This window comes from Oryzias latipes, chromosome 15 (genome assembly GCF_053564925.1).
Source record: "Oryzias latipes strain Hd-rR chromosome 15, Olatipes_Hd-rR_3.1".
Lineage (NCBI taxonomy): Eukaryota > Metazoa > Chordata > Actinopteri > Beloniformes > Adrianichthyidae > Oryzias > Oryzias latipes.
Genome location: NC_136251.1, coordinates 26,292,561 through 26,359,649, shown reverse-complemented (window position 1 = coordinate 26,359,649; position 67,089 = coordinate 26,292,561). Strand labels below are relative to the sequence as shown.

At 37.7% G+C, this 67,089-nt stretch overlaps 1 protein-coding gene and 1 long non-coding RNA gene across 3 annotated transcripts; one reads left to right on the top strand and one right to left on the bottom strand.

The window, feature by feature from the left end:
- Positions 1 to 6,865: 6,865 nt before the first annotated feature.
- hcrtr2 (hypocretin (orexin) receptor 2) lies at positions 6,866 to 52,034 on the bottom strand. 2 transcript variants are annotated; one of them, XM_078932487.1, is made up of 7 exons: positions 51,656 to 52,034; positions 19,147 to 19,313; positions 15,006 to 15,249; positions 14,278 to 14,393; positions 11,935 to 12,155; positions 11,616 to 11,737; positions 6,866 to 11,170 (listed from the first exon to the last, which is right to left on the bottom strand). In XM_078932487.1, the coding sequence occupies exons 1-7, from the start codon at positions 51,870 to 51,872 to the stop codon at positions 10,995 to 10,997; spliced, it is 1,263 nt and encodes a 420-aa protein (XP_078788613.1). In that variant the 5' UTR covers positions 51,873 to 52,034; the 3' UTR covers positions 6,866 to 10,994. The 2 variants fall into 2 exon arrangements, with proteins under 2 accessions (XP_078788613.1, XP_004077470.1); XM_004077422.4 differs by having other exon boundaries at positions 19,147 to 19,325; positions 51,656 to 52,033.
- A 5,409-nt stretch (positions 52,035 to 57,443) lies between these two features.
- LOC144984224 (uncharacterized) lies at positions 57,444 to 59,527 on the top strand. Its single transcript, XR_013647970.1, has 2 exons — positions 57,444 to 59,079; positions 59,263 to 59,527. It is a non-coding gene; the product is annotated as an uncharacterized LOC144984224 (long non-coding RNA).
- Positions 59,528 to 67,089: the final 7,562 nt, after the last annotated feature.

Below are 67,089 nucleotides of genomic sequence, written 5' to 3'. Positions count from 1 at the left end.
TCCCGGGCTGCCTGGGTCCGGATGCTGGGGGGGCTTCTGGCCTGGGGGGCTCTCCTCCCCTCTCCTGGTCTGGCTGGTCTGGCTGGGTAGGATCTGGCTCCCTTTATGAACACACGGTTCACGTCGGCAGCATGCATGTATCTCCACCCCCACGTGCACGTGCACACTCCACACTGCTCCCTGTCTGCTTCATCCCTCCTCCTTACCTACAGTGTATTGATGGACAGTTTTTTTTTCTCGCTCATCTTAGTGTCAGATTTTCACCTTTGATGTAACATTCGTCTTTCCAGCAGATCTGGTATAATTGTTACAGCTTAAATTAATAACTTAGTCAAATCAGTGCTTGTATCCCCCACCTTTTCACCTTTCTTCCTTTTACTCTCTTCCACCCTCCCCTCACATTCTTCCCCTCTCCCTCGCCACACACACTAAATGTAACAAATAAATAAAAAATAATACGACAAAAAGGGGTTTATACAAATCTACACTCTAGTTTCTTGAAGCTATATAACCTCTTTTTGTGATAGTAAAACCTGTCCAACACAAAAAGCCTTCAGCTCTAATCTGTTTGCTCAGCTGTTGGACAGAACAAGTTAAAAAAAAAAAAAAAAAAAAAAGGAAATTGCACAGATGGTACCCGTCCATCTTTTTGTCACTTCTTGTTCATTCAGTCAAAAACGCAAAGACGGAATACATCACGATATGCAAATATAGTGAAAAAATATGTTTGAAAGAAAATGCACAGCTTTATCTCCAAATCTGCTGTTATAATGGCAGGGTTTTTGACATTCAATTTCATCCACCATGTAGCAGATGTATTTGTAACAGTACAGCTGTTTTAGGCAGAAAACATCTCCAAACCCAGAGCAATTTTGACTTTGAGAAAGTCAGCCAGGCCTCCCTAACATTTCATGCAGATTACAGCAACTCTTAATGTTCTGTGACCACTCTGGCTCAATTATCGTGTGTAAAATCGGTTCACATCACAAGAGAGAGAGAGCCCAACGAGGTCAAAAGAGATTAAATTGGTCTACATATGAGTGCTTCACTGACACTGATTGATGTAGCTCTGCTTCAAGGCTCTTGTTTTAGTTCATCACAGCGTAAAAAAATATTAAAAAGGCCTATTCTGGGGCATACGACCAATTACAGCTATTTTTTAGAAAAAAATCCAATTTAAAGAGGTCAAGTTTTATCATGTAGCACTTATGTGAAAGAAAGTAACAAAAAAAAAACTTTTTTTCATTTCCAAGTTCACAAAATGTTATATTATATTTAAAGACATTTCTTTACAAACAATGAATCATAGTTTTCAGCTGTGTGAATTCTTTAACATTTAGAAGGTTGAAGTTTGTTCTTTCCAATTGTGAAAAAAATCACTTTTGTCCGATAAAAGGAGCCCACACAATTTTCAGTTTTTTTTTTTAATAAAAATGACTAATTTAAGCGTTTTCATTTAGAGACTAAGCTCATAACTGTCAACTGTCAGTAAAAAAAAAAAAAAAAGCAAAGAAAAAACTTTTGAGGTTTTATTGTCTGTCAAACAGAAACTGTTCTTCTTTGTGATATGGTTTGACAAAAATAATTGCATTTTACTTGCTTTTATCCCACACTGACTACTTCTGTCTGCTCTGTACCTTAGGCTCAGGGCTTTTCTTTGACAAGCCTCGAATATTCATCCTAAATAAAATGAGCAGATCTGACTCAGAGGTTGACACAAAATTCACACAAAAAAAACAACAACGAAAAAACACCTGGGACTTTCCTATGAACTCACTTTTAAAGTGAGTAAAAAAGTCTCTCTGTGTCACTTCTAAAGAATAATGTTCAAAGTATGGTACTTTCTAGAGGGAAATTTATCAACACGCACAGGGGATTACAGACATCTGAAAGAAAAAAAAAACATGAATGGATTCTTTAAAAAGGTGTCATGTGTTGCCTATGTTGAAGCTGATGTGTTTTTTCTAAATATTCATTACTGGCAGTTCAGTCCAAAGACAACACTTAAATAAAAAGCAAAATTCTTGAAAATTCAGACAGCAGGAAAAGCAGTTGTTTTATTTTTTAAATTATCTTTGTTTGAAACAATAAGAACAGATAAAAAACGATCTCTCTAATGTAAGTATGTATCATTATATATCTCTCTCTCTCTATTGTCAATTGTTTGGTTGAGCAGGGAGTTAAAGAATAAAAAACTGCTCTCTGATAAGTCTTTGCACAGAATTGCACAAAAATTATGTGTTAAAATCATTTTAAAAAGATACATTTTTACAAATGTATCTTTCAAAAATGTTGATGCAAAACTGAACTAAAATTAGAGTTACACTTTAAAAAATGTGCTTATTTTTCCTGATTTTAGTGATAATATTTACAGGAATCGATAAAAGGCAAATGGTACAGCGGTTAAAGCATATGACACTATAAAAATACATAGATTATCAAATTTAACTAAATTTAAAGTGTAAGCTCTTTGAATTCAGGGAGGAATTCACCTATTGTCTGAGCGTGCTTTACAATTTCTGTTTTAGGATGAATAATGAAAGCTTCACAGGTTTCCCTTGCTGTCACTGAAATTAAAAGAAAACAAAAGTGGTCCAATTTTTCAAAAGTGTATATTTTTTCAGCCCTTGTGCTATCCTAGGCACTTTAACATTGGGAGTTGGGTCATCTAGACCCACTAGACAGTGCTCTGAACCTTTTTTTTTCAATGATTTGTGATCTTCACTGGTGTCCATGGATTACATGAAATCTTTCCACCTTTATCCACCTTTGTCATGGTAGGGAGAACACGTCAGTGTAAGGGTGGGGTCATCTAAGACTGCACAAGGGTTAATATTATTTGCTTTGGACTCCAAAATGCTACTGCCGGATGCATGACGTGCTGTTAAATAGGTCATATATGAAGTTGCACATCAGTATATAATCACTCAGCACTCCATTGCATGACGCACTGTGTCCAGAGGTACACAAACAGTCCTTCAGGATTAATCCTCAGAAGGGAAACAAAATATCACTTGCTCTGAACTTAATCAGCACATTTGTACTTCAAGTATTAAAAGGACAAAACAATACAATAATGGCTCAGAAATGCAAAAAATACCATATAAACAGACTTTGAAGATTATTATTCTTTGTTACTTTTGGAAACTCATCATTTGTCAAACTAAATGCACGACGGTTTACTTCTACTAAGGTATTAATCTTACACATTTACATTAAGTTGCTATGATGGTCATTCGTGAAGGTTTTTTTTATTTTCTAACCTAATAATGTTTAGTTTTTATCCCTTTAAAAGGCAAAACCAAAACTGAAATTTCCACAAAAGTGGTAAATAAAAACACATTTACGTGTCTTTTTTATATATGTTTTTGTCTAAGCGTCATCAATTCTTACACCTATGAGACTAAAAGACTCTAAACAGGAAATCAATCTTTTGTTTGAACAAAATCGTCAACAAAAGTTTAAACTTTCATTTCAGCTGTTGTGGAAGCCGTCAGAATGGGTCTGACATGGATGCTCGCTGCCATCTACGTGTGAAAAGAGGAATGGAATTGAAACTTTAAAAGGATTTTGATGAAAGTGCAAACAGTTTCTTCTGTTTTTGTATTAAACTCAATCATGCATTTCTATTGATTTAGCCTTAAAGTTTATGATGCAGTTCTACCGATTTGTTGGGTCCTTCAAATTCCGGCAGCCGCATTTCAAAAGTGCTGTTATCATTACTGTATAGAAGAAAGCAGAAAGCCAGATCCTCAGTAATGGAAGAATCTCAGCATTGTGAGATTCAATAATTACATAGCAGGTAACAGAGTCCAGGGCTGGGTTCCTCCTGCATCCTCCTCCAGCCAGGAATCACCTGAAAATGTGAATCATAGACAACATTTCTAATGAAATGATTTTACACAGTATTGTAAACACAACACTTGAATTTCTTTATAATTCTGTCATTGATTTTAGATTCACTGACTTGCATATCAATAGTTTCATTTCTGCATCATGATCAATGCTCATCACATCCTCTTTTGTCTTCTGGGCTTGCTGTAAAAATGACGTGGTAATAAAAGTTTAACCTGGTTCAAATACCTTTTAAACATTATCAGATCGATGGTTCTATTTCCTTGACATACTGGTTTTAAATTGAAAAAAATGTCCAGCTTGCATCAATCTTTTGAAGAGTACCTGCAGTCTGGTCTTCAGCACACTGGTGGTCTTTTCATACAGATTCTGATCTATTCTTCACATGTCCCTCTGCAGACTCGTGAGCTGACAGCTTTAATCCAAAACCTCACATTCACGTTTCCTGGGCATTTTTTTTATTTTTATCTTTACCTTGACGTATGGAGCGTAAATCCAGTGTTTTTAGCAGTTGTTGCTTTGGTCCATCATGCACCCCCCCAAGAACAGGAGCAAGGCTGCAAACTGACAAAAGAACTTAATCAGTCCATGCAGGATGTAGAAATGGTACACACTGAATCTAAAGGCTTAGTTTTATTATTGATAAAACGTCACTGCAGATGTTTTTTTGATGATATGCTATCATGATAAAATTTAATTACCAATGTCTATTAAGCCGCCTGCTCTCCAGTCAGTCACAGTGTTCCTCTTCTGCTGAATTACTGTTTGGTTTAATGGAGCAAAGATTGTTATCAAAATGTTATCAACACTGGCTGTGGGTCACACCACATGGAGATCAATTGTCATTGTTAGGTCAAATCTCACTTAATGCTGGGAAAAAGAAAAAGTGTGTATTTGTAAATTAAAGTGGTGGAAAAAGGATAAATCAGGGTGGAAATTTAATATTTCAAAAGTGATTTATAAAATTTAAGAATAATATTTGAAAAGAAAAATAAGATTCCAAAAATAGGTCAACCGCAACAGGTGAGATTAATTAAATCCGCGTCAGCGTGCCTGTGAGCGCATGGTGATTTACGTGTCGCGCAAAAAAGGTGATCACTGATCTGACAGGCGAGCTGAGGGAAGCAGACGTTCGGGCCAACCGTCAGATGAAAGGAAAATCCACCCCAAGGCATCTAAAAAAGTGGAGAGGCAGCCGGTAAGATGCGGAAGTGATCGGGGGTTGATCAGCTGTTTCAGGGGTACCTTTAGAGATCAACTGTCTATCGCCTTATCGGTGCGCTTTAGACGTGGATTGTTTTGAAATGTATTTTCTGTCTGCTTGATTAATTGATCACGGTTCATTGTTGTGTGAAACTTGATAATTTGAAATATTATATTTTGTTAATTGAAATGTAAAGTATAGTTATTTGTAATTTAATTGTAAAACAGAATATATTTTCATAAGTATTATTTCTGTACAGGTTTTTCACCTTGTTTGGTTTCTTCAACCACTCATTTACACTGGAAAAGGTCTCTGTCCAAAATCAAATACAAATAAAGAAAAGGGACACATTCATGGAGTTCTTGAGTCATGAGTGGAGTCCTGCTGGCATTTCCTCCATTTGATGCTTTCCCCTTCAAGTGGGGCAAAAATAACTTGACAGTCATACACAAACAGACAGACAGGAATGAGAGCTGGAGCTGATGTGTGGGGGCAATGTGTGATCAAACCTTGTACAGAGTCAATAAGCTCTCCTTTAAGGCACACACACGCCATTAAATGGTCATGTTATGGCCTTTTGAGCATTTTATTTCACACTTTTCATCGCGAACACCACAACTGCACAGAAGAAGCAGAAAAAACATATTTTCCAACAGCTCATTTTGTACCAAAGCAGTTTCATGTTTCCCACTGCACATACTGTTTCTCTTCCCCTACACAGTGAGTTAACCCTTGTGCTATCTTAGATGACCCCACCCTTACATTGACATGTTCTCCCTACCATGACAAAGGTGGATAAAGGTGGAAAGATTTCATGTAATCCATGGACATCAGTGAAGATCACAAATCATTGAAGAAAAAAGGTTCAGAGCACTGTCTAGTGGGTCTAGATGACCCAACTCCCAATGCTAAAGTGCCTAGGATAGCACAAGGGTTAAAAAATCCTGTTACATTTGATTGATTTTGCTATAACACCCATACTTTTATATCTATTTTAAAACACGTAGAAACTTTAAAGTTCTGCTGTATTGAGCAATCTTGAGCTTTAATCATTGCCACACCACCATAACATTCTGCCAGCAGAATTTCAGCAAAAAAAAGAAATACATTTTTACCCTCACAGCTGGCAGGGTCTTCATCTTACTATCAACAGCTCAACAGAATTTGTTTTTGCTTTCTCAAACCTCCGATTTCTGTTTATCATGTTCTCTTGATGCCCAAAGCTTTTTCTGGATGTTCCCACACTGTGGCCATACACTGAAGAAGAATGAAAAGCGTTTTGTCCCTTACACATGTGTGTCTTAAATCTTTGATTTTTTAATTCAGCAGCTCCCAGACATATTTAGCAGCACAATAAACCTAAGTGGTTCGGTCCCCTCTCTTAATCACACTGGCATAATTGGTCCACCGACAATTCCCAAAGGTGACTCCCCCAGCATGTACGGCAGGTGACCTACTGAGATCAGGGGGTGCAACCTAATTAGAAACTATTTCAAAATAGCTTTTCAAAGAAAGCTGTATAAAGCTGGAATTTTGATGGATAGATTTTATGCACATAAGAAAGGAAATAATTGCTAATGAGGCAAGGTTACTCAAAGTTCCATTCCCCTGGTCTCCAATTCTGGCCACCATCTCACGGGACCTGAAGTGGACCTCCCTTCCCTCCGATGACGACCAGTCACAGAGTGTGAAACCACAAACACAAGGATTGTTAAACCAGCTTGAATGTTGTACATATCTTTATTTATTTTTTGTTGTTATTTCTATTTTTTATTAAGTTTCTATTTTTTCTATTTTTGCTCTTTGTTTGGTTTTTCATTGTACACAAGAGCATAAATCACTGAAGTCAAATTCCTTGAATGCACACTCATGCAATAAAACTGATTCTGTTTCAGTTATAGACTTAACGAACTGACACATCTATCGTAGTTGTTTGAAGGTGACGTATCCTCCCTTCAGGAAAACATGTTTCCCCGATAGAAAATGAACTCCCCCTTCAATAATGTTTATCACATTTTACCTGTCGCACAAAAACTTCGAAGCCTAGCTTCTCTCAATACTTTGCATATTTAATTTCCACTTCTTCAGTTGATTCTGTTCTATCCCCTCACTCTGTTGAATCTTGGTTTCACACATCCATTGCCTTTCTTTCTAGTAAATATTGCATGTGTTTATTCCTTCAGTTGTCTACCAGTCTTCCTCTCTTTTAGTGACAACAAATTCTCCATTTCCTTGCATTTCTTCAAACACATTTGTTCCTTTTAGCTCTGCCTTTTGCTCTTTTGGGTACCTCTGACTGATCTCTTGTGTACAAAATAAGCTGATTAAACATTCCTTTTTACCAACACAGACAATTTGAGGAAAATTTAAAAGGTGAGTCTTAAGCTGCTGCCTCTGCTTAGAAATATTGCAGTTGATTGATTTTGCATTGATTTTTCTTGATGTTTTGTTATATTTCACTGAGTTTCTATAATGTTCATGAAATGGTGGCGGAAGGATGGAGGATCTGGAAAACGTAACTTTAGTAAACAGTGCTTTCACATCATGTCAGTGAAGCTGAAGTAAAAAAAAATGCTACAAGAATCGTAAACTTTGTCTTTTACACACAAACACACTGCAAAGGCTTCTGCTTGATTAATAACATAAAATACTGTCTGCCACTTTTGCAGTAAATATGATGTAAAACTAGTTTTTACATCTGTGACAATGTAATAAAAATGTAATGCAATTAAAAATGTGCTTCTATTCAAACACCTATAATATCACAGTAAATGTTTGAAGGTTGATGATATCAAGTAGGATTATTTACAATATCTGATTTTATAATTCATACAAACAAAAAAAATTTTTTTGTATAAATAAAACCAGAGTTTGCTGGCACTATGGACAATTCCTCATCTTTATTCTCACAAAGTTTCGTAATGATCAGACGGGAGGCTTAGCCTTGAGTTCAATATGAAATGACTTAGATACGAAAAATGCAAACAGATCCTGTTTAACAATCACACAAAGAATTGACAAATATTGATCCAAGTTTTGCACCATGAAACCAAAGGACCTAACTACGGTCCTAACTGGTAAGAAAACAATTAAATCACAATAGATTAACTAATGGATGCAAAAACATGTCTCAAAGATTTGCAAAAGAAAAGTCAAGAATTTCTGTCCTTGAAATAACATTAGCTGTAAAAAACTAGATACAAATGGAGATGCACCCACTTTACATCCAGAGCTCTTTTACACGCCAACATCACAAAATTATACAATAGGTAAATAAATAATCATATTATTTATGAAGAGAAGAAAATACAAGATCTGAGCCGGTGCAGAAGGTGTCTTAGATTGTGATTGGTATCTGTATTTTTTTAGAGGAAAATCATATTGAAATGCTTAGTTCAAAAGGGGCTCAAGTCCACATTTTTTTCAAAATAGAGATATTATATGTTCTATGGTCTTCAAGGGAAAATCTATCTGATTTTGTGCAAAAAAGTCCCAAGTCTGTTGTAATGTATTGACTATGCTTGACATTTAAAATGCATTCCTGGACTTGGGCCTCTCTTGGGTTTTGCTTTATCCCATAGATGGCAGCACTAGTTATCCAATATGGCAGCGCCCCTGTGTTATTCAAGAAGGGCCCAAGTCCAGGGACTTTAGTTTGCTAGTCCTCTGAACTTATAAAAGTGAGGTGCTTCATATTATAGCATTTGGAAGCTATAAACTGGTGCTAAATCTGGGTAAAGTATTAATCATTTGGTGTAGTCTCCCTTTAAGCTATGAAATTTAAATCATTTTCTGGAAAAACAAACCTCTTGGACTTGGGGCCCTTTTGAACTAACCGATTCAGTTTGTTTTCACTTGTTAGAGTCAATTACAAGTTGAGATGAAGTTATAATGTTTATATACAAAACACAACGTAACACTTGAGTTTCTGCTGACAATAATAATAAACAATATCTTTCTTTTTTTGTTTTACTTTTGTAAAAACAGTGGAGTAGGAGAGCAGACTGGGGTAGTGGGAAGATGAAAGGTTAAAAAGAACATTTTTAATGGAAAGACAGACAATTCTTAATATCAATGAAACAGGAAAAAAATCACTTTTTTTCCAGTGCAGAATGTTTAGGCAGAGTGACTATAGGATTCTTGGTTTTCCATTATTCTCACATCATTGCACCTTTCCTGTTGTGTCTTATTTCTTCGTATTTAAGGAGAGATTCTTGCTTTTATTTGTAAGCAGCAAAAGAAGAAGCTGACTGTTACTCTGGCTGTACTTTGATTTATTAATAGTTGTGCCATTTGTTTGTATTAAATGCAAAAATGTGTAAAAATTGGGATTATTTTCTTTTTGTCCCTTAAACTGCACATTTTCCACCGATTGTATTTATTTATTTTGAGAAAAATATAGAGCTTTAACAGCTTTTACCATAAACCTGGTTTACGAGCAAATACATTTTTGCCCCAAAAAGAATTCACTGAATGTGAATTTATGAGATTGTCTCTATAAACAGTAAAGGTTGCAAAGGACAATAATAATGAGATCCAGGTCTGGACAGTTGACACCTCTGCTCCAAAAGTGCTGCAACCATAGCGGGTATGGCAGGATTATCACCTTTCATCTTTTAACACCACAAAGATAATTTCGGCCTAAAACTGCCAAAGTACAGCTGCACAGCTTCCAAGCATTATCAACATCACCATAAATCAATAGATTTACCTGCAGTAACAAAAGATGGAGAGAACTCTTACAAGTACTAACTATTTTCATTAAAGTCCCACTCTGATCACCTTTTTGATCTATTTATAAAGTGTTTCCGCTGGTCTTTTAATTATTATTACTTCAAGACCAAAAAAATGTAATTTTCTAGGACATAGTTTCTGCAGAACAGCACTAGTTCATTAGAAATGAATCTTTGAGTTGTGGACAGGACTGTTGGCACAGAGAAACCCCTTCCCCTCTTCAAAATCACCCATAGATGAGAGCTATTTGTTTACACACTCTCCCACCAGCTAACAGCCCCTCACACCCAACCTGACATTATCAAAATTTATCAAAAAGATGATCGGAGTGATTCTTTAAAGTGTTTGGTTGCTGTAAAGGTTTGGAAAGAAAAAAAAACTACTAATCCCTCTAAAACAGACAAAAACATTTGGTTTATTTTAACGTTTTGGCTATCTCTTCCTTCTTTTTCCTCATCTAATTTATTTGTACACTTTCAAACTTTCTTTTCATAGACACAAGGCTGTCTGAAAATGTTTGCATCTGTGACACGAGAAAAGATAATGTTGCTAAATCTATATGTAACAATGGAAGTAATTACCATTTATTTCAATCTAATAACCAGTAATTTCATCAAAGCAGGTATCGTAATATGATTTTTCCCCCCATAAGTTTTGCATAAAACTGTATAGTTGCATACAAATTCCCGGGATATCAGGAACTGCGTACATAACCGTTCAGAAAAATTGACTGTTGTTCATTTTTTTTTAGATGATATTTCTGTAAAAAACTAGAATTTTTTCACAGAAAAAATAAAGCCTGTACAAAGTACCAACATTCACATGCCTTTGGTGCATTTCTTCCCACATTAATAGGAATTTAAGATTAAAAAATGAACCAAAATAAATAAATAAAACACATCAGACTGTCACAAAGATTTAACATCTGCTTGTCGGTAAAACCTCACAAAAATCAATGAATACATTCAATTTGCAATATTGTTATTAAAACAAAATTAATCATACGGAGAAAGCAGAAAGCCATACTGCACTGTACAGCACTGAACAATATTTTTTAACCAGTTGTTACTGAGCTCATCTTTTATTTTTTCGTTCAAGTCAGAAATCAATCTTTTTAAATTCATCTTTTGAACAAAGTTAGACATTTAAAATTAAGATATTTCATTTTTTTTTATAGTTCGTAGGAATCAAGGTCTGCATTTCAAGACAAAACGATCTGCTCTGACACGCGAGACAGATTGTCCATGTTGTTAAGCTGAGTTGACATAGACTTTTTGCTGTCCACGCTGGCTCTGGTCGTCGTCCTTTTTGTCTGAATTTGCCGTTGGCCACAACATCTGCATGAGAAGGCTGATTTGAACTCCTCGCGGAACTTCCCTAAGAAACCAAAAGGAAGCGTAAGTCTCTGCTGATGCCACATTTTATCAGATCTTTCTGCCTTACTACAAATACATTTCATTGCTTCTGCATGAATGATGGCTAACCTTTGTGCTATAGGCACTTTAACATTGGGAGTGGGGTCATCTAGACCCACAAGACAGTGTGCTGAACCTTTTTTTTCAATGATTTGTGATCATCACTGCTGTCCAACATGAAATCTTTCCACCTTTATCCACCTTTGTCATGGTAGGGAGAACACATCAATGTTCACCTTGACCCCTTAGGATAGCATAAGGGCTGATGATTCTCATGTTTATCACAGGATGACCACAAAACCATCACGACACTCATGCTGATGCTCACTAGAGGGCAGTAACAAACTTACTTTTCTAAATAAACTTTCTGAGACCAGGCAGATAGATAAGTACAGACCAGAACTCACCACTCAAGAAGTTATAGATGATGGGATTGGCTGCACTGTTCGCATATATGAGCCAGTGTGAGAAGGTGAACCATGCATACACTGTCTCTCTATCATTTGTGTTCTTAAAGGAGCCCAAAACTCTGCAGAAAAAAAAGCAAATAAGGAAAAGTTAGTTGAAAGATGTGCTCTTGTATGGCTGACATCATCATAATAAACAGTATAATCAGCACCTAAACTATCTGCATCAGTCACTGGAGTGAGAGAAGAAAACATACAAAGAGTGCAGATCTCTTGGAAGCTCTGCTTTTGTAGACAGGCCAGCTGAAGAGGTTCTTACCGTTTCATAATATTGAGGATGCTGATTGGTAAGTAGCACAGAGCGAAAACAAAGAGCACCACAATCAGCATGCGAGCTGTTTTGCGTCTGGCTCTGACTTGCTTGATCTCTGCACAGACCGTGCTGGTCCTGACCCTCGCCGCCTCTCCGAGAGCCGCGCTTGGAGCCGAACACTGAATAGACTTCCATTTCCTCTGAATCACTGATGTGTTTCCGGGAATCTGGTGATTAAAATGAGATGCTATAAGCAAAAAGGACCTTAGACTCCCATTAATTAGACACAGCCTTGCTTAGTTTGTAACTTATGCTGTGAACCGAAGTTTTAGGTTCAAGGTGGGGAATTCAGATTTTACTCTGCAAAAAGAGTAAAAAACTTCTTTCCCCCTTTATCTCTCTCAAAAGGTAATTATCATCTGTGCCTTTGGCTAATTCTAGGTAAGACGGATAAATCCACCTTCAAAGCTGAGGGAGATTAGATTATTGAAAGGCCTGCAGTTACAGTTTTTTTTCCACTATTTTAATCAATGGACTCGTAATAAATCACAAACATGTTTTTCATTTGAAAACATTTCTAATTTAAAATAGCAAGGAAAAAAACAAACATTCTTAAGCTGATTCTCTTAGAATTTCACCTAAAGTGTTTTCAGTTTGTCTCTTTCTAGGGTGTATTCTTCCATTTCATCCAAATATCTATTTAAAATACATATTTTACAATACGTACTTTATAATACGTATTCTGCCGCTTTATTCAGTGATTTCCTGACACATTTAATGGCACAGCAAAACATCAAAGTGTGTCAAAAGTAGAGACTCCCAGAGGCTGTTTCACTGCTGCTATGATTTCTCTAAACAAGAAGCATTATGACTCATGTTTACTTACTAATAAAAAGACAAAATATGTGGAAGCAAGAGCTTTTTTAGTCACGTCTCATATTTTTTTGTAGTTGTTACATTTAGATATGACTTGACGACCCTCATTTAAGAAACAAACGTGACAACTGGGACGCTCCATGAAAAAAGCATCCCCGTTGTCTCAATTTTGCCAGATACACTGAACAAAAAATGAAAACTGTTTACCAAAAACTGCATATAAAGAGTCATTTCTTCACCAAAAATGGGGCAAATTATTGAAACATGTTGTCAACAAAACAGTTTTTTCATATTTTATTTTATGCAAAAACTGTAACTTTAAATTTGTTATATAAAAACAAATTTTGGCCAATTTATTCTGTCTTTTCATCTCTACATTTTATTTTCCTATGAGATATCTATAGTGGACTTGTAGTGCAAATCAAATCAACATATCACTCTACACACTGCAAAGATCAAAACAAAAATTAAAGAAGCTAAACAAATAATAAATAAATAAATAAATAAATAAATAAATAAATAAATAAATAAATAACATTACATTTTATAATACATAACAAAATTCCAGGACACAAGACATAAAAAACATTTCAGAAAACAAAAATAATCTCCAGAAACCAAAATAAAATGTTAAAAAATGAAACAAAATAAGAAACTGGTAAAGGTACCGGTAGGTATTATGGGGCATGACATAATGTTTTAAAGGGATGTTTAACCTAAACTGTGGTAAAGAGCTAAATGAGAATCTATTAAACTTTTGCAGTGGCTGTGGCCAGAAGTTTAAAGAGATATCGTCTGTCTGAAGATTTTACCATGCATAACTTATGGTTGAAAAAGTAAAACAATGCCATCATCCAATCATCCCACAATACCTGACTTTTCCGGGTTTCTTATTTTGTTTCAGTTTGATTTTTGCAACCTACTTTTGTTTTTTGTTTCAGAACATTTCCTTTTTACTTGGTTTCTATTTATTATCATTGTGTTTTGGTTTCTGAATTTATTTCTAAGACGTAATGTTGCTTCTATATTATTTGTTTTGCTTTTTTAATTGTCATTGTGGTCTTTAATCTGTTTCTGTGTTGAGTGATTTGTTGATGTTATTTGCACTTTAAGGCCACCATAGGTCCCCTTCACCCTTGTGCTATCCTAGACACTTTAACATTGGGAGTTGGGTCATCTAGACCTACTAGACAGTGCGCTGAACCTTTTTTCTTCAATGATTTGTGATCTTCACTGGTGTCCATGGATTAAATGAAATCTTTCCACCTTTATCCACCTTTGTCATGGTAGAGAGAACACGTCAATGTGAGGGTGGGGTCATCTAAGATAGCACAAGGGTTAGAATGACGCTCCACTTATGTTAGATTGTACACAGTCAGATCAAATGTAGGAAAAGCTGAGTTGATTGTTGTGGACAGTAAAGGTACCTGATGAGCCTCTTTGTAATGAAACAGGTAACTTTGATGTACGCACCTGCTGGCACCAGAGCTTGTGGCATATTTGAATATACGCCAGAACCATGAGGCACAAAGGTGCAAAGTAGGTAACAATGAAGAAGCAGGTGTGATAAATCTTTGGGTAGATCTCATCTGGGAAAAGAAGAACAGTTGACAACTCAATACACAGAGGTGGGTGGTTAATTGATGTTTGTCAGCCTTGCAAAGTAGAGATAGATAAAGACTCAGACAATAAAGATTAATTGGCATCTGTATTTGGATTACAGGTGAAGCATGAGAGGCCCTGTTTTCAACATTCCTTTCTGTTTCTTTTTGGAAGCTGAATTTAAGTGGTGAAAATTGGTCAAAAATGAATAAACATGGAAAAATGAGAAAAGTTGTCATTCTTTACCTGAAATTTTAACAGATAAATTACGGATAAACCATGTTAAAAACGGGAAGAAGTGTGAATAAACAGTGCAAATAACGCATACAGTGTGGGGGGGGGGGGGGGGGGGGTATTTAGTCAGGCAATTGTGCAAGTTCTTCCACTTAAAAAGATGAAAGAGGTCTGTAATTTTTTATTATAGCTATACCTCAACTATGAGAGACAAAATAATTGGCTGTGTGAACCGTTTGAATAAAGAAAAAAAAATGTGATTTGACATGCCTTTCAGGTAATTTCCAGTGCACACAGTGTGGCCTCTAAAAGAGTGAAAAATCAAAATGCTTTGACACATTTAGAAAACCTCTGAGACCACTTACCTCCCCAGTGTTCATCGCACACTGTGAACAGCCTGGTCTTGTTTGTAAGTTCAGGCAGCAGACTGCTGCACTCCATCACAATGGCCTGAGGAATCATGATTATGCACGACACAACCCAGATGGCAACAATACTCTTGCGAGCCCTCCTGGCTGTGCTCTTGAACATGAGCGGGTGACAGATCGCATACCAACGGTCCTGGGCGATGCAGCTCAGTGTCAGAACTGACACGCAAACAGAGATAGTCTGTAGAGGAGACATAAAAAAAAAAAACCTGCTCAACAGAAACATGATCATTCTGGGAACACAATTTTTTTATGCAACCAAAGTAGATGCCAGTGTTTCTTCTTTGGATATTCTTTCCCAGATAAGATTGTCACTAAATAAATACATTTAACTGTTTGATGTAAAATAAATGGGCTCATTAAATAATTTTAAGGTGAAACCATAGACTTATTTAAAGTTATGGATGACGTCAAAGTTTGTCTCACAAACACAGTTTAGTAGAGCATGACCCTTTTTCATTTTGTGGAAAAACAAATTGATGGTTAAAAGCCTAGCATAAGCCTAAGGAGCTCCAGGGCTCAGTCCAATTCAATTTTATTTATACAGCCCAATTTTACAACACAATTGTCTCAATGGGCTTCACACCAAAAAAATGCTTAGTTTAATACAAACTTTCACTTGGTTAGTCAGTTACTGTCAATGCCATGTTGAAAATTACAATGGAGTCATGATTGTTTTGAAAATATCATCTGCACAACATTTGCCTATAAATGTTTTCAATTATTTCAATGACTTTTTATTATCGGTTTAAGATTAACCCTCTGCATAAAGTTGGAAGGTTTTAGAATTTAAACAAACGTTTCAGTGCGTTTTGTGGTTTTTCAACCAAAAGTAAGTTGTTTCGCAGTTTTATTTTATTTTATTGATTCAAGTTTTTTTTTTTTTTTTTTACTGGAAATTGTAATTGCGTTTTAAGACTGCCTAAGATTTTTCTGTGTATGAAAAGCTTTAAATTATCTCAAAAAAAGACGCACAAAATTGCTTTGCACTGGTCAGGTGGTTCCTAACTGAAATGAGATTTGACACATTTGTAAAACAAACACTAAGAATCACAGTCTTAGAACCCTGAACCTGTAATCTATTCAATATTTATAATTGGAATTAGGGATGAAATAATCTCTGTGAGTAAAACGTTTGTCCTCTGGTATTAAACTCTTTCTGCTTAAGTCAAAACAACCAAATAGTCTTTAAATATATCCTGAAAATAAAGAAATACATGTTGTCAAAAAGATATAATTGAAATGAGCTGCAATGTCCACAAACTTTTTCCTGGCGTGTTATACCTTAAATTCAAAGATCTCCTGCAGTCTGGCACTGTGTTTGATTTTTTTCCTTTGAGGTAAATATACTCATCTTTTTGATGATGTTTGTGTGATAATTTTTGCATAAATGCATACAATTGTCTGTCCAATGTTAATTTTATTTCTGCATTCATATAAGAAATGTATGCTGACAAGAATCTCATTATATGGGGCATAATAATCTAAAATGCAATGATGTTAATTTCAAATTTTGCCTAAGAGACTCATGAGCTGAGCTCATGATTAATTACAATATGTGATGATGCAAAGACCCTTACACCTGCAATAGTCCTTGCAAAGATCGAGAAGACTATTATAGTGCTTATTACTATCATTTTCCTCATTTAAAGCATTGAATAAACCAACAAAGCTTGAAATGTCAGTGTTTAGGTGCAATTGAAAAAGCTGGGTAGCTAAAGTTAGTGGAACAACAAGTGAAGTTACACATTTAACCCTTGTGCTATCTTAGATGACCCACCTTTACATTGACGTGTTCTCTCTACCATAACAATGATGGATAAAGGTGGAAAGATTTCATGTAATCCATGGACACCAGTGAAGATCGCAAATCATTGAAGAAAAAAGGATCCGCGCACTGTCTAGTGGGTCTAGATGACCCAACTCCCAATGTTAAAATACCCAGGATAGCACAAGGGTTAAGAGAAAAACTTTCCGCCTTTGAGTATTTTATTTAAACTTTGATCCAAGTCTAGACACTCATAAACAGGACCGTTTGTATGAAAAAACAACAAATGTGACCTCCTACTCCATATTTGTTTACAATGTTTAATGGATACACAAAAAAAAAAAAAATGACCAGATCATCTGAAAAATAAATTGACAAAGAAAATTAAATTGGTAAAGACAAGAAATCAACAATTTCCTAGTTTTAATGTTTCAAAATTTAAATAAGCAAAGAAATATTCTTTCTAACATAATTTTTGTCTGTCACTAACTGGAGGCGTCAATGGAACCTTCCAGCACACTAATGTGTTCCAGTCAGTCTGTTTAACAACTGGTAAATGGTTTTTAGAAATTGCTGATGACACACTCTACTGTAAGTCTGCATGCAGATGAGCCAGTTTCTGGCAGTCTGGGACAGACATGAAGATCAGCAACAGTTTTTCCATGTAACTGTTTTCTCAGAGCACAGACTCTCAGCGTTATCTACATTGCACAGCTGTCTCGCTGTGAAAAATACTTTAAAGAAGCACGATGTTTGAAACCAGAACAACATCAGGCCTGTCGTGGAACAGGAAGATTCCCATATGAGACAATTTTCCAATTTGAGGATGTTGTAGATGACTTGAATTTTAATGTCCACTTGGCTGAAACTTTGGACAATCATTAAGCAGATAAATCACAATACAATAAGAGAGACCCATTTTACTTTTTTGCTTTGTTTTATCTTTAAAAGAAAAGGGACAAAAAGGCACATTTTATAAATTAGTTCATTCCTAATTCTTCCTTCTTTTTCTTTTTTGTCATTTTTAAGCTATGAGCACAAAACATTTTCCATTTTCACTGTCCATTTCCAGCAATGTGTGCACTTACTGTAACTTTGAGACCCGAAGCTTTAGGTTAAACATTTAAAATTAAGCTTTTGCAGCTTAAAAGCTTGCTGACCGATAATTACAAAATCCCTTTATAAACTGTGTATTTTGCTTTATAAGTTTTACGCACATTAATACATTTACAGTCCAATAGGGTTTTCTTTTTCTCCAATCCTTCGCTCAGTTGGCATGACCTCAGCTTGACTAATATTGTTTTACATTATTTGCAGCTTGCTTTAGCCCACAAACTGTGGAAAATGTCGTATAAAAGGATGCAGTTTGTGAGAGTTGTTTAATAGGCAGAGATTAATGTCAATTTTCAGAGCTCTGCAGATGGATGTTAGAAAAGGAAATGAGTTTCTTTTAGAGTGTACATGCCTATATAACATTGGATCCAAAAAGCAAAATCTTTTGCTGCTCTTATCAACAATCTTTTGCTATTTAAAGAGAATATGACAAAGTGTTCAATTTCATTTAAAACTACCTTTTTATTATGTATTAAAGTTAACAGACATTTTCATCTTAACTTTATTAACATTACAGTGCAAAACACTAGAGATGGGTTTGTATTTCAGCTATGATGCAAAACCAATATTTTCACTTGTCAGAATTAATCTGCACATACAATGTAGACAGATCAAGGCTGCAGTTAATCTTTTTAAAAGCATTTGATTAAAATAAAGACTTAAATTTAAAATAGCATGAGCTGTTTTAGCTTTTTTTGCACCCTGCTGTTCTCCTTCGAGGTATTTTCAGACTTATAACATTCAGGGGCAGCACGGCATCAACAAAAAAAGTCACACGAAATGACACGCTAAATTAGACTTTCCTGGTTTCAAAAACCCAGCAGGGGGCAAATACAAAAGTAGCAATGACACTGACATGTTAAATAAGACATCAGAAAGAGTCAGAAATATTAATCCCATAAAGAGCATGGAGCTTGACTTAATTTATCGTTTGATGTAAACACTTTTGTTGTCATTTCAGATCCAGCTTTCATACTCGCAGATGATTTTTGACTCAGTCATTTCTTAAAATGATATTAAGAAGAAAAAATTCCTCCAATAAGTCTTCTTTTGAGGTGGGCACAGAGTGACACTGAGTTCAAAATCTTGAGATATAAAGCAGGTAAAAATTCAAAATAAACGCAAATATGACGTTTAACAAAACAAATAATATGGTAAAAATATGCAAAAAAAAAACAAACCCTCGTGACCTCTTACCTGAAGATAAGGGACAACTTTGCAGAGTGTGTTCCCGAAGAACCATGTCTCCGTGATGTCAACCACAAGACTGGCAGGCAGGCAGATGATGGTGACCAAAACGTCCGCAAAGGAGAGATTCACGATGAAGTAGTTGGTCACTGTGCGCATGTGGCGATTTTTCCACACTGAAAAACAAACTGAGAGGGATTCACAACCAAAGATGTTTCAAAAATTTAGACCCTAAAAACTTTGACGTAGATGCAGGGTCAAATATCTGGAGATAATGTATATCAATCATAAGTAATGACAAAAAATATGAAACATACTTTTTATTGGGTGTATTACAGTTTGAACAAACAGAACTCAAAATGTGTCAAGCTTATAAAATAAATAAATATTTTGTTTGTAAAAGAAAAATTTACCCAAGACAAAAAGTAAAAAACTTTTTTTAATTGGCTTTTTTTTTAGAATTATGCCACTGATTGATACATAAACAACTAAGCGATCATATTTTTCACAAACAGCATAAATGACTTCAACAAAAATGTGTTTATTTAGTTTTTTCCTATAAAATATTGCTGTTTAAAAAAAGAAAAACCCTCAGCTTAGGGGAAAACAGCAGAGTGACAAACAAAGCTGGCCAGGTTAATCGGATTGACTCAGCTTTGAACGTTTTTCTGTTTTATTAACTTGGTTTCTGCATGAATAGTGCATTCTTTCAGTAGCAAAAAGCCTTTTTAGTGACAGCAATGACAACAGAGTAAGTTCGTTGCAACAGAACAGCTTTGACAGCAGAAGAGTAAGGCAGAATGTCTACTAACACTTGTTTTATGCATCTCTGCCGTGTTGTATTTGTCTTAAAAAAGCACTCATAAGAGCAACAAATCCTAAATATAGAATGATACTTAAATTAATCCCGTTCTGCTTTTCCTCTTGATCTCTCTAAAAATTGCAAAGATGATGAGCATTTTCATGACAAAATTGTCCTGCTATCTTTGCTTTGGACAGTTTTCTGCCCTGGAGCTGCAAACTGTCCATCATGCAGTGAGAGATTTCTCAATTGTCCAAGTCTTATTAGGAATCCCACGACATGTCATTTGCCGCTAACAATAAATCAGTCAATGAAAAAAAATAAATTGTTTACAACGTGTCAATTAAAAGGAAGGGGAGGCCTAAGGCGTCAACAAAAACTGTTCATACTCATCAGTCTGACAGAGCAGGTTATTTGCTGTTAGATTATCCATGTCCAGGATGCCCCCTGCCTTCGCCCACAAGTGGCTGGGATAGGCTCCAGCAGCCCAGTGAGCCCGAAAGGGACATAACGGGTTTAGAAAATGAATGAATGTAAAACCCGTCACTCAGTTCCCCAAAAATGCATGCAAATGTGTGTTTTTATAAATTTAGTTTTAAATGCTTACATGTGTGTGCCTGTACACACGGGCCCCATTATTAGACACACCTGTCCCACTGCCCGTTAACGCAATTTTTTAAATCAGCCAATCACATGGAAGTAGTTTCATTTGAGTCAGAAACTCTACAGCCACCTCTCCTGAACACATCTATACCTCAACAGGTGTGTTTCTAGGACCAGCTGCCTTTCCACTCTTCCTTGTCTTCAATGCCTTTCTTACTTCCTCTTTCCTGATCTCTGCTACTTCCTGCTCTAACAGTCCCCTCCTCTGTGTTCTCTAACATTCTCCTCATTAATCAGCTCTTCAAAATTCTCTTTCCATTTTTCCAATAAACTTTTGGAACCGGCAAATACATTTCCATCCTTGTCCTTATCACCTAACCCTCTGCACATCCTTAAATCTCTATCTCAACTGTACAGATCCACCTCTCCCTCATTTGTGTTCAACCTATAACACAAGTTCTCATACATTTGGTTTTTGCCACCTCCACTTTCTCCTTATGAAGCATCTCCCTGTACTCCAGTCTGATGTCTCCTGTTCTCTCAATGTCCTGCTGTTTTCCTTTTAAAACACTTCTGAACTTCTTCATTCCACCACCAGTCCTTGTTATCTGTTTTCACAACTCAGACACCACAAGTTTCTTCCTTTTGATTTCTCTGATCACTTTGCTGAAGCTGTCCAGTTATCAGGAAGAATAACCTGATTTCTCAAAGCCAGTTCCATATCCTCCCTAAATACCAAGAATAACTTGTCCTTTTCAACTTCCTCCATTTAGTTCTCCACTCTGCTTTTGTCCTCTTCATCTTCCTCACACCACCATATGCTGTCTGGCCACACTCTCCTGAGCCACAACTATGCAGTCACTGATCTCTTTAAGATTGAGTCTACACAAGATGTCATCAAACTTGTGTCCTCCACCCTATGCTCCTTTCTTTAATGGAAAAATGTCTTCACCACTGCCATTACCATTCCTTTAACAAAGTTCACCACTGTCTCTCCATCTGTGATCTTTTCTGAACATTAAATTACCGTCATGTCCTCTTCACCTCTGTCTCCTTCACCTTCATGTCCGTTAAAGACTGCCTCAATTGCCAAAATCTCTTCCCTTCAGGGATAACCTGGATCACATCTTCTCTGCCAGTTCAGATTCTAACTGTGGGGCAAAACATCACATCACATCGTCAACTTCCAGCTTCAGCCTCTTACCCCTATCTGAGTCTGTTCCTCCTTTTACCATGACAAAACATCTTGAACCTGCTCCCAAACTAAAAGCCTTGCTCTCTTTCCATCCTGTGTTGAACATACAGGAAATCCCCCTTTCTTCTTTCCATTATGTTGGCTAACTCTATTTTCTGTTGAAGTCCCAACATTCAAAGTTGATATAATCTAAACATGACTTGTATCTTTTCTTTTCTTTCTTTGCCAATAATTTTGGCGTCCTCCCCTCCCTCTTCCGCCAAAAATTGTCAGATTTCCCCCGGCGCCCTGCAGGTCAACAGCCCCGGTGTTGGTCATCGTTAAGGAGACCATGATCAATCTGATATGAAATATCGTTTGGGATTGATTTGGTTTTGATGTTTGATGTTCGGATGCTCTTCCGGATACAATCTTCTGCTTTGAGCCGGACTTGGGAACAGCTTACGAATGCATTAGCTTGTGCCCTCTTGAGATTTTTTTGTTATAGTTTAATAACATAGTAATTCTTTTTAAGAAAATAGAAACATGAGCTGAAACACTTCAGTTTTACATAAATGAACCAAGGAGACAGGGAGTCTTTTTAAAAGACAGACAGAGAGAAAGAGGTACTAAGAAAAGAACATCTGCTCAATTTATACTAAACTGAGACACAACCGGTAAATCCTTTTGTCTGTTTTTATGACAGACAAAAAACTATTACAAAGCAAGAGCAAATCAATGTTTCATTGCTTAACGACCTAACATTTAATCTGCTCAAAGCGTGTTGTATGTTTGGTTTAATTTGAATCCCAAAGCAACTTAAAACACTGATTCTAAACTGCTAAAGGAACTTTTTTTTTTGTGAGCAAGAAAACAAAAACGTTGATAGAAATGTCGAAGTATCTCCAACAACCATAGCTGAGAAAATCGACTTAGTTTGAAAGAAGGTTAAACATCAGTCAATGTTTTATTAATCATTGAAGTGCAACGTTTAAGAATTGTGAAATGTTTTTAACACTGTTAATTTAAAAAAAATATATTTTCAGTAAACAGAATTATGATAAAATGTGTTTCTTAACTCTTCTTTGAAAGCATTTTAGTGTATAGTGGCTTATATCACGACATACTAAACAGCCATGAAACAAATACTTTATATGATAAAATGCGGAGTGAATGAGACTTTAGGTTCAATGGTGGACTTGAACACGATCTGATTGGCCTTCTTTTCTAAAGCCCATCAGCTTTCTGTTTTTAAATCCTATCTTCTTTGTCATCCTCGCTTTGAGACTCTTTATGTGAACCCTTTCACTCTTTTCGACTCCACGCAATGTTTCCCTCAAAGTTTTCAGCTCATCCACATCCACAAATAGTTCAACTGTATGCCACTTTTCACTGAAATAATCCACTAGAGTTGATATCTCTACCAAATATGATTTTTAAAAGATATTATGAGCATCGGTGCATGTCTTTTCATTCTCTCACTCAATCTATCTTCATTCAGCTACCTTTTAAATGGAGAGGCTGCTCCTTGAACCTCCATGCAGCATGATTACTTTGGCCTTCACAAGGCTCCTATATGCCTTGCACTTTACAAGCAGATTCATTTCAACTGCATGACAACTGGCAGCATGACTGTGAATTATTTAAAGAGGAACAGGTCGACATGGTGTGGCCCAAGCCGAGACAAAACCTGAGCAGCTTTTTCATCATTGCAAATTCTCTGCCAGAAAATAAGATAAAAGCTCAAGTAATCTGTGATCTGAGTGTGTTTGTAAAACAATTGTGGTATGAGGTTATAGGGGGAGTATTTCTATAAAATGTGTCACAGTCAGAGTTAATAAGATATTTATGACTTATATGAGAGAGTAAATAGGTCCCCCTATATACATCTTTTTGCAATGGCCTCTGCATCCAAGTAGATCACAGTGATTGCTCCTATAAGCAAGAAAAAAGAGAATGAAAAGGCAGCTTTTTCAAGAACCTTGGAAGAAAGAGAATCAGACATCGCATAGATTTCAGTCTTTCTATTGCTTTTTTCTGCTTTTAGAATAATACATTTATTTGTAGCTATGCATTGAAACAGCAAATTCACTACTGTAATCTTTCTATAATATTGCTTAATCGTGGATTTACTAAAACATTACTGGTTGAGTCACGCTCCAGACATTTTTAGGAGTTTTTCCATTTTTTTCTTCCTCCTTTCAATGTTTAAAACCTCCAGAAGCTCTAATCTGAAGTATTTGCTATAAGTGGTGACTACCTGCATTCTGACAACATCCCAGATGGGTTTGGTCCATCTGGGTTTGCAAAGCACTTTGTGTTACAAAGTCTTTATGTGAAAGATACTTAAGAAATAAAGATTGGCTGAAGTATTACAACAATTGTGGTTGCTACCTTTTAATTTATGCTTTAAGTGCTGTTGATTTAATAATAATAACTTTCTGCTGTCAAATGCGTTCTAATTTTTCTGCACTCTTATATCTGTGATAAAGAATATTTTCTATTCTCAATTTGCAGTCACAGTTCTTTAAGATGAGTTAGAAGTATATTTTCAAAGAAAGGGCACTTTAAAACTAAATGTTCTTCTTGTTTGAATGAGAACAGCTCTTTGACAATTGTTTCATTGTCTTCATTTGGTCATTAAACTTCCGTCAACGTTGAAATCCTTACATCATGAATGTTTTCAAAGTAAAAAGTCTGCGTTTGATTAGGTTTAAATTTTTTTTTAAATCAATTTTCATAGAGGCAACAATACCGTCTCACAGAAGAAGCTCCACATTCAGCTGCTGGATAGAGTTTGCGTGGGCTGCCATGCAATTACACACATTAAAAAACTTTATCTCACAAAAGAAAAACAATTTACATTAAATCTAAAAAAAAACATGCTGATGCAAGAGCATATCTTTTTACTGATATCAAAATGAGTCAACTTCAAGAAATAAGACCTTACTGCTTTCAGACAAACATATAGTGTCAGCCCAACTGGGATTTAGTAACTCTTAAGTTCCTTCTTCCATGATAAAGATCATGCTTCAGCATTAGACAGTAAAATTACTGAAATCAGTGTTACAGCTCTTACTTGTGTGGAGTTGGAGGTATATACGTCTATCTGCACAAAATTGTCTCTGGAGTGTTCTAACAAATAGTATCAGCACATGTTTTTCCAACATTTTTTCTTTTTTCTAAATAATTTGTCCCAAAGCTGAGCAAACAAATAGTAGCTGAGAGCCTCCTGTTTTGGACAGATTTTATTTTTACATTGGTTCATATTTATATAACCTTCTTCATGTATTTGAAACTAAGAGGCTGTTAGCCCTTGTTTGCTCTGGTGACTGACAGATGAGTTCAGACAGGAATCTCTGTATACTATGTGTTTGTGTGTACATGGGAGGAACTTAAGTGGAACAGTGAAGCTATAGGGAGCAGAGGTGAAGAAGGTAGAGAACTTGAAGGATCAACAATCCAGAGCAACACAGAGTAACTTTGCAAAAGGTGAAAAGGCATCTGAGAGCAGGCTGGAACAGGTGAAGGGAAGTTTCAGGTATGATGTGCGACCAAAGCGTCAGCAAGAAGGAAAGAAAGGGTGTAAAGAACTGTGGTGAGAGCCACCATGTTGTTGGTTTAGAGCAGGATTGTGCAAACCTTTTGCAATAAGGCCCAGATTGGGGACGCGAAAATGAGCCAAATTTCGAAAAAAAATATATGTAAATGTATTTTTTAATAAACCATCAATTTTTTCATCATCAGAACACAGTGGATTCATAAATTGTTGTTGTATAACACTCAGATTGAATAGATTTTCACTTTGTGAAATCGATGACTTCATATTCACCATTTAAAAATAAAAAAAAGTATTGAGCACGGTGTCCAAATTGCTTTTAAAATGCAGATATTCCCGCACTATATGGTTTTTCAGTAGTTATGAATTAAGGTGGGAATTCAGACAAAGCCTTTGTGTTTTCAAGAGAGTAGCTTAATTTCAGATTTGATGGATATAACAGGTTCATCTCACTTTGAGCAGTGCACCACATGTGTTGTAACTTATTGCCATTTTTCACACTGTTGTCTGAATTCTAATGAAGCCAGGTCATATCTTGAACCAGGTTCATACTTTGCACAAGGCCATTGCTTTTAAAATGACAGTCAAGAGTATCTTGTGTGTGCAAACTGACCAGGGCATGATATAGGTCCTCTATGGGGCCAACCATTCGAACTGACATTCTTCGATCTATTTTAATAACATTAAATGTAAATAATTTAATCAACATGAACATTTTAACTTAAGCTTGTCGCAGATAGCATGTCTTATCTGGAAGTCCCTCTTGATGTTGAACTTCTTGAAAACAGTCACAGTCTCTTGGAATTTTAGGCAGTTGTTTCATATTTCACTAAGATAAAATGTCAATTTCCACATGTCTTGGAAGCGGTGACTCTCAATGAGCTGGAAAGTGTCACAGAAGGGTCACATGACAGTGTTCCGATAGGTTTACAATGACTTAAAATGTAATTTTGCCAATCACATAGTTTTTAGGAAATGCTCGGGGTCACATATTATTGATTTTATGAAAAAAGGTTGGTGGACTCTGAGAAAGACAGAAGGCAGAAATGGAGGTATAGCAGAGGTGAAGATGTTGATTTTCTCTTTGGGAGTGATGAGGATGGATAGATCAGGAATGGATCCATCAGAAGAACAAGTTAGATGTTTTTGACACATTGATAGGAGGCAGACAGACACATGTTGGTAAAGAATGCTGAGGTTGGAGCTATCAGGAAGGAGGCCTTGTCCAAAGAGTAGGTCGACGGATGTAGTGGAGGACGTGAGGGTGGTTGGTGTATGTGAGGAGAATGCAGAAGAGAGGATTAGACGGAGGCAAATGACATGCTGTGGCGACCCCTGAAGAGGACAACCAAAAGGCAAAGAAGACTTTAAACTCAATTTAGTTTTAGTTATTAGACTTTTGCTTTTTTTTTAAAAGTGAGACCAATTCATTTAACATAATATATAAAAAAAGGTTTCTTGTTAGATCATTTTTAAAGAATATAATATCTAAGAACAGCTAGAATGAAAAAGCTTGAGTGCCGCTGCTTTAATTCCTTTCTATAGTCCTCATATCTGTTCTTTTTTCATCTTTATTTTTTGAAATAGAGATTTTGTTTTTTATTTCAAAGGAATATATTAATATTTGCTAAAAAAGTTCAATTTTCCCTTCCTCTGCAGAGTACTGAGCACCACAATGAACACACTGCATGTTGCATTTAGCTTTGAAACATTAAAATAATGGTATTTTGAGGTTACACATACCTGTGATTCCTAGTTCTTGTTTGGAGCTTTGAAAGCCTCTTTGTGCCACTGATCAAAGGCTATGCCTTTTATTTATCCTATATTTTCTCTGCAGATAGTTACTGAGTTCTGAAGCCTGCCGTAGATGACCTTATAGGTAAACTCAGTGCAATTCATCTCAAGGATGATGGCAGGACAAAGTCAAGCTGCACATTCAGTAATGTCAACAGCTGCAGAGCTCAGAAGAAGCTGATGCAGGTGTTATATATCTCAAAAAAAATTTAAAAACGCTGCTTGCTCAGCAGTTTTACAAAATCCCGGCTATAACAAAGGGTTCCCTACCTTTCTGCAGTGGTGACATTCTAATGTTGTCTCCTGAAATCTTTAAGAAAAATTCTAGAGTATCATCGTTTTACTTTTTTTTTTTTCATGTAAATAAAAAGAAAAATCTCTTAATTTGATAACAATTATGTTTCAGTTATGTCCTCCTGACTACCAGCAGTGCAAAGTATTCCTCTGTAGAGGACATTTCTAAACCTGAATATCTCCCAACCATCGCATATTACTGCAGTAACTCATTTTGGTGTCTGCAAAGGAAATTTTGGGCTTTTCACGGATACCAAATGTGAAGAGGAAGAGTTCTGGGATTTGTAGCTTTTAGTGAATTTAAAGAATTTGGAGCTGGAGACTTGACTTTTTCCCCCCTTTGTGTTCAGGGGGATGTGGTTTAAGGTAGGGACTCAACCAGAAAAAAATAACAAGAATGTTTTTTTTTATTAAAGTAACCAGCAGTCAGTCACATTTTATCTGCTGTTTAAATCAAAATGTTTTCAAAATTTGTCTTTTTTGCTCCTTTTTGGTCCTTTTTCCTGAAACCAAAAGGAATAGTTTTATTATTATGACGTCTTGAATTTTAGATAGCATTCAAATAAAGTTATCACAAGAATGGCTTAATGCCAATTAAATAAATATAAATTATTGAAAGATGTAAACTATAGGGTATCTGAACAAAAGAAAACATTTTTTGTAACATAGCTCTTTTATTTTGACATTTTAACACAGCCTTTTTTTTTTTTTTACTTGATTGCAGCCATATCTGCTTCTGATTTTACCAGTTGTGCCACAAACACCGTGGGCACTTTCTGCTAACAAGTGCTCAGCTGGGGTCCAAGGTTCTTAGTGAATGCAAAATGTGATTAAAAAACACCAATCTAGAAAGGAAACCCAGCTAAATAAACATGGTACAGTAAGACATTTTACTTTTACAGGTGAATTTTATTTTGAACTTTTTCCACTGCTTTTTTGACTGAAACGTTCTTTGTTGTTTAAACATATAAACAGAGTAAAATAGAACTAGGTCACCTTTCATGTGAAATCCCTAAGCAGTCATGACTATTATAAGCTTCACAAGTCAGGTTTTTCACTATGGCAAACATATTAGCAGAGACAAATTCAGATGTTGTCTTGGACAGTTAATGGGATCAGAAATTCTTTACATCTCTGAACATGTCTATAGTTACGTATTCTATGTGTTTTTGGTAATTATTTGTATTTTTCCTTTATTGTTTTAGTCTCTACCACTCCACTGACTTGTTTTTTAATTTATCAAAAAGCACTCACAAAAGTAGAGGTTTCAAAAGCTGCTATGTTTCAACAGCGATTAAAAAAAATAAAAAATAAACATCTGAATGCTGAAAGGGGCTTTTTCTCTGACAGGTTTGTTTTGTCTCACTTGTTCACAGACATTTAAGACTCTGCAGACAAGAGTACACCCAGCAATTAGTAATGATTGTGTGAATCTCAAATGTAGATGAATCCTAAAATGTATCTGATCCAAGTCCAATTGCCTCTGTTACTGCAGATGTGCACAAACAGGCCCTGAGGACGGAGAGGCCTTGCAGGTGGAGCTTAATAGTACGTTTTATGGAAAGTAGATGCTATTCAAACAGTTTTCTGATAAATCCTTTTATATTCTTCATCAAACCCTTTTCACCTAAAAGCTTGACTCCAAAATTTCAATTGTTTATGAAAGATCTAGATAATATGGGGTGTGGCTTCCCTCCTGTTGAATAATGGCGGCGTCAACAGCAGACGCTGATATTGGAGCCGAAACTACGTTTAGTGTTTTATTATTTATTTAGGTTTCAAATGTACAATTTCTTTTTTACATTTTCAATAATTCTTTTAAATTAATCTTTTAATATCAAATTGAAAACAAGTTTAAAACATCCAATTTTGCATTTTCTTTCTTCCACATTTACTATCTTTTTTTGTTGACTTCAAAGTAGCATTACTGATTTGAGCCTGTACTGTTATTACATAGTTTAGGTTTTTGTTTTCATATAGAAAAATATGATAATAAAATAAAATAAATTACCTTCTATCCTGTCTCTGTTTTATTTGCCTTCAACAACTCAGTGTATTCAGTCCTCCATTTTTATTTCGATCAATATTAATTTGCCGTTTGAGTATTAATTACCCTGGAGGGGCAATTTATTTTCACATCAGAATCAAATGGTGACCACCCACGTCCCAAATTTCTTAAAGATCCATCACCCATGAAGCTCATCATACATTTAAAAAAAAAAAGTGAAATAATTCAATAATTATCTAAGTGTAAAACAACAACTCTTAAGAATAAAGGAAAAGCTGCTTCTGTTAAAACAAATAAACGACATTCATCAATTTTACTTATTCCTAAATTTTTACAGGAATGCCAGGATATCTATGTGAAATGCCCTAAAAGGAGCTCAAGTATTTACACGGTTGGACTTTTTCCACACAGTTAGTTGGGTTCCCGCCTGACTGACTGCAGTGGTAAACAAGAAACGTGCTGCCTGACAGCAGGAGGGTTCAAAATGCTTTTTTGACCCTTTATATTTCCATAGATATTCTTTTTGTGCAGATTTTCTCGAGGTTGAAAGTATGCAATGATTATTTGTTTACAGTTTAACAAGCAAATTACAATATGTTCTAAGAATGGGCTCCGTATCCTGTATGAGCGCAAACGAACCAGGAAATCCTGGTGGATTCATTTAATGAGCAAGATGGAAGGTGGCCAGTTTTGACAAGATTCAACATCAGTGGTGTGAATGCTAAAGGGTGCATCTAAGCATACTTAGGGTGTGAAGGGCACAGCCTGCAACCTTTTATGAATTATGGAATATTTCTGTGCCGGCTAACAACACAGGGAGCTCAGTAGCTGCCATCAGATCACACATCAATCAAATGAGATGAGGAGGCTGACAGCCAGTGGATGTGCAGTTTAGGTAGCAAATAATTAAATATTTTGCATGATTCAAATTTTTTAGAGCATCTATGAAAAGGTTGTGGCATGCTGCTTACCATTTTAGAATGCTGTTTGATTTTAAACCAAGTGTAATTCCCTGCTAGCAAGTCAGATCTGACTTATTGGAACCAATGCAAAGAAAGAAGCGTGAGCTGAGGGTTATGGTCCACGTGATAACTGCAATTACTGGGTTTCAGGAAACTGTTTTTTTCATGCAGCTACCCCCTTAACTGTTGTACTTGATTTTTTTTTTCCTGTTGTTGTTTTTTGTCATAAATGCGAAAGCTTTAATATATTGCAGGAATTTAGTGGAAACAATCGCACCATGACAGGACAATTTGCAGACAAAGCAACTTAAATGTTTTGCTTGTTTTTTGATAAATTTAATAGAATAAACTACATGCTCTTCACATTTTAAATCAGAAATATGAAAGAACAGCACAGTAATGGTTTCAATAAAGATTTTTTTTAACAGTAAATATCATCCCTATGTTTACTTAAACAAAAACTGAAAAAATGTGTTTTTTTGTTCTTTATGTGGCAACATGAGATAAGATAAGATAAGACAAGATAAAATCTAGGTTGATCTAGGGTGAATTTAGGGTGAATGAAAGAATAAAATACAATAAGATTATACAACTCATAAAGTCTCTCAAATATACACTATGTATGCAAAAAAGGTCCAAGGAAACCAAGGAGTATGTAACATACTTCTATACAAAAGAACATGTGAACAAATGTTCCATAAGAAATCTTAGACCCAACTTCATGCAATACTCATGCTAAACTACTTTTCACTACAAAATCCTTTTCAATATGCAAAATCAAATTAAATATAGACTGTAAGCAAAATACCAATTATTTTATACAAATTATTTTTTATTTTTCACGTCATTTTATTCCTTTGTCTTTTTTCTTTGATCAGGGGTGGTCTCATCTCAAGGCTTTATGGCTTCTTCCACCTATCGCCTTACTGTTCTACTCAACGTAAATGTTTTAGTTTTAACTTGTGTTTACCACAATGATTTAAATAAATAATATGAAAGGAAAATGAAGAAAAAAAGTATGTCTGGATTTTATAGCAAACAACTGTTTAGTCACAAAAGGCAAAGAAAAAAGTTCAACAAGAGTGACGGGTCAAAATCGAACTGGGCCAAAATCTGGACTGTGAGAGTAAAGTGCTGTCAGTTTTTTCTTGCAGATCTGTACACAAGAAGAGTTTGTTTTTCTTTTCTTGCACACCATAAACCAACCTTTGACTCTTTAAGTGCTTCGGTGGCTTCCTCATGTTAAAGTCGGTGCCTTTTTTTTCATCCATTCACAAAGCCTTTTTGTGCTTGTATAACTGCTTTACAGGCGAAACAAAAAGTCCATTAAGTAGTGTCTCTGATAAAACTTTTATATAGACAGTTATAGATATAAACAGAAATAGTTGACAGAGACAAAAGCCCATTTGGGTGCCTGCCATATTTCTCAGCCGTCTTCAAAGACTTGTTTGATCAAATCGTATTGTGGTCACAGCGAAATGAGGAGGTTTGTACCTACAGCTAGATAGGAACCACAAGTATGATACTGACATATGCTGTGGTATGGCATGGTTTATGTCAGATAAGAGAGTTTGAAGAAGTTGTGGCTTGTTTCTTTTTATTAGCTTTGAGGAAGTTGCTACAATGAAAATGTTTGTTTTTTTCACATTTGAGGGTGCATCAGATTATAACACACGCTGTCAAAAAATTGTCTATTTTCAAAGTGGTCTATTTTCATTTACAAATTTAGAAAGAAGTCCATCAGCAAGTCAGAGTTTATTCATTGGGTCTAGAACTTGTTTGTGACACGCAACCCGTTATCCACATTAGAGGCGCTTCGTACACACAATACGAGTGACTCCCAGCCTCGTTTGCACCACACAAAAAAAAAAGTTACAGTGACCATGCTAACTCCCAATCTTGTTTTTAACACGTAAAAAAACACAGTACGACACTGCTACACGTTAATTGCATTAGCGTAGTAACAATAACACCCTATCTTGTTTGCAACTCATTAAAAAACAAACAGACATTTTGACAGACACCATATACCTCTCAATAGCACTTCAACATCAGGAAGCACAACCAGAATTAATCCAGGGTTATAAGGGGCACTGTCGTTTATTGAAAAAAAATCAAGGCTTTTAAGTGCACCTTAAATACGGCAGTTGGGTAAATCATAAAGTTATCAAACTACTACAATTCTCACAATGGCCCCCATCATTGTTCAGATCATGGTGGGCTCTATCAGGCATGAAGGGGAGGATCATCTATTAATAATTTAACATTTTACAGCATTCTTCCTGTTCATTCTACACTTGACTTACTTTCCTGTATTATGATCATTAGTCCCTAATAAATCATTCTCTTTACGTGCCATCACTTGTTGACTCATAGTCGGGGTTTCCTTTGGGATGTGACCGATTAGCAGAGAAAATAAACAACCAGAATAACTTGCAATGAAAAAAATGCTGACATTTCTCAACCATCTGGCTTGCAGAGTGTGTTGAGAAAAATTGCTGGCAACTTTTAAGATAAAGACATTTCCAAAAGAGGACACTAGAATCTGCAGAATTTCAAGAGTCTCGAAATAGACTGTTCCATTGCAATAGCATTGGTATGATGTGTTAATTGACATCACTATAGCCTTTCCCTAAAATTACATTGCTGAGTGAGAATGAGAGGGGAAATGCTAATTTTCTGTGTATGTGTACGATAAGTGTGCGATAATTATGGCCTGCTGGCTCTCTCGGTTAGGAACTGTGAGTTAAATGCAAAGCAATAGTGACCAGTGAATGTGAGTCACTGAACATTTCAGTCAACACGCTACCAAAGCATCATTTTTTATTTGTGCAATGAAATAAATTAATTTGTTTAATGTGTGTTGGATTTTTATGCATCTATTTTTAAATTTTAACTTGCAGTTTATTGTGGGTATTTGATTTTATTTTGATTTTTATTTGATTTTATTTATTCATTTCAAGCATTACTTGTAAAGAAATGCAACAAAAAAAATCACATAGATCTATCAAACCCATTTCAGAAATAAAGAAATACATTGGTTAAAAAACAAAGAAAAATTAAAAACAATGTAAGAAGAAAACAACAGTGTAATTCTTCGTAATCACAAATAGAGATTTCTTCAGTGATGCACACAATTCACACTTAGGTCACATTAGATTAATTAATTATGATTAGCAACTTAAGTCAAATAGAGTTTGATTTATTGCTTGAAAAGTAGGGGGAATAATCTTAAATAATCCCGACCCTACTGCATTATTTCATTTGTTATTTTTGTATACCTTTCATAATCCAGTTATTATCAGATGCGTGCAGATTTTTTGAAGAGGAACAACATGAAGTGCTTATTGATCATCTTCAGAAAATATTCTTTTATAATTTCAGCAAACAATAACATGAATCCCACGTCATATAATAGATATGTAAAATTCATGGATTTCTGTTTTGTGTGCATCTCATCTAATTCACATCTGTTTTTGTTTAGGTAAATTGTCAATAAATTTAACTCCATGATTCAAGTTAATGTTTGTAAGATCATTGCATAGTTCTTTGTTTAAGTTTGTTGCGTTTGTAATTTTAGAAGACCGCATTTGGTTTGTTTCCTTTAATTTAAATAGTTTTGTTTCTTCTATTTTTCTTCAGGTTCTCTATCATTTGGATCACAAGCGAAAAATATGACAGTGTGGTTAGATATAATATCTTAACTTTGAATACATTCAACTATGATCGTTTTTTGTTTGTTTCATTTTTGCGCTCTTATGTGTGTTCCAAAGCGCCTGAGTGTTCAACAAAACTGTTTTAAAGGTCTGATGAAATTATTTCTGTTTTTCAAAATAAAATAAAAAGCCACACCAAAGTACTCATTACCTGAACCCTAATTCTAACCCTAAGTAGCGAAGTGGCAGAACAATGCACAAAAACGATAGGTGGAATGCTAATACACAAGTACCTTACGACATTTTTCCTAAAGAAATTAGAATTTCTTGAGCTCTGCTCTGATCTGTTCCAGTTATTTTTTAAGAAAAGGGCAGGGATCATTTGAAACAGGTCATCAGATTTACATATGTATCTTTTATTCATTAGAAAAAACTGATTTTTGCAAACTTTCTAAATAGATTACCTGAAGTTTAAAGGTGTTCGCATTCCAAAAAAAAAAGCCAAAAATTATTAAGCTGTTCACCATGCTGTTGTGACCACCTAAAATATGGTGAACAATTCAGGAATTCATGACCAAACTAAAACAGGAACAAGATTTTGGTCAAGAATGAAAAGAGAAAAGTGAAAAAAAAAAAGAATGAAAGGTCCTGCGAGTTCTCACATAAGGCTATGGAGCGGCCTCTAGACCTGTAGAAGGAATCTGTTGCATCACTTGATCTTTGGAGACACACAACTGAGGTTGGTGTGGTGGGGAGAAGTCAGCGCGGCTATTTTAAGATCCATAACTGAGATGCAGGGGAGGAGGCTGAGGGGATGTGACAGGGTCTGGGGAGTTAAACTCATTGAAAACAGTGATGAAAGTCAGGCAAGGAAAAAATCCCTGAACTTTTCTTTGAGCGATATGGCGGGCACAGAGCAAAATTTTGGAAAAATACGTGGTCTTAGATGCATTCTGGTGCATACTGGCAGCTAGTTATTCACTTCTTTATCAAGAAACTAAGACTAATTGGAGCATCATGATTTGTCATTCAAACCCCTAGTTTGACTCTCCATTAAGGACTTGCTGGTCCCAAAAAAGAATTTGGAAAATTGCTCAAAGTAACACAATCCTACAATCTACGCTTTTCCTTAAAGCTGCAAAACATACAATTGCTAAAATATAGTAACATCAAAGCCCCAAATGGCAAAAAGAACACCAGTAACTATGATATTCTATGAAAATACCACAGTTATTTATACATTATTTCTGCTTTAGAAATGACTGATGTACAACATCCACTTGCACTGTTTTCTCAAACTATAATTACATCAAAATATGGGATCTGCTTTAAACTATAATTCTATAACATAATACATCAATTCTTTAACACCAATACTAAGTAATCTGAGAAATATCAAAACAAACATACAAACTAAACTAAACATTGTAAACATTATTTTTTAAGGGAGTGCGGGTCCAAACCATCAAATACTTATAATTAATGTTAACTATACTGAACTAAATCATGGTAATTAGGAAATACAAATAAATTAGATAGAGAAATGTATTCAAAATAAAAACTGAAACTCAAAACTAAAATTGAAATTATTTCAAAATGTGGTTTTGAGATTATTTTACACAAAAAAGTATTTGACCTACACTACCTTAAAAATCTTTTTTTTTTTCCAGCCAAGACCACTTCAATTTGTTTTTTATCGTCTTCTCACAACTGAGGTCGTGACCACGCTCAATAATGACGATGCCTGCCATTATTTTAACACAAATTTGATCGCAAACTCTTCAGATGTGTTTGTGAAAGTTTAGCGTGGGTCCGCCAGTTTTGGTCTCTAGGGAAGCGAGTCACGCTGACCACGTGGTGCAGACAGAGCCAATCAGACCCGTCGACGCATCCGAAAGCAACTAAAACGTCCCGTCATTGGTCAATTAGGCCGGGAAGACGAGAGATGGCCACGACCAAAGAGGAAGCGATCTGCGGAGAAATATAGAAAATAAAGCTAAAATTAGCTGATTTCAGACCATTTTCTAATCCGGAAAGCGATTTGTCCGTAGAGATCAAGTCTTTATTTCCCGGAAAGTACGTTCGGTTTGCTCAAAAACCCGGATTTCCGGGAATTCCCGGAAGACTTTCATCACTGTGAAAAACATGTGCAGCTCATTGGCTCTCGAGAGTTTCATCAGTCTAACTGCACATATCCTTGAAGCATGTGATTTTTTTTTTTTTTAATATTTTTCATGTCCTGACTACATGAAATCGGGGATTCCATTTGAGTTTACATTCAAAGTTTTTATGTGCACCTTGAGATCTGCCCTTAGCTCAACTTTAAACTCTTTGGTTGTTGTTGTTTTTTTTTGTTTTTTTTAGAAAAGCCTTCAGGTCATCAGGGATCCAGATCATGTAACAATAAAAAGGCTTCACTGTCCTGGTGTTGTTTTTGAAAATGTGTCACACACTGAGTCATAGCATGGATGTCATTTCTGTGTAGCTCCCTGAGAGTTTAAAGGGATATGCACACAAGTGCTTTTTAAAGAAGAGACAGCGTCAAAGAACTGAGGTGATCTGTGTACCTATCAAAGACAGATAGTAGCCAAAGAGACTGTCTCCGATGTCACCCACAGGTTTTGGATCGGCAAAAATGAAGATTGAAGTGAGTTGGGCAAGTTGACATGTATTTATTCCTTCCACTTAACCACTAAATAAAGTGGGTAAGTGGAAGGAATAAATGGGGATGGGTCTACCATCTCACAGATTCACCATTTCACACCAGAGATGTTTGACCTACTGTAAGTCTTTGACCATTTATGGGATCGACGTGTATCAGCTAATTCTGAAGCAGGGAAAAGTAGCTTTACACATCAGCTTTGCACCACAACACTTTAAAAACCCACTTAGAATAAAATAATGGTTTTGGTGTGATCATCTTCTTGTAGCATTTTTCTCATGGAGGACATATGTAACGAAAATTAAGATTAAAACAGCATTTCTTAGTATTTCTTTATTCAAATTGTTGTGAATAAGGAGCAGACAAAAAAAAGCAGTTGGAATAACAAACTACTATCAGCAGACAACAAACTCCAGACTCTACTCCATTTCGACACATTCACTTGCTAACAAATAGATCCGTGGACGTCTTTGTTTTCCTCGTCCGAGCTGGCATCAGGCTCAGAACTGTACGGCTGGATAGCTACAATATTGATCGCCATTTTGGTTGTACCGCTAATGTTAGGTTTTACATGTGTTACCGACACCAGGAGTGGCGTCAAAGCAACAAAATAGATTTTCTGTTGAGAACAGAAGAAAATGCCACAGCAATGAACACAGGATGCTTCTCTGTCGTCGTCCAGATTGCGTCTGTTTATTTACAGTTCATATGCACCACGTTTTCATTCAGCATTTTCAAAACTGCAGTCTTTATACAATCATTACATACCAGTTCAATATTAAATAAAATCTTTCAATTCTCCAGGTGTATTATCTCTAATCTTTACATAAACATATATACAAATACACCTTATCAGCCAGTGTCTGACCATTGAGTCCCATCATTTTATGATGCACAAAATTAGAAGCAACATTCTGCATTCAATAACATTAACATGTTCAGTCTGGACAGCTTAAATCAATTTCAATATAATACTTTTCTGATTTAAACTCAATAAACATTCTTCACATAAACTCGAACCACATCAAAATCCTTGAAAAACTGTGTTTTAACATTTTGCCTGCAAGTTCTTACACGGGGCATATTGTTAGCAAAATACGTTGTTAGCAAAACACGGTGCCTGCCAGGCAGCGCTCAGGGCAAAGACGCGCCAGAATCACAGCGTAACGGTTTCGCAGCGGCAGTTAAGCCAGATGTCTTTCAAGTTGCCGTCCGCTCCGTAAAGTTTCTTTATATTTCCCTTTTTCTTTCAAAGTACTCATAAATAATATATACTAATTTTATGTCAAATCAAGTGATCAAAAGAACATATTTATGGTACACCAACCTGTTGAGAACAGAAGAAAATGCCACAGCAATGAACACAGGATGCTTCTCTGTCGTCGTCCAGATTGCGTCTGAGGTGCTCATGCACAAACCCACCGTCAGAAACAACCCAGCACACAACTGTCCGCATCAGTTTTGTTCCTTCCGTTCTGCATTTGTTAAATTCCAAAATTAAACATAAGACAAAATTGTGCGTTTCACATTTAATAAAAAATATATATATATTGTTTAGATACTTAAATTTAAGTTGTGCATTTAAAACCAACAGGCTTATTTTTGTGTTTACCACACACTCCCCTACAAACAAAAGTGGCTCCCGACACTTGCACATGGCCTCAACTTGGATTAACTTTTTTTTCAAAACTCTTTAGAACCATGAAACGTTCAAAAAAAAAAAAAAAACATGTATATTCAAACTAAAAGCAGTAGACTGGATGGTAAAACGTTGGGTATGTTTGTGAGGTGAAAGTACTAGGCTGAACTGAATAGAAATGTGTTTGTGGGAAATGGTAATTGTAGGGTGTTAGTTGAGTTGCTACTGCATTGATGACAGCACGAGGTTGATAGGATGGCTGGCCAAGGGCGTTGTAGGTGAATATCTGACCAGGGCGTCTATTTCTGGTAGATTTCCTCAAGACGGGTGATGAGTGACTTTGGATATCTTCTTCTTCATCGATCTGAGGAACATTGTCATCCTGTTGTAAAGGCTGGTCTATGAATGGCAGACTTTCATTCTGCCTCGTCTGTTCTCTTACAGTGAAACTATTCCTCTCAGATACAAGTTCAGCTGGTTCCGATTCTTCAAAGTCAGCGTTATCATTTTCACACAATATTGGTTCATTGTAGTAAGCTGGTTGATCGACCAAACAATCAGCTGTCCTCTGTGTTTCCCTTGGAAATCTCAGCCAGTAAGTTGGTTCCTCTTCTTCCTCATCAGACTCATTTGAGCTATGTGACTGGAACTGTGTTGGTGTTAACAAGAGCCTTGTTGACCTTTTCGCCTTAGCATGGGCTTTTTGTGGTAGTGGTTGTTCAACAGGTAAGTCGTTCACCTGGAGCAACAGATTTATGTGTAGAGTTCGAATGGGATGGCTGTTTGTTTCAGGACTTACTTTATAGACTGGGTTGTCACCTAGTTGTTCTCTGACAACATAAATTGTCTTCTCCCAGTAGGGCTTCAACTTACATGGTCCTCCACGTTGTGCTACATTGCGTACAAGAACTCTGTCCCCTGGCTGAAGAGTAACACCTCTATTTTTCTTGTCATAATAGCGCTTTCCTTTGGCACTCGATTGTTGGCTATTAGTGCTGGCTATTTTATATGCCTCAATCATCTTCTCTGCCCACTTGTCTGCATAGTCTGTGCCTGTTTGGGCTTTGTCTTCTCCAACCAATCCAAAAATGAGGTCCACTGGGAGTCGAGGGTGTCGGCCATAAAGCAGATAGTATGGGGAGAACCCTGTTGATTCATGTTTGGAGCAATTGTATGCATGCACAATGTGGGGTAAGTGATCTTTCCAATTTTCTTTTTCTTTCTCACCCAGTGTGCGGAGCATCTGCAATAGTGTTCGATTAAACCTCTCAGCAGGATTACCCTGGGGATGGTAAGGTGAGGTTCTTGAGTGGTTCACACCAGCAAACTGTCTGAGAGTTCTAAAGAGTTCATTCTCAAACTCTCTACCCTGGTCATGGTGGAGTTTATGTGGATATCCAAAACGGGGGACAAAGTCATTGAAAATCTTGTCGGCAGCAGTTTTCCCAGACTTGTTTTTAGTGGGATAGGCTTGGGCAAACCTGGTGAAATGATCAACTACTACCAGGACATACTCATATCCGCCTCGACTGGCCTCTAAGTGTAGAAAATCAATACACACTAGCTCTAGTGGCGAACTAGATGTGATGCTCCCCATGGGTGCTCTTTCAGGGACAGCGGGTTTTTTCTGTTTAATGCAGCGACATCTGCGAGTTACATAATCTTCCACATCCCTTTTCATAAATGGCCAGAAGAATCGCTCTCTTACCAGACTTAAAACCCTCTCTACGCCAATATGTCCCATATTGTCGTGCAAGTGTGTCAGTGCAACCTGCTTGTAGGTGTCTGGCAACACTAACTGTTTCTGTCCTTGGGTTTTCCTGTACAACAGATCATTTTCCACATGGAGTTTGCTCCACTCTCTAGAGAGCTTTCTTGAGTTTGTGTCCAAAGATCTGCGTTTTTCCTCTGTTAGTTCGGTGAAATTTTTCTTCAACTCCAGAATCTTTCTGATTACAGGGTCCCTCTGTTGTTCTCTCACCAGTTCCTCATGGTCTATCACAGGAAAAGACTTTGTGTGAGTTGGTTGTTCGGATGTGATGCTAAGGGAGGCCACCCATGCCACATCGTTCTGCTGGGCTGTCCTGCTACCATCCCAGGTGGCACCCACTGCCCCCTCAGAAAGTCTCTCCGAACACTGACTCATATAGATGTTAATATCTAGAGGACAGCGTGAGAGAACATCAGCATCAACATTCAGCTTTCCTGGTTTGTAGCGTATGTCAAAGTTAAAATCTGCTAATTGCCCCACCCACCTATGACCAACTGCATTAAGTTTGGCGGTGCCCATCACATATGTCAAAGGGTTGTTGTCAGTATAGACAGTGAAATGGGGGGCATAAAAGAGGTAGTCTCTAAATTTCTCACACACTGCCCACTTCAAAGCTAAAAACTCAAGCTTACCACTGTGAAGGTGGTAGCTCTGTTCTGCTGGTGTTAATGTACGGGACCCATACCCAATCACTCTCATTTTCCCATTTTGGTTTTGGTAAAGCACAGCTCCAAGGCCATTTTGAGAGGCATCTGTATGAAGTGTGAAAGGTTGGTCAAAGTCTGGGTAGGCTAAGACAGGTGGATTGGTCAGGATATTGATTAGATGTTCAAGGATCTGTTGGTGTTCAATCTTCCATTCCACTGGGGTAGAAGAGGATAATTGCGGACCTTTGTTGTTCTTTCTCTGAGACTTTGTTTGCAGGACACTGGGGTTTTTCTGTAGCAATTCATACAGCGGTCTTGCTATTCTTGAAAAATCTTGGACATATGACCTGTAATAGCTAAGGAAGCCCAACAGTCTTCTAACATCTCCTACTGTTTGTGGTGCCTTCTCTTTCAAGGCCTGCACTGCTTCAATGTCCTTTGGATCCACTCTCACCCCATCTGAGGAAACAAGGCGACCCACATACCTGACTTCTTTGCGGAAAAACTCACACTTTTCCGGTCTCAGCTTTACCCCATGACGTTTCAATGCTCGGAGTACATGGCGCAGAGACTCAACATGTTCCTCAAATGATCTGGAAAAGCAAAGAACATCATCTAAATAAGGAATGCAACATTCGTCCCTCAGGTCTTGTAGCATCTCTTCCATGCTTCTCTGAAATGCTGCTGGTGCGTTTGATAATCCAAATGGGATCCTGATCCACTCGTATAATCCCCAGGGTGTAGTGAAGGCAGTCAGATGTCTTGAGCCTTCGGAGATGAAACCTTGATGATAAGCTTTGCCTTGATCTAAGATAGAAAACCAGCTAAAGCCTCCGAGTGAATCGATCAAGTCTTGTATGCGTGGAAGAGGGTGTTTGTCTGGCACTGTCTTTTTGTTGAGGAGACGGTAGTCAATGCAGAGTCGCAACGATCCATCCTTTTTTCTGACACATACAATAGGTGCAGCATATGGAGACTGTGACTTAATAATCCACCCTTTCAATAGCAGTTCCTGGATGTATTCTTTTACCTCTTTATAGAGTGGTTTTGGGACTGAAGAGTACGCTCTTTGCACGGGGATGTCATCTGTGAGTCTAATGGGCATTTGGAGGGATGGAATGCACCCAATATCAGTGCTGTCTTTGGCGAAAGCCGTACTCTCTTCATACAGCATTTTCTCAACAATCTGTTGCTGTTCTGGGTTGAGGTGACTGAGGTCAACAGGTGGTTGCCATAGCTCAACTAAGGATGTGACAGGGGCGTTGACATTGTTGACTTCAGCCGGGCTTGTTGGTTTTGATATTTCAACTTGTTGTGCCTTTGCATCTCCTGTCTCAATAACTTTGCTGATGTGTTGGATGAATCCTATTGGGTGTCTTCTAGGAAGAGTGATATCCTGTTTGGTGTGGTTGGAGACTGGCACAAAAAGAAGAGGGGTTTTACTTTCGTTGACTTTTAAAAGGCTCTCTCCGACACTCAGTTGATCCAGTGTTGTGTCATTGTCTGTTGGTTCATACAGAACAAAAGGATCAGAGGTGTCAAAGTTGGGGGGTACCCTGCACTTTACATATACAGTTCTTCCAGCTGCTATGATAACGTCATCTTTTCCAACTCTCACTGTTGCCATGGAGTCTGGTGTCTCTTTCAGCTGAATAAAGTTCACCATTGCTTCAACTTGTTCTTCTTCAGCACCCAATGTTTTTCTGAGCAGCTCAAAAACCATAGCATGTGCTTCAGCAGGAGACTCTTGTAAATTAATCATAGCTTGGAGAACATTAGCACCTAATAGAGGCTGGGGCAGAGGGAGCTGACTGACCAAAAAGGGGACCTGTATAGCAAGGTTTGGATTTTCATTCCCCATAAGGTTGACTGTAAGCTCCACCCATCCATCATAGGGGATTGATTGTCCATTTGCAGCAACCAGGTCAAGGCTGTCACCTGGATCGAGAAGCTCTTTTAGTGGCCGCACAAAGTGGTTTGGAACAAACATCTCTCTCCAAGCCCCATCTATTATGCTTACTTGAGATCCAGAATCAAATAGTGTAGTTGTTGCAAAGCCATTGATGAAACAAGTGAGCAGGCATTTTTTTCCAATGAGTGGTACTGTGCGAGAGACGTTCTGAAGAGTTTTAGCTTCTTCTGAGGGGTTGCCTCTGCCTAGTCTTTTACTTTCTTTTTTTCTGCTTGAGTGAGTGCGGTTACTTCTTGGGGTGGTACTGTGGGACTTGTGTTGTGAAACGGCCTCTTGTTGTCCCTCCACGGAGACCGCTCCTAGTTTAAAGGCTTCTTTGTTCTTTTTAGGCAACCAATAGCCCTGTGGCCTGGCTCTCCACAAACAAAACAGTGACTGCAATCTTCTAAACCTTGTTGTATACAGTTCATACAGCAGAAGGGCTTTTCCTTTCTCTGGGGAGGAAGAAGATTTTGAGAGACAGCTGTTCTACTGGCTGAAGGGCACTGTGTGTGGGAAGATAGGCCCTGTGCAGAGGCTGCATGGTTTTTTGTTGTTTTCTGGTCCATTAAAGCAGCAACCATGGTTGTTAGTGCTTCAACCTGTGCACTGAGTTTTTGGATGGCCTGGTGGTCTTTTTCCATCATGGCATGATTCTCATCACCTACCCTTACACTGTGCATGTGTGCAGGCTTTTGTCTGGAAGTGTAGCCCAATCTACGCTGATGTTCATTTTCATCTGCAATAATTTTCATTACTTGTGAAAGAATTTCTTCATCAGTCACTTGACTCCTAGAACGGAGTGGTCTCAGTTGCTGTCTTATGTCTGTGTGTTTTGAACCTAAGCCCTGGTAGACTGTGTGCAGAAAAACTCCCTGGATTGTTTTTGGATCATAGCATATATCTGAGTTGCCTTGTTTGGACTGGAACAGTATTTTTTGTTTGAGCCCAATCATGCGGTATAGGAATTGCTGAGGAAGTTCATGCTCATGTTGTTTTGCACATACAAGCTCCTGAAATAATTCTGTGCTTGCCTTTTCACCAAGATGCGATCTAAGGAACCCCTTGAGCTCACAAAGCGCCATCTCCTCTTTGTTGGTTAGCATGTCCCTAAAGGCTCCTGGCTTGACTATTCTCAAAGCCCCCCGAATCACTTCAGTCTCTGTGAAGCCCTCTTTGATCCCCTCATCCAGTTGTTTACATATGTTATTGTAGGTGATGTCAGAGTTCTGGTCTCCTATCTGCCCACCATGCACTTTGAATTCTCTGCGCTGGAGGAAGGGCAGATCCTTCAAGCATACCACCTTCTCTGTGTCACCTTGTGCTGTAACTTGGTTTCTCAGATGAGGAACTGATGTCTCCTGTGGATCGTACTGTCTGGCTCCATGTTTGTAACTTTGCAGCTTTTTCCCTAATTCTTCATGTATTGCTTGCAGCTGTTCTATGTCTTGAATGGAAGAATTTGTGTTGTTGGTTGGTGGAGTCACTCTTGGTATGGAGACAGTGGGTAGTGGAGCTGGTTTTGTCACATTACCATCAGCCTGAGCTAATGTCCTAGCTGATGCAGCTGTGACATTCTCTTCCCCTTGCGTTAAACTACCCCTGATAACCATTAAGTCACGATTCTCAATAATGTTGCTTACAAGATCATTTAGTGCTAACAAATGACTCATCCCTTCATCTTCAGTGTCAAGCAATGCATTGGACTTCATATATTGAAGGATATACTCAACACATCCTTCTTCATCAGATGAGTCAAAGTTAACTGCTTCCTGGAAGTCTCTGGACACCTCCATAGCAAGCTGGTAAACTTCATCACAGGTGAGCTGGTACAGGCTCTTCTTGATGCTCCATGTGAGTTCTTTACGTGGCGCCGACATGACTTCTTTTGCTCTTGGTTAACAGCAGTGCGGCTCCCTTGGAAGAAAGGGTCCTTTCTGGCTTCAATCTTCCCTCGTGGACGTTCACTTGCTGTCACTTCGGCTGTAGTCACGTTGCGGCACCTCAGCTTTGGTTCTTTTGTTACTGGATCTGCTCTCCTGGACACTTGAGTGGCGCCGGAGAGAGATCCCGGACGAGCCCCCACAATTTGTTACCGACACCAGGAGTGGCGTCAAAGCAACAAAATAGATTTTCTGTTGAGAACAGAAGAAAATGCCACAGCAATGAACACAGGATGCTTCTCTGTCGTCGTCCAGATTGCGTCTGTTTATTTACAGTTCATATGCACCACGTTTTCATTCAGCATTTTCAAAACTGCAGTCTTTATACAATCATTACATACCAGTTCAATATTAAATAAAATCTTTCAATTCTCCAGGTGTATTATCTCTAATCTTTACATAAACATATATACAAATACACCTTATCAGCCAGTGTCTGACCATTGAGTCCCATCATTTTATGATGCACAAAATTAGAAGCAACATTCTGCATTCAATAACATTAACATGTTCAGTCTGGACAGCTTAAATCAATTTCAATATAATACTTTTCTGATTTAAACTCAATAAACATTCTTCACATAAACTCGAACCACATCAAAATCCTTGAAAAACTGTGTTTTAACATTTTGCCTGCAAGTTCTTACACGGGGCATATTGTTAGCAAAATACGTTGTTAGCAAAACACGGTGCCTGCCAGGCAGCGCTCAGGGCAAAGACGCGCCAGAATCACAGCGTAACGGTTTCGCAGCGGCAGTTAAGCCAGATGTCTTTCAAGTTGCCGTCCGCTCCGTAAAGTTTCTTTATATTTCCCTTTTTCTTTCAAAGTACTCATAAATAATATATACTAATTTTATGTCAAATCAAGTGATCAAAAGAACATATTTATGGTACACCAACCTGTTGAGAACAGAAGAAAATGCCACAGCAATGAACACAGGATGCTTCTCTGTCGTCGTCCAGATTGCGTCTGAGGTGCTCATGCACAAACCCACCGTCAGAAACAACCCAGCACACAACTGTCCGCATCAGTTTTGTTCCTTCCGTTCTGCATTTGTTAAATTCCAAAATTAAACATAAGACAAAATTGTGCGTTTCACATTTAATAAAAAATATATATATATTGTTTAGATACTTAAATTTAAGTTGTGCATTTAAAACCAACAGGCTTATTTTTGTGTTTACCACACATGCAATGTGCTGTAAGCTAGAGGGAAAGAGTGTAAACAAAGGAATGATGGGAAATGAAGGCAGGCTTATTACTCTGCGCCAACAGTCCAACTCACACCTTAAAGATACTGTAAATGTCTGACAAACTCCTACCGCTTCGGAAAAACAATGTCCTAGAAAACGACTGCTTGTTTAAAAATGGCCAAACCACATTTAAAAGACCACTGGAACGGTTTTACAATAGATCAAAAGATGACTGGAGTGGAACTTTGATAACTTGAAGTGTTGCAAATCAGCACAAAACCACTTTTCTCCGCTTCAGAATCTGCTAGAATTACGTTAATTGTGTAAACAGTTGAATAGTTTGCGTTTTCGAAAGAATATCAACACTGGGGCTGAAGCTTCTGTGTTAAAAGGTTTAAAAGAAGAAAAAAAGATAGATAGGTAATGTGGGATGGATGTAGCTCACTGACTGTCAATCACTTAGAGGTTTAAATACCAAGATGAATGTTAATTATTTATTAAACTTAAGGTAAATGAGTCTGCATGATGCTATATAATAAAGAATGCAGATAAACAGGACACTGTCTAAAAACTTTGCTCCTTTTTCTTTAAACTATTTTGATAACGTTTTGACATATTTAATCCAAACCTCTTAAAGTTAATTGACATTAGTGACTTTTGCTTCTGAGAGTTTTTGCTTGTGAAGGTCAATCTATAGGCTCAGATGTACACTTTCTTTTTTTTAATCATGAATCATGACACATGCAGGCAGTGGAAGGACATGTGTTACTCTGAAGCAACAAGTATGAAAAAGGAGAAATCTTTCTGCTAAAATATGCAGGACTGCTTGTGGTTCCCAGAATTTCTAAAAGTCCAGTTGGAGGTAGAGCCTCTTGAAACGGGGCCCCTGTTTTATGGAATAAGCTCCCAGCTCATGTTAGAGAGGCCGACACAGTTTCCACATTCAAAGTTAGACTTAAAACATTCCTCTTTGGACAGACTTAAAGCTAGTAATCAGAGAGTATTTAACTTACTATTAACATGTTTGAATTAAACCTAACAATAACAATTAGTTGCTAGTAGGCTGCTAGAAGTTTGACTTTGGTGCAAGCATGGTGCACTGGGGTTCTGTCCTCTATTCTCATCTACTTCTCCTCTCCTCCTCTCCTCTATTCTTGATCATTTATTTATTATTTAGTTCTCCATGCCTCTGTTGGGTGCAGTGCGATCCATATATTGTCCCTATTTCCCACCACCCTCTGTGGGAGTGGGAGTGATTCCAAATTCCAGGTTGCTCGTCCGTGCTCCTGTACCTGGCCGTGTACCTCGTATCTGCTCCTGCTCCTACACCTGGCTGTGGATCCTGCCTCTGGCTCGTCTCGCGCCCCCAGCCGCCCCCCAACTCCATCTGGATGAAGCTCATCTACTGGACTTTCTAAACATCTAAACATGTAGTTAAGTCAGATAAGCTCATTCTTCTCTAAGAGTCCAAGTACATCGTGCTCCCCATCCTGGGGAGGATCCCTCCTTCATGTGGACACCCCTGAGGTTTCTTCTTTTTTTCCAGAATCTGTTTTTTTTTTTTGTTTTTCTTACCAATAAGGAGGGTCCAAGGGTAGGGATGCCCAGTTTAGTTTACTCGGTTTAGTTTGCTCGGTTTAGTTTAGTATAGCCATTACCTATTGAATTCTGTGACTTAATGTTCTTTATGATTTCATGTTTATTATACAATTTTGAAGCCCATTGAGATGACTATCGTTGTAATATTGGGTTATATAATTGAATTGAATTGAATTGAATGGAATGGAATGGAATTGAATTGAATTGAATACCCAAAGACTCACTTAGAAGTTGTGTTCATGATGGTATTTTGATTTTGCGGTCCTCACTAAGACTTCTCATCAATATGCAACTCAGACATGCAAAGACGTTCTTTTATAAACAATGAACTGGAGGGGCTTTGGCCGGATTCTCTGTCAATTTTCCCAGTGAAAAAACACAGGCATTGATTTATCCAAGCTTACAACCCATTATACTTTTGTCCATCTGGGATTAACTTGTGCCCAGAGACACCAGCTGTATTTCTGTGCACAAGTTGAATGCACTTGATAAATGACTTCCTTCTTGAGGAAAACCGTTTCATCATGTGACATTTTTGGATTCAGCAACTAACTGTAAAACAGGCACAACATGCACTTTGCTGCATGTTAGGACAGAAACACAATCTTCCAAGAAACACCTTCACTTTACCACATTCTGTTTGGTTTGCCGTTAGGGGGATTTCAAAGAGTCAAACCTGTTTTTTGACTTAAGCTAGATAAACACGTTCAGCATTTGTTCTATCATTTTGAGGTCAGCGCATTATAGAATTCATATAAGCTCAACAATCATCTTAGCATGAACATTTCTCCTCTTCTATTGGCATGTCCTTGAAGGCCATCCCATCATAAATTGGTTTCCAGCCCTGGCATTTAGAGACTGTAATTTCCCCCGAGAACCCTTGAACCTTTTCCAGAATTGCATGCCCTGGGGAGTAAAGTTCTTCACTGTTCCGAACTGAGAAATCCCTTCCACAAACTCACTGATGATACTGACAGTTTGAGACAAAAACTGCTGTATCATGACCCACCTTTGCTTTGACGCTGCAAGCCTCAAGCCTGGTTTCAAATCCTAACACAGTAACCTGCTCCCAGAACACATTAGAAATGCAGTCCTTCTTTTTGCTTCTTATGAATGCTTTGAAAACGAAACAGTGTGACTTTAAAACTTTTTTTTTGTAAAAGTACACATAGACTGGGTTTTAAAATTAAAAACCCATTTATAAAATCTAAAAGATGACGCCTAAAAGTGTTTAAAATACTTTTTTGTGCAACTGCTTTCTTTTGCATTGTGTTCCCGCATACAATTAGTTGTAATGTATTATTTTAATTTATCTTTCAATACTTTGTGTAATGTGTAAGTTTAAAAAAAAAACTCAATTTGCAAGGATTTCTAGCAGAACAAAGAAGACCATATATTTTATAGTAAGCTTATTATGAAAAAGAAATAAGAAGTAAACATTGAACACTCAGTTCCACACATCTTCAATAAATCGAATCTAAACCCGATCATTAGCACTAGAATTATATGCAGGTTAAAAGAAGTTAAATATTCATCACCTTTTTGTTTGTCTCATGATACTTCTGAGTTTAAAAATTCAATATTTTCTTACTCATTATAGTTGTTTTACATGACCAAAACATATGTTCCCTTGGGCTTATTAAAAATAATTTTTAATCTTTCAATTTTATTGCCATTTTTTTTAGTTTTAGATGGAGTGATTAACATTCAAAAATGCTTTATAGTATTTATTTCTCTCTGCTAGATAAACCTCACAATGTTACTTTATTTCATGATTAAAAGTATGAAAATGATTCTAAAACATAAAAAATGAGGAGTACAGGTTTAAAAACTAATTAAGCTTGGTTCACTGCAGGTTACATTGTTAAGATTCACAAATGTCAGGTTTTTTTTCTTCAAGCTAATAATCTTTCTATTTTTTGTGTTGCTATGATTTTAAAAGCTCTGCATGTCATGTTTACAATTTTTTCCGCTGTTGTTTTAGAGACAGGAGACTATTTTTATGTCAACTTGTCAAACTTAAGAACAAATAGCCACTATGAGGAAATGTGAGGAAACACATCTTTATCTAAGTGTTGTGAATAAACAAAAATGCAGAATTTGCAGGTAAATGGAACAGGGATGGGCAGCACTTGTCATGCCTCCTTTTAATCAACTGTCATGTAAAACGTTTCTTTTTGTTTTTGCTTTTTTTAGAGATTGCTTTCTTAAAAGTTTGGAAAGACAAAGAAAGGTAAAACTACGTAATAGCTTTTCCAGAGTCTCTTTTGAATTCCCTATACATTTTGACTCATGCCCTTCTCCATTATCTATTCACAATGACCATTAAAGTCACACATCCTAAGCTATTGATTGTTTTTCTAGTGATAAAATCAGTTAATTTCAAGACTTTTAGGTTTTTCTCTAAATATAAAGGCTATATGATATGTTCTTTTATAAAACAATACATTTGGGCAGTTACAAATGGTGATATATTTCTTAAAACTCCATGATCATGTTCCATGATGTGTCATGCCTCCTGCTGTATATGAATAACCGCAGTAGAGCTGCTGCCAACCAAGAAAAAAACAGGGCATCATTTTTGGCTCCATGCTCTTTATAGACTAAAATGTTTGCTGCAGAACTCAAATGGTGAAAAAAATTCTAGTCACTTGAAGAGTTCATGTATTTAAAAAAATCTAACATAACCCCCAAAACAAAAATGATAACCTTTTGAGCTGATTACCCTTTTTATTGTGGTAGAAACGTGTCCGTAAATTGAATCATCAGTGAATCCAGCTCCGGACACAAAACCCAAGCTTGTTAAAAGCCGTGGGAGTTTTCCTGGTCTGACAGAGGCAGAATCCGTTGTTGAAATGATGTACATCCATTTTCTCCCTGTGACGTAACGCTCCATGAGCAGAAATGCCTGAATCTTGACATCATTATGTCAGAAGAAGTTGGCTCCACAGGCATTTACAGTGTAGAATTAATGATGAAACACGTTTTGAAGAAATGCAAGTTATTAAGAGACGAGAAAGGGTGAATTTATAAACCCAAAGGTGAAGAAATCTTCAAAAAATGTAAAAATTCAGGGGGAGAAATCCAGTCTATAAGATGTGTAAGCCTGCAGTAAAGTGACTTCATTCAAAGCTTGGCCAACAAACCCCCCCCCCCCCCCCCCCCCCCCCAGCTGCTGATCTGAATGCTGAAAACAACAATGACAGCAAGCACGATTTGTGCAGCTTTTTAGAAAGCACAGAAGAAAAATAGGGATACACAATTTGATCTTTATGAAAACACAGTTCTACATGTGTTTGCCTAATTGGCCTGATTAGAGATGCTCTCATTTTAGTTTTTGTTAGCAGTTAATTCAGCTGCATGATGGGAGAAACTCTCCACAGAAAGAGGAGTGCTTTCTCACTGAAAAAGTATTCTTGAATTTATTTTTTACATAACTTTTCACTCAGAGCTGCATCCATTTGCATCAGTGACAGGATGTGTCATTTTTCTTTTGATGGACAAGGATAGTGGGCATAGGAGGCTGGTTCAAATTCCATGTCCGCACATGTTTTTTTTTCTTGAATCCTCGGTTCAAAGACCTGCATGATTGCTTATTCTGAGTGAGCGCAAGTCTTTTTGATTGACTGGTGATTAGTGCACGACGCCCTCTGTCTTTTGACTGATTGCAGTGAGACAGCCGTCAGCAGAACTCCTAAAAGGGCTCCAATGTGAACAGTAGAAAATTCCTAATCACGTCAGTTTATACATTTATTTTCCACTTTGATTTTTTTAAAGGAGCAAAAAGTTTATTATTAATTAATAATACCAGTAAAAATATATACTGTAAATAAAAAATGCAAAGTACCCAGTTTGGAAATCAAATTGTCACACAACAGTAGAAACCAGGAGAATATCGTATTAAGCTCACTGTTGCAACATTGGAGAGAATAAAAGAAATTCCGGCAATTTTATAGTAAATTAATTCAGAATTTTGTGTGTTGTCACAGATAAATGCTCACTGTGAAATATAATCGTTTGTTTTTAAAATGCAAAGGCTACCTGATTAATAAAGAGCGCTTACCGTGCGCTTTGACGCATCTGGAGATGTGTCAAAGATGTCCAAAGATGTCCACAGATGCGCCGTTTCAAAATCACCCCAGAATCACGCTTTGTAAATTAACTTTCACTCTTTCTTTATTCATTAAAAGAATCTTTGATCCCTGTTGATTTTTTAAAAAGTGAATTTAAACAATGTTTTAATTAAAATAAATGACTTACCAAGCGAATTTCCCACCAGCGAGACGATGAATACTATAATATAAGCTGCAATTAGAACCCATTCATATTGCTTTGGGTGTAAGTACTCTCCCCAGATGTATTTCAAAAGTTCCTCATCCGCATCCATGGTAGAGTGCGAGTGAGAGTCAGAGCTGTTGGACGAATGTGAAGGATTAAAACACTCATTGCAATCCAAATTCCCAGAGATTCCAGACATCCTCCGCGGTGCTGCTGGTTTGACCGTGTGTGCGCAGCGGCCGCAGGTTGTCGGTCTGACTGCGAACGAGAGCGCGCACCGCGCGCTGATATCGAAGCTCTTAGGATGACGAGGGTCCCTCCGTTGTTTCCATCTTCGTCACAGCGGGCAGCAACAAGGGATGCTGCAGATGACAAATCTGCCAACTCAAAGAGTTGGGAAGATGGCACCTCAGGTGTTTGCGTGCGTGCACGTGCACGAGCTTCGGTTGAAAGGTTATGTGGCTCCTTCACATATCCATTTTAAATAATCTAGGCATTTAGAGATAAACCACTGCTCGGAGGCAGAAGTGAATCTTGTAAAAGACAAGAAGAGAAAAAGGTCAAAGATGAACATAAATGTCAAAGAAGTGGTCAGAGGATTAATATGGTGGTGCAATGTTTTTTTAAAGTTCCAACATAGCTAAGCAACATGGTTAAGCAAAACAAAATTCAACATGGTCTCGTTTTTTTCTGTTACATTTTTAACAACAGGTATTTATTTTTTGCCTTAAAAGAATTTATAATTTAATACTAATATTTCTATATTATTATATTGCAAAGGAAAATGGAACATTTCTTGATTGATTTGTATGTCTTTTCAAACTATACAGCAGGTTTTTTTCTGTAAGGTTGTACACAATTCACTGCTGTGGCCACACTAACACAAAGCCTGGGATTTTGTGGCGAGTTTGGGATTCTTGTGCAGCTGGAAGCTCAAATGATGTTTAGGTTTCAGCAGTGAATGATGTTTTCTTGTGGGATGTCCTCTTGGCTGATCGAATTCTAACTCTTGAACATGCATCACCCCCATGTGTCACTATTGTTAGGGTGTTATTTTCAGCATATTTGCTGTACCCTTCTTCCTCCAGGCACACAATTAATCCTAAAGGTCCGAAGGTTCCAGTTTTCATTTCCTCTATAAAACAGAATGTGGGAAACATGTGGACTCCTAAGGTACAAAATTTTCTTGGGTTTTTGGATCAAACGTGGAATTCAGGTAAAGAGCCCTTAAGTGTTCAGCTTGTGTCTTATACCCTGGAAACCAATCCCTTTCATGTTCAGTTCTAAAATGACTGAAAGCCATGAATGAAAGGGAGTTGTGAGGGACCAAACACAGGAGACTACAGACTTTAGTAGAAGCTAAAAAAAAAAAAAAAGAAACCCAGCTCTAATTCAAAACATCATCCCAAAGATGACAAAATAAAATCTTTTTATATAAGAAAACAAAAATTTGGTGACATGAAACCAAAAATGTTACTGAAATTGACAGAAGGAACCTGTGATAATTGTTGCAGGAGAAGAAAACTCTCTAATAAAAGTTGTTAAAAAAAAAGTCAAAGACAACCAAAAACCTTTTAAATATCTCTTAAAGACAACTTCTTCACATATTCCACTCTGCTGCTATTTTTGATGTATTACAAGAAAGTTGAAACACATGTATTTGGAAGCGTGTTCAATAAAAGAAAACGACGGGGGATCTTCGTTCAAATTGCTTCCGTGAATTTCGTTCTAATTTTTTAGGAACAAAAAAAGTAAAGAACTACAAACTAACTAGCCTTATCTGCTCATGAAAACTACAAGATGATCAAACTCAAACTCAAACTTTATTTATTTATATAGCGCCTTTCATTTTGGTTAAAAACACAAAGCGCTTAACATAAAAACAGATAAAACAGTCATAAAAAATGAAAGTTGTTCAAAACAGAAAACAAAGGACAATCCCACAAAGAAGGTACCCCTCCCTCACCACCCCCCGCCCCCATCCCCACCCACCCAGTTAACCCAGTAGAACAGTGAACAGAAACAAATAACTGCAGTTGAAGAAGGTCTGGCTTGGTACTGCTGTGAGGATCTGCAATTAAAAGTTGAAAAGCCACTCTGATCGTGTTATAGACATGTTCTGTGTCTGTCTTGTCTATGTGTTCGCCACGAGATTGCCAATCAGTTTTGTTCTTCCAAGTCTTCATGGTTATTTGCCACAACAGTAAACACAAACAAAAAAAATCACACGTGTGGTGACCTCACCACAGGTTTGTATTTTTCCTTTGAACTCTTTTTGACCAATGTCTTTGGCGATGTCATTCATAACTTCCTAGTCAACCCCAACAGTAAAAAAAAACTGCAAGCAGAAATGATTATACTTTCCATACTATTACAAAATAAAAGTCGGAAGTCTGCTCTAACACGTGCAGAGAACTTTTCTGGGGTATTCTTTTTGTGCAAACACTAAAAAGTGTTCAGTTCAGTTTAATTTTCATAAGAGAGCAATGAAAACCAGAGGAAAAACAAGACAGTGTCAACAGGGAACAAAAAAGGCGTTTGTTGAAAGAAAGCTTATCTTTCTTGAAATACTGCAAAAGCAATAACCATCGCCTCAGTATTGATATTTCAAAAATGTAATTTAGGATTAACATGTGTTGATAAAATGGATAAAGATAGCCTTAAATCTTTTAAAACATTATATTTTTGGTGTCTTTTTCATAGCCACACTTGTTCTATATATTTACCACCTCAACAACAATACTTGTAATCTTTGGTTTGTGGTTTAACGTTTCCAAACAGAACAATACTTAAGGAGCAGCTGTGTTACAAGAAGTGCGTTTTAAGTATAAGGATACTGGTTTTACTGTATTTTAGGTGTTAACTTTGTTAAAGCTTTCATAACATCTGCCCAGGAGTAGACATGAGGGACAGTATCTTCGTCCTACCTTGGTGCCACTAGTGTTTGGAGCAGACGAGAACAGGTAGAAGTCTAAAGAGTGGGAGATTATGATCCTCAATCTCAACCTGGGTCGGTGTGATTTTAAGGTGGTTTGAGGTTCTTACAATAAACCTTTTAGCAAAAACTCCAGGTGATGATTTAAATGAGCAGTTTATGCTTTTTAGCAGCTTTCCTTAAAATAAGCCCTAATGTAGTCTTAGATCTGCTCAGCCTGCATGCAAGTTTCCATTTAAGGCACAATATCCCTCATGCTGTGTGCAGTGTATGGGGATGATCGTCATTAGTTACCAGCTAGACTCAGTGTGTTTTAGCTCATATAAGCGCCGTCCATTTTCAGCACAGAAAAACCTCAGAGTTCAGGATTTGTACAGGAATAAAAAAAAAAACAAAAAAAAAACAATGACAGCTTTTTTATCCACCTCATGAACTCTATACAACAATCGCATCACCTTTGCGTTCAAGGCGTGGCTAAGACACCGCTGCTGCTGAGCTGCCGGGACTAAACATTTGTATTTGCGTGTGTGCTGAAAACTACTGATGACCAAGTGTGCACACGAGGTCTAAACTGTGAAAAATGAAGGGTGATTTGTAAGAAACTAAGGTTTCACAACAGAAGAATTTGTTTATGACGTGGATGCGTGTCTGCTCACGGTGCTTGCTGAGACAGAGAGATGGAGCCGCATCGTCACACGTCCACTTCCAATGAAAAGTCTATGTAAACACACTCAAATGTGCATTTTGGGACTTCTGCATTCAAGATTCCTCGCTTTTATGCGTTGCTACCATTGACTGTATACAAAAATAGGGACTGAGAAACCCCTTGCGTTCCAAATAGAAAGCCCCCACCGGCTCATTAAAGTAATTTAGTCATTATATTTGTTAGAGTAAACATCGTTGCTCTACCTTTTTTTTACATGTTCTTGCCAATCCAAATTTTTTATGATCATTTTTTTGCACTCCAGTTATTAAAGTTATAAACTGACTAATCAGATGCCTCAAAAAAAAAACATGTGTGCCCACTGTCTGAATGTTAGAAGTTTGATTGACAGATTCTCCTGAGCCCACTTTCAGGGGTGGGGGGGGTGGAGAATTTAATGATAATTTTATCAGAATAAAACATTAAAACTTCTGGCAAGTAAAGTTAAGGAGACCAGTTGACTAACAAATCTCTGCAATTCTGTGCTTAAAGTTCTGGATCATGTTGTTATGGTCTGAAACAAGTGAAATCTCAAATAAACAATGTTTCAAAACTACAAAGACGTGAAACTTGAGAAGACAAGGGAGCTTCGGGCAAGACAAATAAAAGCGGCCTCAAAGCGCCTGCCCTCCAACACATAAAAAACGATGGAAAATACAGCAGCAAGTGTGCCCCATTTTCGACACAATGCAGCAGTGGCCAAAAAAATGCTAAATAAAGAAAGCAAAGAACTTTATCCAACTAACCTCTTATACTATAAGAAAAAAGTATACATATATACTGTATATATAAAACGCCCCTCTCACCCTCCGCAGGTGGTTTCTCACACAAGCTCGGGTCCTCTACCAGAGGCCTGGGAGCTTGACGGTCCTGCGCAGTATCTTAACTGTTCCTAGCACTGCGCTTTTCTGGACTGAGAGGTCTGAGGTCTTTCCAGGTATCTGTTGTAGCCACTCCTCCAGCTTGGGGGTTACTGCCCCGAGTGCTCCAATTACCACAGGCACCACGGTCACCTTCACTTTCTAGGCTTTCTCCAGTTCTTTTCTGAGTCCCTGGTATTTCTCCAGTTTCTCATGTTCCTTCTTCCTGAGGTTCCCATCGCTTGGTACTGCCACATCCACCACAACGGCTTTCCTCTGTTCTTTGTCCACCACTACAATGTCTGTTTGGTTCACCATTACCATCCTATCAGTCTGGATCTGGAAGTCCCACAGGATCTTTGGCCTTTCATTCTCTACCACCTTCTGGGGTGTTTCCCATTTTGACCTTGGGGTTTCCAGTTCATATTCTGCACACATGTTCCTGTATATTATTGCAGCCACTTGATTGTGGTGCTCCATTTATGCTTTACCTGCCAGCATCTTACATCCTGCAGTTATGTGCTGGATTGTTTCAGGCATCTCTTTGCACAGGCTACACCTTGGGTCTTGTCTGGGGTGGTAGATCTGAGCCTCTATCGCTCTGGTGCTCAGGGCTTGTTCCTGAGCTGCCAGCATGAGTGCTTCAGTGCTGTCCTGTAGGCCAGCCCTTTCTAGCCATTGGTAGGACTTCTTGACATCAGCCACTTCAGTTCTGGTCCGGTGGTAGATCCCATGCAGGGGTTTGTCCTCCCATGAGGATCTGTCCTCCAGCACTGTATCCTCTGCTCTCCATTGTCTGAGACATTCACTGAGCACACTGTCAGTTGGGGCCTTGAGCTTGATGTACTCATGCATCTTGGATGTTTCATGTTTCACAGAGCGGTTTACCCTCACAAACCGGCATTACAGAAGCTGCTGACTGACACTGTCTTTATTGTGATGAATGCAGTTTCATCCTCCTGCTTTTGTTACTAGACAGTATTCAGTGCAGAGAGGAGACAGAGGTGGAATGAAATGGTTTCTGGGTGACAATAATGATAAAGCAAAGTAAAAAACATTGGCTCTGTTTTCTTTAACAGGTGACACATTTAAATAATTTCAATAAATGTTCTTTTAATGAAATTTGTTTCTGGGTAGGCAAATAATAAAGGAAACCTGTAGCAATTTGCCCTTTAGATCAGGCAATAATGTGTTTTCACTTATTTACCTATTTCATTTTGTTGCAAATAGTTCACATTCACTAAAAATATATATTTTTAAATTACAAAAAGATTAAAAACAGTTAGAAGCTGCATATGGTTGCTGATTTAAATGCCTCTGCTTACAATATGACATTAAGCCTAATCTAAAATTAATCAGTTGTTTTATTTAAAAGTGGTATTCATTTGGATTCTTTGTGTAAACGAATATGAAATTAAACCGACATGAGCAATCTGTTGTAAATGTTGTGTGCCCATTAAATGTTAATTTCTCTTTTTGTAAGGTGGGTGCTCACACATACATTGCAACAGAAAGCAGCATCAAATGTTTTATGAATAAAGTTATCATTATGAATAAAACATTGGTGCATCAAAGGCAGAGACAGTAGCAGGACTCTCAGTCGAACGCTTTCAAAAAACAGTCATCTTTCTAGGTTCTTTCTTTGATTTGGTCTGAAGAAATGTGAAAATGAACCCCCACAAAGGTTGCAATTGCCCCCAAACATAAATTTATGCGCAAAAGCTTGTCAGGCTGACCTTTCCTACCACCTCAGAGTGACACTGAATCATTGAAAGAAGCCAAACATTTTGTCACAGGTCATGATTCTTCTGTCCACTTGACAGCTTTAGCTTCAGCTTTTGTTTTGAAAAATCTCATTAAATGTACTGGCAAGCTCAGAATGTTGACCTGTGCACCTGAAAATTCATCTACCTGGCAAAAGACATTTCTGCATCTTGATAGGGTTATTTATATTTTGAATAAATTTTTTTCTTACAGCACAAAAAGAGTTGCATACATTGACTGTTTTTTGTTAAAACTAAGACTTCCTGTGAGGTCAAATCTGCATTTATTTTTTTAAATAATGTCACTCCAGAGGGACTTTTCCACCTCAATCTGAGGGCTTACATTCCAAAAATTATACTTTTTAACCATAACAGATGGGAAAAAATTGGTTGGGATTTCCAAATCATTGATAATTTGGGACAATTTCTATTCCTGAAAAAAAGAAACTAACTCAACTATTTTAGAAAAAAAGCTCTGGAAATTTATTATCATCTGTTTTTGTGACTAGAAAATACGACGGAGTATTAGGGCCACCAAAAAAAAAAATTTAGAGCCACCAAAAAAAAAAAAAAGTAAAATTACGAGATTTTATCTCGTAAATTTAGGAGATAAAAACTCGTAAATTTAGGAGAAAAAAACTTGTAATTTTAGGAGATTACAGTGGAAGTGGGCATGCAGAGCAGCAGGTGAACGCCATGCAGCCGCAGAGAAGACCGACTAAACTTTGTTGAACAGGTGAGCTGAATGTTTATTGATAACGTTCCAAATGTCTGGAAGGTCATTTGTTTGATTCACGATTCATTAAAGTTTTATTTATTGATGGTTGGTTTGCAGGATCTCTGCAGCCCGATGAAGCCGTCGTCGGTGTCCCTGCAGCTGTTCGCTTGAATCCTTTCTTCCTCCACCAAAGACCAGATCTCTACGTCTGTGTGACGCTTCCGTCACACAAAAGGAGGAGCACTTTTTTTTGGCATTTTCAACGTTCCAAAGCTAATATAAAACACTATTTTCATTCCTCTTTATTGTTTTATGTTTCATCTGCAGGAGGGGGCGTTTGTAACACTGTTTACTTCCGCATTGGTGTTGGGATGACAGGTTCATGACGTAATGAGACAAATGAACTTCAGGATATGTGAATGAAAAGGTTGCTGCTTTTTCTGCTCTTATTTATAAATTTTTTTTTTTTTTTTTTTTCTCTTTTGTTCTTTATGCTCCCCTGGCACATTTTGTTACTCTTTGTTTTGTCTGTGTACTTAAAATTGACTTGAATTTGTATCTTGTATATCTTCAATAAAGTTAAAAAAAAAAAAAAAATGTGAATGAAAAGGAGAATAAAGGCTGCAGCGATTGTCTACACCCAAACGTGTCTCTGAGCTCCTTATTTTACATATTAAACTCCGCTTAAATAAAAAATAATCTGATTTTGAGTAGCCAAAAGGTTCAGAATCTCTTTGTTTTAAACCTATGATAATCCGGAAATGAAGCTTCACAAAAGGCTCCACATACTTCATCTTCAAGCCAGGTTCCAATAAACGAGAAACTTCGGTGTTTTTTCCTTAATCTACGACTTTTTTCTCGTAAATTTACGAGATTTTAAGTCGTAAATTTATGAGATAAAAAGTCGTAAATTTACGAGTTTTTATCTCCTAAATTTACGAGATAAAATCTCGTAATTTAACTTTTTTTTTTGGTGGCTCTAATTTTTTTTTTTTTGGTGGCCCTAATACTCCGTCGTAAGAAAATGATGTTCAGCAAAGAAAGTGTAATTTCTGGCTTTAGTGTTTTGAGAAATGGCTGCATACGAGTCAGTTTTGTTGATTGTCATACAGAAGATATGAGTGACATATATTCATCTGTGCACATCATAAATATAGTTTTAAATAAAAAGATAATAATGCAAAAAATGTTGATTGTTTTTGTACATTTGTGTCTAAAGGCCCAAACACACCAAGACGAATTTCGCACGCGATATTCGCCGACATTTAACGTCTCGTGACTAAACAAAGGGCACCAATGTGAGTGTGCATACCGACGCAAAAAACGCCATGTGTAAAAGCGTCATTTTTTTAAAAACGCCTCGGGTTCGTTTTTTTGGTTTGACGCTCCGCGTCAAAAACTATACGACCAATGAGAATGGCGCTTTTGCACACGTGTCTGGAGCTTCTTAAGTCACAGTAAAACACAACTTGGGGGCGCTCAAACACAAAACTGCCTTTCTGAGCACACACACCAGCGAAGAAGATAGACGCCAAGTAGCATCTGCACTGCCGCGAAGAAATAATGACGGACATTCTAAAATATCTCCGAAAACGCTCATGATACATTTTCAGCTCTTGTACCAGTCGATAAAACTCCCCATGTTCTTCTCTTCTCGTAACTATGGGATGTACCCAAAATCGGCGTCTTTAACGGCGTCTTTCATCATTCAACAGAACAATAATTTCTTCATCGCTGGAACTGGAGCTGTAGCTACTGGTGCTTGAAATATTCATGTTTCCTTTGTATGATTCTGACAAGCGCGTAAATACTTGCTCTCTTCTTCTGAGTGAAAAGCGAGTTTAAGAAGCGTAAAGTTGCGCAGCGCCACCTTGGAGTATTTCTGTTTTACATTAAGCGCCATCTAATGTCAGGCAATGAAATTGCATGTTCACTCAGCTCATCGTCAGCGAAAATCGCCTGGGTGTGAACACAAAAAACGTGTTGAAAAACGCTTGCGAAAAACGTGCGCCGATTTTCGTCCCGGTGTGTACGGCCCTTAAGGCTGCTAAATGAGAGTCATTAAAGTATCAATGCAAATAAAGAACATTACTTGGGTGAAAAGGCAGAACTGTCTGTCTTGCTTTTGTCCTTTTTTGTTTTTGCCTTTTCCTTTGTGATCTGGTTTTCCTCTGTAAATCAGATGTGTGTTGGCGTAAATAAAGTGCAGTGAATCTTTAACACTGACCCCTGGTAACAAGTTGTAGCAGACCATCTATCTATCTATATCTGAGCATCAATTTACTCATCCAGCAGACACACCAATCATTTGTTCTTCTTTCTGTGGTTAACAATGCAGCCATTCCTTTTATTTCTGCATTTACAACACATTATCAGTCGATGTTTGCTCATGTTTTCCTTGTACTTTATGATGACTCAAAAAGGAAACCTTTGTCTTTTGAGTCCCAGCATTTGGATTAGCTTCCCCTGAGCTATGACAAACTGGCCTTCTTGTCTCCTCATTATGAACTGAGTTGAATAATTTTATTTCCAAAGGGGAAATGTATTGCATAATAAGAAAGCATGAATAAAAAATAAAAAAAGCGCTTTCCAATGTTTATACTGCAAAACAATGGAGCATAAAAATTAGAGGATAGGGCTTCCAAAAGAAAGACATGAGAATTGATTATACATCAAGATTAAGTTTTTACTTTTCATCAAAACTCAATTGTTATTTTCCAGGTTATTAACTTTTCTTCACGTTGTATGAGATTCATCATTTTCATCAACATGTGACCATGCATGTAATCACTAAAACTCTTGAAAGTAAAATCGCTTCAAATGTAACATCAGTGATTTTGCAGAGCATTAGATCATTTATTAATTGTTTTTAAGTGGAATACATTTGAATTGTGAAGAAAGCAAAATGTATTCAGCTACAAATAATTGATCTTTCATTTGTAAAGTGGAACATGCTCGACGTGAAACAGAGCTAGACTGGTTTAAGAATGAAGCAGGAGCTCCTTTCTGAATCAAATTAAATTGAATTTAATCGTTAATTAAGGTGGAATATTTTCTACAAGATCTACATCAGGTTTGTTTCTTTAACCTACATGTTATAATTGCATGTTTTCTGTTGTTTCCTTATTGTTTGACACAGTTTAAGTTCACAAAGTTAAGAGCAACAGAAATGACTTGCTTCTGCTTCCATAGAAACCCAGAGAACTTGCCAGATGCTGTTTCCTTTTTTCCCCGTGGAAGGTGGTGCTCCAGTGCAGTGTTTTTCAACCAGTGTGCCGCGGCACACTAGTGTGCCGTGGGAGATGGTCAAGTGTGCCGTGGAAAATTGCCCTCATTAACTGATCTAAAAACATTTCCCATCTCCAGGATTTCAGCTCTGTGTTCATCCAAACAGGCCCTGATTAAACACTGAGGAGTTAGGAATATAAACGATCGTAAAATACTTTTTCTTTGCGTTTATTTTATTTTATTAAAGACATTTTGATAAGAATGACCGTACCGCGATTCAGCTGCACCTTCGGCTGTATTTTGGAAAAGCCCCGTTCCTTTAACTGTCTCCACCAATCATTCTTGAGGGGCTTAATCACATGTCATCAGTCTGACCAATCAGAAGTGGTTAAAGTCTTTACCTCCTTGTCCCGATTTAGCTCGTAAAGTCGCTCAGTTCTAACAAAAATACCAGCTAAAGCTCGTCTTTTGCGCTGTAGCTTTCCACAGAATCCGGTATCAGACCGTGGAACAAGTGAACAAAACAATGAAGCTCCGAAAACCGATCTCCGGCCGTTTTATGCACTACATCTCCCATGATGCATTGGGTTGTGAGAGTGACAGGGCACAAGGAGATCTGTCGTTAGACGTCTTGAAACCAACAAACACACATCAAACTATTTTTAAATCTTCTAACTTAAATTTTATTGAATCTTTTAGAAAAAAACAGCTGCAGTTTCCAGCTTTTTCTGCAACAATTATCTCAAAAATGCATGTGAGATTGTGGAGGGGCTGTCGATCAATACTGTTGTGATATGTCTCACATACTATGAATATTGTTCCCTACGCGGAGTGATACGGAGTTTGCCTTTTCACCTGAGCCTTAGTTCTTCATGTATGGCTAAGAAGTTGGAAGTGAATAAAGCGCGAGGTCCCTCTATAAGTTATTGTGGTCTTCATTGATACAATAACACTTCATGGTGGCAGCGGAAAACAGAGATTGAAAAAAAAAAAAGACGAGAGAGGAGAAGAATTTCCCCGACGCGAACCGAAGCGACAACTTGTCCGTGGATAAGTGACGTGCTGCTGCTAGCTAACTGCACGTGTAGCTTGCTGTTCGTGATGGCGTCGCATCTTCCTACTATGAACTGGTCCGACCCAGATCTGGGTGAGGCAATTTCATTATTCAAGCAAAAAATGTGCCTGTACGTAGAGGATGAGGAGATCTCAGATGAAGAAAAACAAGCCAGGAAAATATGCCGAGGCATCGGAGATGAGGGGCTAAAGAGGCTAAATGCTAGCGGCCTAAGTGCAGCTGAAAAGAAAGTCCCGGCAAATCTGTGGAAGTTTTTTGAAGGACAATTAAAGTTGGATGTCAACTTCAGAATTCACAGACTACATCTTATGCAATATAGACAGAAAGCAGGCGAGAGTATTGATGATTTTATAAACAGAGCAAGAACTCTTGCACTAAAATGTCAATTCACAGATGAAGAACTCCATGAACGCCTGATTGAGCTGATCATAGCCAGCACGCCGCATGAAGCTTTCAGAAATGAGCTCTACAGCAAGCCTCAAGGGTGTTCTCTGGCCGAAGTCCTGACTGAAGGACGAAAACATGAAGCTCTCACAGCAGGAAATCTCCAACTTCACCAACTCGAGGTATGCAAAACAGAGCAAAAGGAAAGAGTGGATGCTATTATCAAAGGAAGGGGAAGGCTGTGCCAAAGATGTGGATCAGATCATAAGCCACGACAATGTCCTGCTTTTAATGATATATGTCACCTATGTGGATACACAGGACACTGGGCTAAATGCTGCAGAAACAGAAAGCAACAGAAAAAAACAGAATATACCAACCAACACTGGCGAGATAAATCTCAGCCACAGTCAATGGGCAGATACCACAAAAAAAGTTATCAGAGCCAGTCATACAAGAATGACCGTAAAAAGCCAAACAAAGGAAAAATAGATGCCATACAAACCACAGACTCAAGTGAAGATGACCCATATCAAAGAGAGTTTCACTCTGTCACGGTCAGCGAAAAATGTATGCACAGCATTGATGCAAAAATGCCAAGAGAAGAGGCTTATACAATCCTAAATATAAAACCACCTGACGTACCTGGCCAGAAACACACACTTCGTTTAAAAATTGACACAGGTGCATCAGGGAATACCTTGCCACTACGTACATACAGACAAATGTACGGCAGTGACAGACAGGCGATGAACAGACTCCAAAAGAGCCATGCAAAACTGTCAGCCTACAGCGGACACAGGATCCGATGCTATGGGAAAATAAACATCCCATGTCAATGGAAGCACTCAGAGTGGATTAACGCCATGTTTTATGTTGTGGATGTACCAGGTCCAGCAATAGTTGGACTGCCCACATGCGAAGCACTCAACCTGGTAACTGTAAACGTGGACTCTATTGCTAATGTCAGCAAAGCAGCTAACAAAGAAAACAAGAGCCAGACCACAACAAAACCTAAAAAAGCCAATCCATTGCTCCATATAAACACCATAGAAGATTTAAAGAAGGCTTATGCAAACCAGTTTGATAAGCTTGGTAACTTCAGTGGGACTGCAAAACTCCTGCTAAAAGAGGGTGCTGAACCATTTCAAGACCCACCACGCAAATGCAGTATTCACATAAAAGACAAGCTCAAAAAAGGACTCGATAATCTTGTGGAACAGGATGTGATCTGCAAAGTGGAAGTGCACACAGATTGGTGCTCCAGTCTAGCATACAGTACCAAGAAAGATGGTAGTCTACGGATATGTCTAGACCCTAAAAAACTAAACGACAGTTTAAAAAGATGCCCACTCAGGATTCCAACAGTTGAGGAACTAAATCCAAAATTTGCAAACGCAAAAGTATTTAGCAAGCTTGACGCTAAGGCAGGATACTGGTCTATACATTTGGATGAAGATTCACAACTGTTAACAACATTTCGCACTCCATTTGGCAGGTACTGCTGGAAGCGTCTACCATTTGGACTCAGTGTGTCTCAGGATATCTTTCAGGCAAAGATGGACCAGATCCTGGAAGGATTGCAAGGTGTGGTCAGCATCGCAGATGACATTGCAGTATATGGAAAAAATGAAGAGGAACATGACAGGAACCTAATCAACCTGATGGAGCGTGCTGCAAACACAGGTTTGGTGTTCAACAGTGAAAAATGTAACATTAAACAGAACCAAATCTCATTTTTTGGTAACCAGTACACCGCCAATGGCATTCGACCTGACCCAGCCAAAGTCAGAGACATCCAAAAGATGCCAACACCACAAAACAAAGATGAGCTACACAGATTCATTGGGATGCTATCCTACCTGTCCCCCTACATACCAAGGTTCGCAGACAAAGCACACACCCTGAGAGGACTACTGAAGAACGACACACCATGGGTATGGGACACAAACTACCAAAATTGCTTTGATGACCTTAAAACAATGATCACTGAGGACGCATGTTTGAAATACTACGATCCCAGCTTGACTATAACACTTGAAGTGGATGCATCCCAGAAAGGCTTAGGTGTTGCCCTTGTGCAAAATAACCAACCTATAGCTTTTGGATCCAAAACACTAACAGATACTCAGTCCAGATATAGCAACATTGAGCGAGAAATGCTTGCTATTGTCTATGGAATACAACGATACCACACATATCTGTACGGAAAAGGATTCATAGTGATCACAGATCACAAGCCACTTGTAACCATATGCAGAAAACCACTACACGCGGCTCCACCAAGGTTACAACGAATGCTAGTCCAAGTTCAGGGGTACAATTTCGAGGTCATGTACCGTCCTGGACCACAGATGGTCCTCGCAGACACCCTAAGTCGATTACCCAACCCAGAGAACAGCAGTGAAATAGAGCTGGATGAACGTATAGACGGACTGATTTTTGAACCGGAAGACCCTGAAATGTACACCATAGCACTTATTAACTTCTCACATGACAAACAGAACACCCTTCGAGCAGAAACAAGCAAAGATCTCAAACTCAGTGCACTAAAGGAGGTGATTCTTCAAGGATGGCCAGAAAAAATACAGGACTTACCAAAACATCTTTGTGCCTTCTGGGCCTTCAGAGATGAACTTGGCATAGAAACAGGAGTCATATTCAAAGGCAGACAAGTGCTGATTCCTGACTCTATGACGGAGAGCATTCTAAAACAACTGCATTCAAGCCATCAAGGAATTGAAAAAAACACGTCGCCTTGCAAGAGAAAGCGTATACTGGATCAAAATGAACGACGACATTGAGAAGATGTGCAGATCCTGCTCAGTGTGTATTGAATACCAAGATGCAAACCCAAAGGAACCTCTTCAACCTAATAAGGTACCAACTAAGCCGTGGCAATCACTCGCATCAGATCTGTTTGAGGTGAATGGTCGCCACTACTTATTAACTGTGGACAGATACTCCAAGTTCCCTATGGTGGATGAGATGCACACAACATCAAGTCATGCAGTTGCACAAAAAATACAAGCATATGTGTCATTATTTGGACGTCCAGATGAAATACTGACGGACAACGGGACACAGTACACAGGAGAAGCTTTCAAACGGTTCACAAAGGAGTGGGGAGTCAAACACATCACCAGCTCTCCTCACTACCCAAAAAGTAACGGATTCATCGAGAGACATGTACGACACATCAAATCCATCGTCAAGAAGACACTGAAATATGGTGGAAATCTACAAATGGCACTATTACAGATCAGAGCAACACCAATCGACAGTAAACTACCATCACCTGCAGAACTGAGTTTTGGGAGACCTGTCACCACCCTGCTACCAAGTCGAACAGATCCTTGCAAAGAAGAACACAGACTGCACCTAGAACAATGAACTGCAAATATGAAAGAACACCACGACAGAAACAGTCGTAAGGAGCTACCACCTCTCCAACCAGGACAACATGTGACTGTGTTAAATAAAGAAAGGGGAACGTGGCACCCAGCAACTGTAGTGGAAAAGAGCACCGAGCCAAGAAGCTACATTGTCCAAACACCCAACGGAAATCAAATCAGACGCTGCAGGAGTCACCTAAGAGAACTCTTTAAACCACATATACAGATCAACGAAAGGAGGAACCAAATTGCAGAGGCACCACAACAAACCCAGCATCAAGAGGATTGCAATGACTCTGCAGAGACCATCACTGAAACCCCATGCACAACAACCACAAACTATGAAAGACAGAAC

Bases quoted from the DNA above. Each gene is read 5' to 3' on its own strand.
- hcrtr2 (XM_004077422.4), bottom strand. From the start codon at position 51,872: ATGTCTGGAATCTCTGGGAATTTGGATTGCAATGAGTGTTTTAATCCT. The intron at 12,156-14,277 runs GTGCGTACATCA...TTTAATCACCAG, and splicing joins ACAAGCTCTGGTGCCAGCAG to ATTCCCGGAAACACATCAGT. The intron at 11,738-11,934 runs GTAAGAACCTCT...TTTTTTCTGCAG, and splicing joins ATCCTCAATATTATGAAACG to AGTTTTGGGCTCCTTTAAGA.